The sequence below is a fragment of the Canis aureus genome, chromosome 4, assembly GCF_053574225.1.
Source record: "Canis aureus isolate CA01 chromosome 4, VMU_Caureus_v.1.0, whole genome shotgun sequence".
Taxonomy (NCBI): domain Eukaryota; kingdom Metazoa; phylum Chordata; class Mammalia; order Carnivora; family Canidae; genus Canis; species Canis aureus.
Window position 1 is genome coordinate 83,466,011 of NC_135614.1, and position 72,089 is coordinate 83,538,099.

At 35.7% G+C, this 72,089-nt stretch overlaps 1 long non-coding RNA gene across 1 annotated transcript; it reads left to right on the forward strand.

Moving 5' to 3' along the window:
* Positions 1–16,958: 16,958 nt before the first annotated feature.
* LOC144311961 (uncharacterized) lies at positions 16,959–42,715 on the forward strand. The gene is made up of 4 exons (XR_013377436.1): positions 16,959–17,022; positions 22,513–22,548; positions 41,507–41,590; positions 42,543–42,715. It is a non-coding gene; the product is annotated as an uncharacterized LOC144311961 (long non-coding RNA).
* Positions 42,716–72,089: the final 29,374 nt, after the last annotated feature.

The following is a 72,089-nucleotide window of genomic DNA, read 5'->3' on the forward strand; positions in this document are numbered from 1 at the left end:
TAACAAATACTCTAAGACGCTGGTTAAGACTACCTTTGTGCCTTTGCTTCCTCATCTGGAAATGGAACTTATAATGGTAGCCCCCTACTAGACTTCTTGCAAGTGCTAAATAAGTTATTATGTGTAACTTCATTGATGAGTGGTTGACCATGGGTAGTCTCATGAAATGACAAGATATATTGGTTTTACATTTCAAGGATTCACATTTCATCTCTTTCTTGTATAGTACACTGAGGACTCTCATGACTGTAGTATAGCTCTATGCTACTCTCCATGTGGTCTGTGAACATAAGCATCAATCAGAAACTTGTTAGAAATTCAGAAGTTGGGGCACAAACCCAAGCCTCTGAACTCACGATTTGAATTTCAATACCGTTGAATAATGTTAGGTCATTTGTGTACACATTAAAGTTTGTGGAGTACCAATACAGGTGCTCCTTTCAATTATTCTCTATACCACCTTATCACAGCATCTCAGTATACCTAAAGTATTCCACTATTACCTCATATTAATTGGCTTTTCCTATATGAAGGTTTTTTTTTTATTTAGATAAAGAGAGTAAAAGGTAAAATCTCCAGTTATAAAGTCAATAGGTAATAAAAAGTACGGCAAAGGGAATATAGTCGAAAACATTGTATGGTGACAAATGGTGACTACAATCGTCAGGTGAGCACTGAGTAATATATAGAATTGGTGAATCAATACAATGTTCACCTGAAACTGGTATGATATTGTATGTTACTTATACCTTAATAAAAATTTTAAAAGTACAATTATAAAACTAAAATCCAATTCAAAAATGAAGTGGATGACCATATGAAAATTTAAAACATGAACTACAAAATTAAAGAAGGAGGAGGAGAAACAAGCAGATTGCATTGAAAGGCTCATCAATTGTTTGGAATTTGTCAACCAAAAAAGCATATTCTTTCCTTTGCCATTTGATTTGTATTTATAGCCTGCAGTTTGATCAGATACGAAAAGTACGGCGACTGTGTACAAAATTTGATTGATGTCCTGTGCAATGGTCGAACTAGAGTGGCTATTGCACAGCACTGTCCAGGACTTTGGGGCTTTAAGAAATCAAAACAAGAAAATATGAATTATTGCAGTTTCCTGGGGCAAAATGCATCAGAGTACAACATAAGTAAGCCACGGTTCAGTGACTTCCACTCTACAGAAAGAGATTTAGGTTGTGATGTATACGAAATAAAGTGCCTCAGATATATCCACCTGCAAAGTCACCCATAGGGTACCATGAGAGGGAGTCAAGTCAGGGAACAATGATGATGGGCTATTTGGGGATGTTTTGATAGGTTCCTAAGTATCACAGTACAGCCTGACTACAAAAACCTGCTGTGGTTTTGCAGGGAAGGAATTTGTAAGACCAGTGTCAGTGTAATCCCTCCCGTGTGTTTCTTAAATATTTTTTTTCCTTTCCTTTCTTTTCTTCTTTCTTTTCATTTATTTTCTGATCCTGGCGTAGATGGTATTGCCTTTCCACCATTCCTTCGCTCTCTGGTTTGTGGAATGATTCATATATCCTACACTGTCTGCCTTCCCACCTTTAGTAACACAAATACACACACACACACAGACACACACACACACACACACACACACGTGACTTAATTTTGAAGCCATGGAGCTTCTGGAATCTGGCCTTTATATTAGTATATTTGTAAGGACTCCACAGAGAATTAGAGCCAACACATAGGTAATAGGTAAATATAAATACGTATGCATATATATGTAAAGAAATTTACTTCAGGAAATGACCTCATTCAATTGTAGAGGCTTAGTGAGTTCAGAATCTGATGGGGGAGGCCTTTAGGCTGTTAAATCTGTTTAGGTCCAAGTCAATCTGCTGGAGAATTCCCTCTTGCTAGGGAAGCCAGCCCTTTAGTTCTATTCAGGCCTTCAAATGATTGGAGAAGGTCACTCACATTATGGAGACTTTGCTCAAAGTTTACAGATTTAAATGTGTATCTCACCAAAGACATGCAGCGTCTGTTGACCAAACCTATTTAAGCGTTGTGCCCAGACATGTTGACAAATAGAATTAACCATCAAGTTGTTTAAAAAAAGAATTTAAAATAGTGAAAAAAGACTTTAGTGTCTGCCTGAAGACATTAGATAAAACTGGAAAGATGATACCTCAGAAAAATGGACACCTAAAAAAATAGTAATTAACCTCACAATACTAGTTATTACTCTGTCATCTGTCTTCAACAGACTTCATTTATAAATAACTATATCATCTTTATATCCATAATATTTAACAGTGTTGATGTACAAAGCATATATGTGTGTGTATTTGCATAATCTCAATAAACTACACCACTCATCCATTCACTTAATTACTGGCTCAAAAGTATTTATTGATTATTTACTTGTGTCAGACATTCTTTTAAATGCTTGGAAAACACACAGTGAACACAATGGAAAAACTATAACCACTCGCCATATTTCTGAAGTTAGAAAACTCAAAATTTTGCAGAATTTTGAATATTTTTATCTTGAGATCCTACCCATTACATATCCCGAATCTTGAATATATCTACTTTCCTATCCTTCAACTTGTCTAACTTGCCTACATCACTGGTCCGTTGCTTTCAGTTTCTTTTCCTTGAACTCAAAAGTGCCACAGCTTGCCAACCATAGTAAATAACTCTACCAGGCACATTTTCTTCTATCTCCTTGCTGCCAAAATCAGATGAGAGCAAACAAAAAAACCAAAAAGCGACACAAAACCTCAAAACCAAAAAACATTCACTTTAGGTCACATTTGATGATGACATTTACTTCACTTATGATGCCCAATCTGCAAGCTTGTCTCAACTAGGTGGAGGAAATCACTCTGGTATGCTTCTTCCTACCATTGGTTATGTACAATATCCACACACCAGAGAGAGTGAGGTTTTTTTTTAAATATTTTATTTATTTATTTGGCAGAGATAGAGAGAGAGAACACAAACAGGAGTGATGGGAAGAAAGAGAAAGAGAAGCAGGCTCCCTGCTGAGTGGTGAACCCAATGTGGGGCTCAATCCCAGAACCCTGGAATCATGACCTGAGCTGAAGGCAGACCCTTAACCAACTGGGCCACCAGATGTCCCAAGAGTGAGTGTTAAAAGTCAAATTTTAATGTTTGTCACTTGCTTCCTTCAACTAAAATAATGTCTGTTTCTCAGTAGCCTGTACATAGCCTCCATGACCTGGCCCCTTGCAGCTCTCTGGCTGAACCTTATCCCACCTATTAATACAACCTTCTCCAGCCGTATGAACTTATGAATGTGCATCTTCTCTCTTAATATTCTGGATCTTTTTTTTTTTAATATTCTGGATCTTAAACATGTGCTTCCAGCCCAGAGATACTGGTTTTTGATGGACAATTCATAAATATACTTCAGGTTGCTGCTTCACCATCAATTTCCTTAACTCCTGAATTATTATAGATATTATTACATGATTCCCTAACTTCACACTTCATTTCATAGCACTGATAAGTTCATAAGCATGTAACACTTTGTGTTTCTTGGCTCTATTTCCCAAGCGGACAATACGCTTCATAAGGTATGTAACCTGGTTGGCCTTCCTTCTTCTGGTGCTTTAGCAACAAGACTTAGATACAGCCTGTGTGGAATTAATAAAGGAGTAAAAGACTATATACACGCAGACACAAGTACTTACAAAAGAATATTTTGTAATGACCTGTACATTCCCATTTATTCCCTATTCATACTCTACTGCGAATCTACTATCTATTTTATTCTCAGGTAATGCCCTATTCCCTCCATAAATTGTACGGATCAAATTGCAACTTTTCCTGATACTTTTTCTTAGCTTCCTCTGTGTATTCTTATGAGATCATCCCGGACACAATCCCTTGCTTGAGTTTGTCATAAAACCTAGTCAGTTCATGTTTGCCAAATGATTCCATAGCTAAAGCATCTTGCCTTACGTTACCAAACATTTCATTTACCTTTGATTTTCCATGTCCCAAATTTTCTATTACATTTTCCTTTTTTATTATCTAGCACTTATTACTATTTACAATTATTTAGTATCCTCCAAACCAAAAGAGAAAGTCCTTGAAAGCAACAGTTTTTGTTACTTTATTATCCACTGATTCTGCAATTCTTAGATCAGTGTTTAACATATACTAAAAATCAATAAACAAGCAAAGGATACAGTCAACAAAACTCAAAGACAACCTACAGAATGGGAGAAGATATTTGCAAATGACATATCAGATAAGGGGCTAGTTTCCAAGATCTATAAAGAACTTATTAAACTCAACACCAAAGAAACAAACAATCCAATCACGAAATGGGCAAAAGACATGAACAGAAATCTCACAGAAGAAGACATAGACATGGCCAACATGCACATGAGAAAATGCTCTGCATCACTTGCCATCAGGGAAATACAAATCAAAACCACAATGAGATACCACCTCACACCAGTGAGAATGGGGAAGATTAACAAGGCAGGAAACAACAAATGTTGGAGAGGATGCGGAGAAAAGGGAACCCTCTTACACTGTTGGTGGGAATGTGAACTGGTGCAGCCACTCTGGAAAACTGTGTGGAGGTTCCTCAAACAGTTAAAAATATACCTGCCCTACGACCCAGCAATTGCATTGTTGGGGATTTACCCCAAAGATACAAATGCAATGAAACGCCGGGACACCTGCACCCCGATGTTTCTAGCAGCGATGGCCACGATAGCCAAACTGTGGAAGGAGCCTCGGTGTCCAACGAAAGATGAATGGATAAAGAAGATGTGGTTTATGTATACAATGGAATATTACTCAGCTATTAGAAATGACAAATACCCACCATTTGCTTCAACGTGGATGGAACTGGAGGGTATTATGCTGAGTGAACTAAGTCAGTCGGAGAAGGACAAACATTATATGTTCTCATTCATTTGGGGAATATAAATAATAGTGAAAGGGAAAATAAGGGAAGGGAGAAGAAATGTGTGGGAAATATCAGAAAGGGAGACAGAACATAAAGACTGCTAACTCTGGGAAACGAACTAGGGGTGGTAGAAGGGGAGGAGGGCGGGGGGTGGGAGTGAATGGGTGACGGGCACTGGGTGTTATTCTGTATGTTAGTAAATTGAACACCAATAAAAAAAAAATAAAAAAATAAAAATGAAAAAAAATAAAATAAAAATAAAAATCAATAAACAATATTGTTTCATTGATTGTGTTATATGCCATTATATCTCTTTTACAAATATTTTTTGAAGACATATCCATTTAATAACAATAGAGGGGTGCCTGGGTGGCTCAGTTGGTTAGGATCCTGATTCTTGATTCCAGTACAGGTCATGACCTCAGAGTCATGAAATCAAACCCCTCATCAGGCTCTATGCTCAGCATGGAGTCTGCTTGAGATTCTCTCTCTCCCTCTACCTCTTCTCCTCCTCCTACTTTCACTCACTCACTCATTCACTCTCTCTAGAATAAATAAATAAATAAAATATTTAAAAATAACAATAGGGAGAACCTGGGTGGCTCAGTCAATGAAGCATCTGTTTTTCAGCTCAGATCATGATCCCAGGGTCCTGGGATGGAGCCCTGCATTGAGCTCCTGCTCAGCGAGGAGCCTGCTTCTCCCTCTCACTCTGCTACTCTCACTGCTTGCATGCTCTCTCTCTGTCAAATGAAAATAGTAATAATAATAATAATAATAATAATAATAATAGAAAGGAATGTGAATAACAATTGTTTTATTTTTTTCAATTAATAAAAAAAAAAAAAAGCTATGGGCAGCCTGGGTGGCTCAGCGGTTTGGTGCTGCCTTCAGCTCTGGATGTGATTCTGGAGACCCGGGATCGAGTCTCACGTTGGGCTCCCTGCATGGGGTCTGCTTCTCCCTCTGCTTGTGTCTTTGCCTCTCTCTTTCTGTGTGTCTCTCATAAATAAATAAAATCTTTATTTAAAAAAATAAAAAAATAAAAAAAACTGATGATTAAGTGATAAGGTCATTTTTTATGATCTATTCACCTGGAGTTCTAAATAAGGTATTTATCATCAGATAAAATGCATTTTATTTCTGTCTGATAACAGCATGTTTAGGAAATTATAAACTCCTTAAAATAAATTTTCAAGTACACCATCACAGAAATGACCAAAATGTGCTACACTGTGAAGGACAACTGTAAAAATTAACAAAGGCTAGTGGTTCCAAAAATAGAGTGTCAAGTTTATCAGGGCAGAGTGAATGAGGTTTCATGAATGTAATGCTTTGAAGTTTCAGTGACCTCATCAATAATAGAGGGATAATAAATTCTCTCTCATCTGTAGTGATTTTGAAGATTTAAAGAAATATATATGAAAGGCTAAAGATATTTCCTGGTGTGTATTAAATAATAAATTCTACTTAATAAGGTTATGCTCATATTAGTGAATATGAATTTAGGACATCTTGTACTGAATCATTAATATTTAGATATGCAGGCTATCATATAGTTATTCTATATTTGAAGTATGGATATATTTTTAATTCAAGTGTAAAATTGTCTAAATCTTCTACTGAACTGAGAAGGATATATCTGTAGCATGTAGAATGATATTAAACACATTGTGTCAAATATATCTTACTCTCAATTCCAATTTTGAGTTACAAAATAAAGAAACTAAACAAAATACAAATTCATTAGATTACTGGCATGGTATACTGTTCTGGGGAAAAGAGGGAACTGAAACATGTGGTGAGATGGGGATTTCAAATGTCCACTTTTTCTGTTATTTAATAATCTTTATCTCCATATAGTATATATTATTAAGAAATTGATATATTTTCCTATTATCGTTCTAATCAATAATTTATCCCAGTTTAAAACACATAGTTTAACACTGAACCTTTCCAGTGGAAAATAAATTGCAACTGGTAATATAGTAAGAGATTGAGAATAACATTTACAAAAATATCAACATTTGCTCCAGGAATCTTTACCTGCTGGACAATATGCAATATTTCATGACATGCAATTTTACTCATCCCTGGAGAATATGTGTATACAGAATGCAATGTTCAGACTTCACTGTTTTAAAAGAGACTTGATGTTTTTTCTTCTAATTTACTAAGTACGTGGCCTTGGACTGATTACTTTGGTTGAACCAACGTTGGTTTCCTCATATATCTTTTTTAAGATTTATTTATTTATTCATATGAGAGAAAGAGCATGAGAGGGAGGGTCAAAGGGAGAGGGAGAGAGAATCTCAAGCAGACTCTGGTGAGTACAGAGCCCTACATGGGGCTGGATTACACAACCCTGGGATCATGACCTGAGTCGGATGTTTAACTGACTGTGTCACTCAGGTGCCCCCGGTTTCCTTATTTTTAAGATGTAAATAACAATAGTGCCAGCTTATGTAAATGACATAAGGATTATATGAGATATAAATAAACTAGCACATTAGTAACTGTCAGATCAGTTACTATTGCTCAAATCAGTAATAAAAAAATCTTGAATTCTATTAGTAAGTGCCAAAATCTTCATTCAGTTTTACCTGTTTCATTATATAGCCATCACATTTAATTAATTAAGCAGCACATTTAATTAATTATGCAGCACATATAAATATATTTAACCAGAGACTAACATTAAATAACATCTTGTAAACTATGTTTACTGGAAAATAATAAATGTGGAACTGGAATCAATTCTAAATAATCAGTGGTTTTATTCTAAAAATCTCAAATATCTACAAATAGTACCATCTATTTGAATCAACTGTAAGATGCTGTTGGAAGTAGTCATTTCTATTTCTCTTGCTTCCTTTTTATTCCCCATTTGGCCTGTAATTACTTTAAGGTTGCTATCAGCAGAATACTTCCCACTGTGCATCCCTATGAAATAATTGCACCACACGGCATATAAAAGGTTTATATTCAGACTGTTATTTTGGGTTCTTTAGCAACACAAATGCACCTGTTCTCGACACAATTAGGATAAGCCATATTGAAGATAATCAAAACAAATAATGAAAAATGGTTTGCTTGATTTGGAAAATAAGGCATAATGCCTACTCAGGCATTGGCAAAGCTTTGATAGTGATGCTGTGCAGAATTAACATACTTAATGAAAATTGATTTTGTTTATGTACAGAGGTAATGGATATGCCTGCATAATTTCTGGGCATTGGCTCTTAGTTATTAATTATTATTTTATAATTTACCCAAGACAATTCAAGCCAAAGGTAGCATCTGTTTGGCACTGAGGTTCTACTTAGATTTAATTTTCCAGTTCAAGAGAAATAGCTACAGAGAGTCAAATAAACTATTCAAGGTCACAAAAACAGTAATCTGCCTTGATTAGAGATCTACTGCAGCTCAGATAGTCAATTATAGGAGTTTACCACCAAAATACATTCTTGTCCACGTATTACTACAAAGAGAAAAAGGTAGAAGAGTAGATAAAGAATCAGACAGATACCTGTTATTTTGTTAAATACAAGTACCTCTTTCCCTCCGACATTTCTAAAAAGATATTCACAATGCTGTCAGTTTTATATTTCCTCGTTATCTTTCCAACTATAGTCAGAAAACAATAAAAAGTACTTTACAATTCCCATACCATCAAATCATAAACAATCCTTTGAATTAATACTTAGATATCTGAAAAACTTTATCCATGTGACTAAAATTGAATTTAACTTTTAAAATTTTGGTTCAAAATAACTAAGTCTCTAAGCCACTATCCAGATAGGTACACCTTCTAAAAATTAGCCAATTTATGCATCCTTGACATTTGCATAGTGCTTTTGCAGTTTAAAATTCATAGTAACATTTAATTTCATTCCAAATTAATCACAATAGAGATTTTGTTAACATTATTACTTCACAGAAGAAATCTGTAATGAAATTAGATCAAGAAATGGAGATGAAGAGAGAATATTATAAAATTCATATATTTAAGATGTGACATGAAAGGAGTTAGATCTTTAGACTATTGTATTTTAATCCAGAACCAGGTATCTAGCTCATCCACTGCTAATGCTCTAATGTTAATCTCGTTGTGAAGCTTAGAATGTGGCTCGATCAATAGTGGATGAAATAAATTGTACTGAATTCTCCTGCTCTTTCTATTGTACGCTACTTCTTCATTCAGATACATTTTTTTTTAATTCAGTGTCATGATTCCAAGTATATTACATGATGAAATTTTGGAATTTATAGAAAATTCTCTTTGGCACCAAGCAGTGTTTGAGTTCCCAGTTTGGCCTGTCATCAAATGGCTCTAAAATTATAGTGCAAATACTATTTTTTAGGAGATATTTGTCTTCCTTTAGATAATTAAGTTATAGGACTAGTTAAAAATAGAATATATCAACATATTGTACTACAGGAGAATCCATCTAATCACTGCTTTGTGTCTTACAGTATACCAATATACATACTTAATATACCTCCTAAGAAACCCATGAAGAATTAAAAAGGAATAATCTCTAGCATTAATAACAATTACATATTTTAGTTTGGTATTTTTAAAGTAGTTATCTCTCTCCTTATATGGCATACATTTTGATTTCTTTTAACATTAAGTTTTCAGGGCAGCCCAGTGGCTGAGTGGTTTGGTGCTGCCTTCGACCCAGGATCGAGTCCCACGTCGGGCTTCCTGCATGGAGCCTGCTTCTCCCTCTGCCTGTGTCTCTGTCCCTCTCTCTCTCTCTCTCTGTGTGTGTCTCTCATGAATAAACAGAATAAAATCTTAAAAAAATACTTAAAAAGTTTTCAAACAAATTTCTCTAAAGAGTAATATATGATATACTAAATTACATAATTTTAAATATGTAACAACCAGGAAAAGGAGGAGAGAACATATTTTTCCTCTTCATTGCTGTAGAGTTCATGAAGCAGTATGCTACGCGGCTTTTCATGCCCACAGTATAGGCTCATATCACACATACTGTGACTTGAGTTTAATAATTTTATCTAAGCATATGTTCTCTTTCTTTCTCTACACACACCCACATCTTCTTATTTATTCATCTTTTGATAGACACTTAGGTTGCTTCCAGATCTTGGCTATTGTAAATAATGCTGCAATAAAAACAAGGGTGCATATGCCTCTTTAAATAGGGGTTTTCTCTAATTAATAAATAAATAAATAAATAAAATCTTTTAAAAAGGGGGGGGCGGCCTGGGTGGCTCAGTGGTTTAGTGCCGCCTTTTGCCCAGGGTGTGCTCCTGGAGACCCAGGATCGAATCCCACGTCAGGCTCCCTGCAGGGAGCCTGCTTCTCCCTCTGCCTGTGTCTCTGCCTCTCTCTCTCTCTCTCTCTCTCTCTCTCTCTCTCTCTCTTTCCTCTCTGTGTTTCTCATGAATAAATAAATAAAATCTTTAAAAATAAATAAACATAAACAAACAAATAAATAAATAAGGGTTTTGTTTTCTTTGGATATTCCACCCAGAAGTGGAATTGCTTGATCTCAGTGGCATTTTTCACAGAACTAGAAAAAGGAATTGTAAAATTTTATGAAACACAGAAGATTCTGAATAACCAAAGCCATATTGAGAAGGAACAACAAAGCTGAAGCAGCGCTCAGTCCATTGAGCATATGACTTGATGTCGGTTCAGGTCAGGATCTCAGAGTCATGAGATTGAGCCCTGCATTGGACTCCACACTCAGTGTGGAGTCTGCTTGAGATTCTCTTTCTCCCTTTCCTTCTGCCTCTCATCCCACCCATGCTTATTTTCTCTAGATAAATAAATAAATCAAATTAAAAAAAAGAACAAAGCTGGAGGTATCACACACCCTGATTTCAAACCATACTACAAAACCATAATAATTAAAACAGTATGGCACTGATAGAAAAACAGAACATAGATCAGTGGAATAAAGAACCCAGGGATAAACCCATGCATATAGGCTCAAATAATCTATGACAAAGGAGGAAAGAATATACAATGTGAAAAAGTCTCTTCAATAGATGGTGTTGAGAAAATGGACAGTTACTTGCAAAAGAGTGAAATGAACTGCTATCTTACATCATATAGAAAATAAGATCTCGGTCATTACCATATTTGTTATAATAAGTTGATCAGAATTATATGTCAGAAGTTATATAACATCATTAAATTCTTCTGAAAATAGTGATACGAAGTCGAAAATTAAAGAAAAAGAAGTCAGAGGAATGAACAATGCCCAAAAGTAACATTTAATGGAACCTATAACTTTTGTAGGTAAGATGGAAAAATACTGTATTTTTCGAGTAAAATACTCCGTAGTGAAAATGTCGGAGATAAGAAAATGTGCCAGAAAGTATTGACCAAATCAATACTTTACAATACATCATGGTTAAGCTTCACTTTCTTTTCATCAAATATCTAATTGGAACCACACTATGCAGTCACAAAACTCATCAGAATTTCATGTTCATTCTGTGAGAAATCAGATACCTAAAGATAGAGAAATTATTGAAAAACATGTTTACGCCCTGCTCCCTTATTATAGGAAGTGATTATTTGACTAACAAAGAACTGTAGCTGTAAAAAATGCCAGAATATATTCACAGATGCAAAATAGCTTGATTACACTCTACTTCAATTGGGAGTCCAAAAACAGCTCATTCAGTGAGTGTTCATTAAAGCCAGCTTCTGGAAAATTGCTGTCAATGATTCAATTTTCTAAGGAAAGAAATTGTTGAAAGGAGATTGAAATGGGTTTAAAGTTGTCACCTTTAGGAAGCAAATAATCCCGAGTACTAAAGGCCTACTCTGGGTAACATTTAAGCAAATATTTTACTTTTCAATTTTAACACATTCTGGACTTTATAAATGGGGGGAAGAGGTAGTATGACCTGTTTGTCCTGAGCATCAAGTTTTCAATTTAACTTTATCAGGATTAAAGTACCAAAAAAAAATATTATGTGTGTCTAGAAGTAATACAAAGAAATCTGAAGTTTCTTCCAGAAGCTTTCTGTAGAACTTAAATTTTAAGTCATTTATTAAAGACCCACTCTATGGGCCTTTATACATAAATAGCTTTGATAAATATAATGGATATTCTTTGAAATGATGCATTTCTTCTTAGCAACTTTTTTTTTTCCTTAGTCATTCCAATTTCAGTCCTGGAATTGAACTAATGGTTTTGAAGACTCCTGCCTGAAGCATAGGGCTGCCGGGAAACTGTGCAGCTGAGCGCACAGTGCTCTTATGTACACAATCCAAAGCTGACCATAGAACACCAGAAATTCCAAAATTGTTACATTGTTCTTTGTCTACTTATCAGGTTCCCAGTAAGGTAAAACTACTTAAAACTACCTCTAGTAGTTGGGAGAACTTTATCTAAACCTGCTTCTCTGTTTCTTTACCATATGCTAATATGTATACATGTACATGGTTAAAATAAAAAAAGAGAAAAAGAAAAAGAAAAATAAGCCTTGAAAGTTCCCTGAGCAAATAAAACTAATTTAGTCATACAAACAAATTTTAGTTTAGCTTATTTTGCAAGACTAACTTGACCCAGGTCATTTCTTGTTTATGCCTCTGGAAATCATAAGCAAAACAAACTGTCCCCCAAGGTTGATAGGAGGTAACCACTGACCAATTCCCTATCATTTAAGAAAATGGTAATAGCTTAACCAATCCCTATGACAAGTAAATGGTCATGACCTTTTCACTGTATAAGCTGCTTTGTAACAATATACCCCAGAGCCTCATTTAATCTTTGGGTTTGAGTGCTCCCAGTTTCCAAACTGTCATTTTGGTGTATGCACAATAAAATTTTACTAATTACTATTTCAGCAATTCATTGGTTTTACTTCTATTTCTGAACTTTTGACAATATAAAATATGATTAGATATGTAATATTAAATATAAATGTGTATTATATAAATATATATTTAAGATTAATTCTGAAAGTTATTGAAATATTGAGATATGAGCATTAGAATTGCAGGTTTGAGTACAAAAAAAAAAGGAGATACTTTTTTGGTTGTTTGTTTTCAACACGAAACAAAGAATGTCTACGGAATATATTTGAGTAGATAATAAATCAAACCAGGAAAATATCTCTCTGTAGATTCAAAATAATTTCTCCTGGGTGGGGAGTGTGTCAGATGTACAGAGAATAACATTACACGTAATATCCAGGATTATGGTATTAGTACTGGGAACAATTCTGAATAATATATTATTACATAAATATTTCTTATATAGTAAATTTGCTTAAAAACCAAAATGTGGTCTTTAGAAGATATTTATACAATAATACTGCACTCAAATGTATGCACCCCTATGAAACAATGCTTTTTCGTTATCTGGAAATAAAGATGCATATCTGATCTTTTATTTTAAAATATGACTTTAGAAAAAAAAAAAAGAAAAAAATGTATGACTTTAGAGGCACCTGAATGATTCCATCCTTTAAGGGTCTGACTCCCAGTTTTGGCTCAGGTCCTATCTCAGGGTCCTGATATTGAACCCCACGTCAGAAGTTTGCCTGACATCCTCTTCCTCTCTCTCCCTCTGCCCCCCCCCGAAAGTAAATAAATATTTTAAAAATTAAAATATGACTAACCGAGTATTTGTATATATAGTTATGTTGCAACATTGTCTTTTTTCCTCCTTAGTCTCTGCCAAATAAAAAGATGCAGTGACTGGTTTTAAATTGCTCAGATATAGAGAATTTATGACAGAAACCTTATAAACTCGGATTATGAAGTTGAGGGAAATGTTCTTATAAGGACAGTAACTGTAATTTTGAATTTTTGAAATGTTGGTTATTTCTAAAACTTCACTTTTGCCCATTCTTGCCCTTCTCAGGGAATTATTCTGTAGCAATAATGAAATTTTCAAAGCAATACACTTAAGTGAAAATTCCACCTGCGCCGTCTCATGCTCTTCGATTAGGATATGCACAGGGAGGCCTAGAGCACCTGACATTTGCTTAAAGCTACTCTGAGGCACGAGTAAAAATAATAAATGATATGTAATATGCCACCAACTATTGAATTGTGAACGAGGTTCTTCGGTGGCAACAAGCAGCCCCACATGTCAGGGTGCAGGCAGGAGAAGTTTCCATTTGCTCAGGAAGAAGCCGTGTGCTGGGTTGTACTTTGTAACACGTGCACCTGATAGAGACGGAGGCCTCAGACGCACAATGCATCGATGCAGAGGATGCGCCGACTGCAGATTGTGAAGGCCGCGTTGCATGTAATGTGCAAAATAAGTAGCATGCCCTCAATGTGTGCGGGGTATAGATACGGGCACATACGTGAACTCACGCACATACGTAGCACCGAGTGTGTACACGTACCCGTCACACTAGCATGGACTCGATTTACACTACGCCCCGCGATCGGACGCATCTGCCAGTGAGTGTGCGCGGACACACACACCGCGCCGCCGGCCGCCTCGTCCCCGAGCGCTCCCGGGACGGCACCTGCCGGGAGGAGCACCTGCCAGGAGGGCACTTGCCTGGAGGAGCATCTGCTAGGAGGAGCACCTGCTGGGAGGAGCACTTGTCGGGAGGAGCACCTGCCGGGAGGAGCATCTGTCGGGAGGAACACCTGCCATGAGGAGCACCTGCTGGGAGGAGCACCTGCCAAGATGGCATTTGCCTGGAGGAGCACCTGCTGGGAGGGCACTTGCCTGGAGGCATTTGCCTCCCACCTGGGGACCTGCTGGGGAGGCACTTCCAGGAGGAGCACCCTATCGGAGGAGCACTTGCTGGGAGGAGTACCTCCTGGGAGGAGCACCTCCTGGGATGGCACCTGCTGGGAGGAGCCCCTACCAGGAGGGCACCTGCTGGAAGGTGCATCTGCTGGAAGGGCACCTGCCGGGAGGAGCTCCTGCTGGGAGGAGCACCTGCTGGAAGGGCACCTGCAGCCCCCCAGTCCATCAGGAGGAGCAGGGCCGCCTCAGCCGGTGAGGGAGTCCCCTGGGGAGCACACACTGGGCGGCCGCCTGACCTGCTCCTGGGAACTTCCAGATGTTCCAGGAGCTGCCAGTTTGGTGCCTCCGCCGGACACAGCTTCGCGGCAGGGGCTACGACGCCCAGGCACAGACCTCCGTGGCCACAGCAGGCATCCAGGCGCTCAGGCCAAGGACAAGCAGCCCCCCCCCCGAGATGCCAGCCCCCCGCAGGCGGGCCCGGTGGCTGTGCCCCCGGAGTAGGGGCATGCGGGCGGCCCCCCAGCAGGTGCATGGTGGAGCCCCCAGCAGGTGCATGGCGGAGCCCCCAGAAGGTGCATGGCGGAGCCCCCCAGCAGGTGCAGGACCCAGATGCTGAGCTTCTCGGGTGAACAGCCGCTTATCTCATGATTCCAGAATGTTCGGGATCAAAAGCGGGCAGGACATCATGCTACATGAGGCTGAATCGTTTTAAGATTCGACACTTGCCTCTGACCCTGTATGTGACAGTTTGTCTTCAACGACATGTATTTTGCAGTCGTGAAAAAGCTAAAGCAAGAGCCCAGGGCATCCTCGATCAGTGCCATTGGGCCTGAGGGGGTAGGAGCGCAGCTGGCAACTAGTGGCTCCCAGCCCCAGGGTGGAAGCAGCACATCGTGTCCCCTAGAATTAATTCATCAGGGGCGCCTGGGGGGCTCGGCAGTTGAGCATCTGCCTTCAGCCCTCGTGTGATCCCGGGGTCCTGGGATCGAGTCCCGCACCCCGCCCCCCCGCAGGGAGCCTGCTTCTCCCTCTCTCTCTGTGTCTCTCATGAATAAATAAATAAAATCTTATAAAAATAATAATTTATCAAGTCAAGTCACATGGTCATTTTTCAATTGATCCTACAAAATTTAACTCACCCTTTCCCCCCAAGGTCTTCCCCATCCACTCAGATCATGGAGCTGAGTCTATAATCAGCCTAATGTGCATAGTCTCCACCACTGCTGAAACAGAGTGGCCTCTTCATTGTGTCTTGATGTAGCTTTTCTTAACTTGGATGCTTATAAACAAAAAAGACAAGTATCTGCCCCATTTTGATTCTAAGCTGTTCCCAGAGCCAATGGCCACGCTCATATTACTGGAAGTACTTCCTAGGAATTGGATATCTTATTGCATCATGTCTTAAAAAAGAAAGAAAGAAAGAAGAAAGAAAGAAGAAAGAAAGAAAGAAAGAAAGAAAGAAAGAAAGAAAGAAAGAAAGAAAGATTTATTTCTTTATTTGAGAGAGAGAGAGATCACGTGCAAGTAAACGGGGAGGAGCAGAGGAAGAGGGAGGGGGAAAGAGAACAGCAGAGTCCTCGTGGAGAGGAGCCCAGAGTGGGGGGCTAGATCCCACAACCCTGAGATCATGACCTGAGCTGAAATCTAGAGTCAGACACTTAACTGAGTCACCCAGGTGCCCTGCGTCATGTCTTTACATCTTTTGACTTAATTTTGGATAATTTGGGTCTATGGACTCCCCCGAAAGAGCCACACTTTTAATGACTTTTCTCTGAGTCATGTTTTTCACCCGAAAGTACTGAATAGGCACCACCATAAGCAATATGGGCATTTTAGCAGTGGGTGTAAAGGTCAAGTTATGTATTTAATTCTTGCCTTATGAATCAGTTGCTCCAATAATTATTTAATTTTATATTTTACTGATTTTTTTTTTTTTTGGTAAGGTACTTGCTGTTTCTGGCTCTAAAATTCCTAAAATGTGTGTATACTTTCTCATCCTATTGAACTCAGCCTGCAGATGACCCAGTTATTTTGAGCACCTATCACTTTCCCGTACCACCTTGCCAAGCTCAGAAACAAGCACACACAAAAAATTTCCTGTTTTCCAGTCTTACTCTGTAAGTTTACCAAGTTTATTAAGCATTTTATCTGCTTTCCTAGTTATCACTAACAACCAAATATAAAAGCTACTGAATTATATAGGTCCCCATTCTTCAAGACGTCAAAAGAATTTCTTAGCCAGCTGTTGGTATGTTGTTGTTGTTTGTTGTTGTTATTGTTGTTGTTATGGCAACACCTGACTTCTAGATGCCAATGTCTGTTTCTGTCAAGATGGGGTATGATGCGTGTGGTAGCAAACCACTTCCAAAATTCAGGGAGGTAATCGGCAAAATTTATTTCTCTAGCACAGTAGTGTCCCTAACTAAGGTTGGCACCAGGGAGTTGGGCGAGGGGAGTGAGAAGAGCAAGTATCTGATCACCAAAGTCACTCTAGTAACCTAAATAAAAGATGCTTCGTCTTTGCAGTGCTTCTGCTATAACATGGTAAGCCAGGCACCACCTATTCTACTTTCAGCCAAGAAGGGACACATATAATTTCTGCTCATGTTTCACTTGGCAGAGCCATTCAAATGACAATTATGAAGAGCCAAGTGCTAGAGAAATGTCGTATGGAGGAAAGCAACAGCACAGAGCATGCTTGGTGCACGATATTAATGCCTTCTATCTCTAGTCCTTTGGGCCATCTAATTTAAATCTAGTAATTTTGTGAGTAGAAAATGCAAATTTTATGAATGGAAATGACTGTATTTATAAGAAAACGCTGAACTCATCTCCAAAGATGAAAGAGAAACTCAGTTATCATATGTGCTGCAACATCCTGGTATTTGATGGTCTAAAAGGCACGGTTAAATGGCAAGATGCTATACCTAAAACCATAGTAGTCAATGTGCTCTGGTCTTTTCTATTCAGATTTTCAAAGGATGAGACATCAGCACGATTGCTCATCATAGTATATAATCTCCTTAATTCCTTTACAATGAAAATATAGTTTATTTCACTCACATTCAGCCAAATCCAAGAATGGTTAGAGGTTTCACTTTTTTTTAACCTCCATTGTCTCTGGAGATTAATCATAAATACCTAAGCTTCTTGTGGTTTATATTTGCCCTGTTTTTATTTTTATTTTTATTTTTATTTTTATTTTTAATTTTTATTTTTATTTTTATTATTTTTATTTAACAGTACAGGGTCCTGTTAGGCTCTTCAACTTTAAAATCAGGGAACTTAGCAAAGGCTCAGGACTTAATCTATTTCCTTTTTTTTTTTTTTTTTTTTCATGGACTCATGCTATAAACAAGCAATTATTGAGAGAAAGCTCTTTCCTGATGAAGAGAATTGCTGATTTTTCTTCCTCTGCATAAACAAAATTATATTCACTTGGAGTGATAAGACATGATCTTTAGGCATTGGTCTCATAAAAACTCAATTTTCTGCTGGTGACAATCAAAGGTCCTTTTTAACTTCTCTATCTTCCCTCTTACCTCAGTCAAATAATTTTATATCTGACTTTCCACTTCCTTCTACAAGTGGCCTCTTTAACTTTTTGGTAGCTTAAATAAAAAATGCTTATAGTTTTTCCCCTCCTATGAAAAGGTGTGATTTTTTTTTTTTTCTCCACCTCTCAAGTTTGGATGGCCACACCGAGTTTTGGGCAATGACCAAACATGATCTGATCTTCCTTGTCCTGTGGGACATCATCTCTTGCTATGGTTAGGAAGGCCGGCCACGACCATCCTGTGAAGAGCCACGATAGAGTCTGCAAAATACTGAGAGATATGTGACAGTTCACTCCTGTCATCTCAGCCAAACACTCATAGTCAAGGACTCGGTTCCTTGCCTCTGTCTGCACAGATATAGTCAACACTTTGATCTGTGAGAAAAAAAAAAAAAAGGAATATTGAAGAAGCCAGTACCTTCTCCTTTGGCTTCTTGCTTGCATCTCTACAAGTGACTGAATAAAAAGTCTTGATTGTTCTTTTTAATTTGTCTTATTATCTTGATTGACCACCTCGAAACCTGGCAGCTCAGGGCTCTCTCTGACTCTGTCAAGCTGACACGGCCCAGGTGGTATATGCTGACAGCTTTATCCTGTATTCCTGCAAGTCATATACATTTGATAATAATGTGCAAATCCAATAATGAAAATCAGTGTGAAATCCTAGAAAACAATCCATTTTCAGAACCCTGGGATAGCCTACTTATCAAATCTCTGGTCGTTAAAAGTATAGTAGACCCCACACATATGTATTTTGACAATGTCTTTTCCGCCACCACAGTGATTGATTAATACTTTGGGGATTTAGATATGATATCAAAAATATAAGTCCTTAGTGTGCCATGAATTATTTATGTTTTTGATCAATGCTCTCTTTGTAGCTCTGTTTTGGAAAAAGTAGAATATTACTGAATTCTATCCTAAATTGTTCTTCCAGATGCATACTTCACAATCTGACAAATAGCTTGGAAAATTCTCTATAATTTATTACTTCACTTCATGGTTATTATAAATTTCCAAAAGATTGTCCCGTGTGTTCTATAGCAGGAAGGAAAATGAAAGCTGAAGGCTTGTACCTCTGTTCAGAAGTTATCTTGTGACAGGGGTAGGCATATAGAATGTAAATAAAGAGGAAAAAAGAAAAGAATGTAACTAAAGAGGTCTTCATGGAACCCAATATTTGCCAGAAGCAAACAGTAAAGGGCTAATTGGAATATGTTCTAATGATCATCTCCCAGTGATACGAAAGTAGCAGAATCAGCCCACTTCAAATAATTACATCAGAAATATAAAGCTACATCCTCAAATGTAAAGACTGAGCATTATTTCAGGATAGCTACTCTCGACAATGGGAAGTGGTTCAGACACTTGGCATAATACTAATTCAGTAGAGTGATCACTTGGGTCCTGCCTTCTAGGATGACTACATCAAATCCTCTTTCATTTTGAAGACTTGTCCTCTTGCCTCCTCACTTTAGGAATTTACTTATTTATTTATTTACCCATTCTCCTTTCTTTAAAAAAAAAATTAAGCCTAAAACAACACTCTAGGATCCTACTTTTTTAATCTATTTTAATTATATATATTTAATATATATAATTATATATATAATTATATATAATTATATATATAATTATATAATATAATATATAATTTAATATATATAATATATATTTTAATCTATTTTAATTATATTATATATATATATATTTTTTTTTTTTAACAAAACCAGTAAAGTCTCCACTACCCTCATTCTCTACTTCCTCTTCTTGTGACACACAGTGGCCCAGAGAGTCTCAGAGGCCCTGGGACTCAAAGCTAGTAGAATGGAGAGGTCCCCCCTCACTCAAAAAACTGTAATAACCCCCTGGATTCTAACACAACTCAACGACTTTGCTTGTCAAAGCTCCCTTCCCTCCCAGAATCTTCTTTAAGGAAGGCTTTTGGTGTTTTCTTTTATGAGTGAACAGCCCAGGTGAATCTCCAGAACCCGCCATGGAGTGAGAAACACTGGAATGGAATATTATCTTAGATGACAAGATTCGAATACCACCACGGCCTCCCATGAAATTTCCTGGGTGGGGCCAGAAAGTCTTGCGCCCTAGAGTCTTTCATTTTTAATTGACTTAATTACCAAGCCCCCAACTCTCTTTTCCAAGCAACTTGGAGCTTGAGAAAGTATAGTACACCCAGTTGTCGCTTGTTTGGTGAAGCAGTGCCTCAACTATGCTCTGTGTTTTGGAGGGTAGACCTGGCCTGGAGACTATTTCACTTAGTGCTCTGATACCCTGTATACACATAGTTGCGGTGTGTGCCACCTGTTGCCTTGCGACGTGTCAGGCCCCTCACCTTGTCCCATGCCAGGTGTGCCCTCCTTGCTCTCCTATTAGAGGAAGTGGGTGAAAGTGTTCCAATTCTCCTGGTTTAGTTTGGAATAGAATATTTTTATCCTGTTGGCACCGGAATCTAAATATAATTGGCTAATGCTTTTGGCATCAGCGTATCCAACGTCTGTACTTATGTGGACATTTTCTCCGCAGTTGTGTGGTAAATGTTCTAGACAGCAAACATATTGTCCTCAAAGTCAACATTCACCCCTTCACCTCTCTGGACATTTGGGTATTCTATCACAGTCACCGAGAAAGTATTTGTTTCCAAGTTACCCATGCGATTGCATTACATGTATTAAATTTGTAAGTGGTTTGAATCAAACATATTAGGAATCTGCATCATTTAGTAAAAAATAGTTAAAACAAAGAAAACAGTATAACTGTGGGAGGGGGAGCAGTTAAACAATAGGATGTGTTAAAGGATGAAAGTTAAAATAACGCAGTTGAAGGACTGAGTTTGAAGCCCTACAGTAACCTGTGAAAGTTGTGTGAATGTAGGAAAAGGATGTAGCTTCTCTCTGTCAATTTTTTCATCTGCAAAATGGGCATAACAGTAATAACCACCTTCAAGGGCTGTTGTAAGACCTAAACACAAGGCACCTGGGTAGCTCAGTGGTTGAGTGCCTGCCTTGGGCTCAGGTGGTGTGTGATCCCAGGGTCCTGGGATCGAGTCCACATCAGGCTCCCTCCATGGAGCCTGCTTCTCCCTCTGCCTGTGTCTCTGTCTCTCTTTGTGTGTCTCTCATGAATAAATAAATAAATAAATAATTTTTTAAAAAGACCTAAACAGAGGGGATTGCGTTTGGCCCATGAAGGTCTACTGCTATTTCCACTTTCTATCTCTGACTCACTATTTTCCTGGGTTTAAAATAGGAATGATAACCTCCAATTTGTATGACTCCTAGGGATGAGCTGTTTCAACATTGAAGTACTGTATAATATGGGAAAGAGAATTATGTCCTGAGGTCTTACAAATAATGTTGTCATGACCCTTGAGCTATAACAACTGCATAAATATGATTTATGTAATGATAGCAATATCGAAAACAACTTACTTTGTAGATGACTTACGTAGTATTGAAGTAATTACTACACATAGGTAATTTATCGCTAATCACTGGACAATTACTGATGTTAATGATGACACCCCTAAAATGTGCTATAACCAGTCACTCTTACATAATAGTAATTATTTCAGAAGCTATTTATTTTATCTAAGTATAAATTTTGATTGTTCACTCACATGAACAAATGTATGCACTATATTTGATCCGTCTGAACTATATCTGAAATGAAAAAAGATAAACAATAAAATAATGCAAATATAAGGGGTTGCCTGGGTGGCCCAGCTGGTTAAGGGCTTGTGTTCTGTTTAGGTCATGATCTCAGGGTCCTGGGGTTGAGCCCTGTATCGGTCTCCCTGCTAGGCAGGGAGTATGCTTCTCCTTGTCTCTCAAATAAATAAATATAATATTTAAAAAATGCAAATATAAGACAAAAAGATTTCTAAAAATAGTACAGGAAATCTTTATCTAAGAAAATGTAGGCGATCCCTGGGTGGCTCAGCGGTTGAGCACCTGCCTTTGGCCCAGGTTGTGATCCTGGAGACCCGGGATCGAGTCCCATGTCGGGCTCCCTGCATGGAGCCTGCTTCTCTCTCTGCTGTGTCTCTGCCTCTCTCTCTCTCTCCCTGTGTCTCTTATGAATAAATAAAAGAAAATCTAAATAAATAAATAAATAAAATCTAATTCAAGTCCCATTTGGAGAAGTTAGTTATCTCAAAATAAAATATGCATTTATTATGTGTCTAATATTGGTTGGTCATTATATTAGTCAAAAATCAAACATTATTACGTTTAATCTAAACACTGACTCTATGAAGTAGGAGCTAGTAACTTTTCTTTTTTCCTCCCTTCTCTTAGATAAGAAGAGATTTACATTCAAGACTCAGGATTGTTGTGAGTATATCTGGTCAGAACCAAATCTGTCTTGGGCTTCTATAACATAATAGAAATACTTAATTTATAGTATAGGCATTATATTAAAATGTTTCAATAGAATCATTATTCTTGATTTTCATAGATTCTTATTCTTATAGTACATAGTAACTGTGCATAGTAATATAAAAAAAATCGAAAATAAGAATTTCACCCATAATGTGAAAAAACTAGGAGCACCTGGGTGGCTCAGTTGGTTACTTGTCCAACTCTTTATTTTGGCTCAAGTCATGGTCTCAGGGTCCGGGGATGGAGTCCTCTTCTGGCTCTGGACTCAGCAGAGGGTCTGCTTGGGATTCTCTCTCTCTCTACCCCTACCCCCATCCCCTGTGTTCAGTCACATGGACTCTCTCTCTCTCAAAAACAAAACAAAACAAAACAAAAAACAAAAAGCAACTTTCTCTTAGTAGGACTCTTATGTGTTAACCTTTATATATTTGTTAAAGCAACTGTCAGCGATCGCACTTCTTTTTATTTCAAGGTTAAACATGCTTAGCTCTAAAGAACTAGGAATATTGATATATCCACGTATTTATATAACAAAAACTCCAAATAAAAATTTGGGGTTTTATTGGTTTGATTTCTCTAAGTAGATCAGTTTGGTGCCTGAGAATAGACAATACAAATAACCTTTGTGCCATGTAATTCCCTCAGTAGCGTTATTCTAGAATAGGACCTAATGGCTTTTACAATGTAAATGCTTTACTTATTTTATTTGTTGGTCGGTAGTGCTTTTCGAAATATTTTGCATTGCCCTGTATTCATATATAATTTCGGTTCCACTTTTATCCATTATATATGGTGATTTTGTGTGTGTGTGTGTGTGTGTGTGTGTGTGTGCGTAAAAACTCTGTGCCTATTTTAGTCACTTGGCTTTTCCTCAGGTAGTGGCATATGTATGTGGGAGGATACTTGCTATGTAAAATGAATACAATCAATCATACCACGTTCCCTAAAAGCAATCTCACGATCACATGGGAGGGACCAGGGCAAAGAGACCAGAACATCAAATAAGGATGCAAACTTTAATTTAAAACTGTTCTGCAGGTGAAGAATCGAGTTGAATTCTTTTGAGATTATGCAAGATTGCTAAACTCTCTAAAGAAAATAGCAAAAATGTCATAAGTAGAAATAGAAGTGGGATATAGAGGTAAGAGGCCCTTAGATTCTAAGATATCTTTTCCAGATTCCCTCATCCATTTGTTCATTCATTCTTTAACACACCCATAATTCACTCTTTATTGAGCTGCAACTATACTCAATTAACTCTAGTAGGTCCTGAATATTCAGAGATTAAAATGATTTTTTTTCACTTCATCAGGGGTTCAGATACAAAATAGATTTGTATTGCAAAATAGATTTGCCCTATGAAACTATTCTCTAGCATGTCAAGGGGGCCATAATAAAATGGAGGTTAGTATGAGACTGCGTGTAAGAATGCAACAAAAATCTATCATATTTCTACCTCGAGAGGTCTTGGGTGATGTGGAAAAGAAGAAGGTGGAGGGAGAAGTTAAGGAGCCTTCGAATGGAAATGGTATTTATGCTATATTTCAAGGAATAAAGCAGGAGTTTGCAGAGATGGGTAGGAAGAGTTTGATCTCAAGTGCAGAAACCAGCGATATCTGATGAGACCTATGTACTGGGCATTATCGTTGGAGCTGGGAATATAATGGTCCGCGATGGTTTCATGGTTCCATGGTTATGAAGCCTACAGTCAAGAGTAATTGTGCCCGATAATCTCCATTGTGCCAGAACCACCATCCCTCTCTTCTGCTCCGTTATGTGGCCTGAAAAGCTTATTTCTGTGGGTTTCATCATTCTGGCACCCCTGCCCTCTGGCTTGTAGTTTTACTTGATTAAAGGGAAACCCTGAGAGAAGATGAGAATGTGGATTAAAAGGAAGATCAAGGCATTCCTAGCCCACATCCCAACCTGTGATCCTTCTGTACCAGGTGGAATTTTTTTGTCCGAGACCCCATGGCTCAAGTGGCAGCCATGGCAACCATAGCTTCTGTCTCAACTTTGCCTGGATTGCAGTCCTAGAGCCAGGAACAGGCCCCAGAATTTGTAGGATTTCAGATACTTTTGCTGCCAGAAAACAAAATGAATCTTTTCACATAAATCAGATCATAGTAATTTTGATCAAAGTGTTCAATTACTATCTATTTCATTCAGAGTAAAGCTCAAAATCTTTACCATGATCAATAGTCCCCACAGTGTCCCTCCTTCTCCTCTCCCAGCTTCTACAACATATATCACTGCAGCCCCCCACTACACCCTGTTCACCTCTCCTCTTCTGTCTCCAGTCTTTCTGTTTTCCATTTGCTACACAGTTGATGCTTTAGGATCTTCCCATTTAGTGTTCCCTTTTCTTGAAAAGCTCATCTTATTTCTCCAAAGCTTAATCCTACTCTTCCTTCAGGTGTCCCCCCACTCATCCAATCTCTCCAGAGAAGCTTCCCTTGACCATTATATGCTTGTGTTTTCCTTAATCATTACTCATCTCAATTCTTCTCTGCAGCACTTACCAACAAATTATTTCTTTTTTTTTTCCCCCAACACATTATTTTTTATCTCCATACTAGTTTTTTTAGAATTCATTCTATCTTCTCTGGCTAAATTTCTCTGGAGGAGAAATATTTGCTTTTGTTTTCCCATTACATAATCATATGAATATTTATTGAAAGAAAAAATGAGTGAATAAAATTTCCATTATTTCTTGAGAAGAGTAGTGGATTAGAATTGATGCATTACTTGTTTTCTAAATAGTATTATTTGTTCTAATATTATAATAAGGGAATATTTCTGTAGACCCAAAACATACTTTTTTGTTAAGCCATACATCTTAAATACAACTTTTACCTTTCAAGATCAATTTTCTTTTTATTATAGCATATTTTTAGTACTTCTACAAATGAGATACCATGTTGATAGATTGTCTTCTTTTATATTTCCTAAAGACTTCTCTATTTTATATTAGCACTGAAATAATGACATAGCTAGTAGAATTCTAAGGAACAGTTGTCTTTCCTCCTTGACTATTTATCTTTTAAAAAGATGGAAACAGGGTAGCCCAGGTGGCTCAGCAGTTTAGTGCTGCCTTCAGCCAAGGGCCTGATCCTGAAGACCCAGGATCAAGTCCCGCATCGGGCTCTCTGCATGGAGCCTCCTTCTCCCTCTGCCTGTGTTTCTGCCTCTCTCTCTCTCTCTCTCTCTCTCTCTGTGTGTGTGTGTGTCTCATGAATAAATAAATAAAATATTTAAAAAAATAAAAAGATGGAAACAATAGGATAAAATATATTTTTAAGATACAATATCTCTTATAGTTGCCTACATATCTACAATTTCCAGCATTCCTAATATTGTATGTAGATTAACATTTCTATCATTTTCCCTCTGCCTTCAGTAATTCCTTTGATGTTTCGTTTAGTGCAGGTCTGCTGATGATGATCTATTTTACCTTTGTTTTTTGAATGATATTTGCATAAGCATTCTAGGCTGGGAACTTTTTGTCTTTCGGTATTTTAAGAAGCACTTCTACTCTCTTCTGTCTTATATCACTTCCAAATTCTACTTCATCCCTATGTCTTCCCTCGATCTGTATCTAATGTGTCCCTTTTTCCCTCTGTCTGCTGTAAGATTTTCTTGCCATCACTAGTTTTTAGCAATTTGATAATGACAAAAAGGAATGTCATGATAATGACATTCCTTGTTGACATTTTCTTCATGTTTCTTTGCTTCGGGTTGGTTGAAATCTTTAATAGGTGAGCATATAGTTTCATTAAAGTTTAAAATTACTCCTATTTCAAATATTTTTCTCTCACCCCTTTCTTTCAGATTTCCATTACACAGATCATTGACCACTTAAATGTGTCTCACAGTTAACTGATCATTCATTAATTTACTTTTCTTTTTTTTTTTTTTTTTTTCTCTGTGGTTGATTTCAGACAGCTTCTACAGGCAGGTCTTCAGTTCAGTATCTGGCGATAATCCCATCCAACATATTTTTCAGCTCACTAAGTATATTATTTATTTTCAGGTGTCCAATTTGGGTATCTTTTATATCTTCCATAGCTCTTCTTAGCTTACTTTTTCTCTTACTTTTTTGCATATATGAAATGTGTTGAATAATATTATCTAATAATTCCTTCTGTCATTTCTAGGTCTGCTTCTATGGATTGATTTTTCTCATTAGTATGTGTCGCATCTTCCAAATTCTTTGCATGCCTCAAAATTTTGATGGGATACTAAACATTGGAAATTTCAACTTTCGGATGCAGAATATTTTCATTTTCCTACAAATCCTATGGTTTGGTTCTGTGAGGCAAAAAATCACATGGAAACACTCTGATTTTCAAGATTTGCTTTTAAGCTTTTTAAGTGTGAGAGTAAAACGAACTTTTTATCTAAGTCTTTGTCTCACCTCTGCAAGTGATAGATACCACTTCTCCCTTTCCACCCTGATTCATAATTCCATCTTCTTAATATAGGGAGACAATGAAGGTTGGCTTCAAAAGTCCTTATATTGACCTCGCCTGAAAACTCCTTTTTGAAAAATAGGTTGAAACAATCATACACCTCACTGTGTTGTTTCCACCATCTCAGGGATCACTGTTCTGTACTGCTTAGTATGCAATGTCCAGTGACTGCTATTTCATGTGTCATTCACTTTCTTTATTTCAATGATGGTGTATATTTATTACCTATTACTCTATCTTGGATGGAATTGGAAAAGTTGAAGAATAAAAAATATAATTACATGAGCAAAAATGATTTAATCATAAAAGGGAAAATTTCACAACTATTGAAGTCTTAACATGGAATCTCATAAATGTGTACTCTTAAAAAGTATGACACACATATATAGAGAGAGGATTTAGAATCTCAGAAATCAATAAATTTAGTTCACAAAATTTAGTAGTGGTTACGTAAGCTTTGAGCAAATAAAAATAAGTATGCTCTATTAGGGATCACATACTTTTCCAGTCACCAGATTGGGAATAGACATTTTCTAGCTTTCAAACAATATTTACCAATTAAATCCAGTTAAATTAGTAGGCTACAAAGGAAACCTCAAAAAATCAAATATGTATAAATATATAGACTATTTATATATGTATATAGACTACACATCTACAAAACTATAACAAAAAAGAATGAATAACAAATGGAATCTTAGGGGCATCTGAGTGGCTCAGTTAGTTAAGTGGTCAGGTCTTGACTTTGGCTCAGGTCATGATCTCAGGATTCTGGGATCCAGCCCTGCATGGGGCTCCATGCTTGGCAGGGAGTCTAATTCAGGATTGTCTCTCTCTCTCTCTCTGCATCCCTCCAAATCTCTAAAATAAATAAATAAATATATGTTTAATAAAAATTGGGACAATTTTAGAAAAAAAAATTACATTACCAATCACTGATAGAAAAAAAGGAAGAAAAAATATTTTTAGGTAGGAAATTTGGCCGTAATAGAATGACAGAAAAAAAAAAAATTCCTAAAAACCAAAGCATGTGATATTTTTCTTGTTTCTTTTTAATTTTATTTGATATTTTGTTCTTTAATCAATATGAGTTGATTTTAAAATTATATTTACTTTCAGAATATACATTTCTTTATTTTTAAAAATATAGCTACCTGTCATAGAACCACTTCAATGATAAGTTGTATTACTACTGGCATAAAATTGCTCATTTTTAAAAAAATCCAAAACAAGTAAACAAGTACCCAGATACAAGAACATGGTTAAAAGTGACCTGAGTAAAATAGAGATTTATTTAAATTTTTAAGTCTTACTTAATGAGCCTATTCATCATACCAATTGCTGCTTCCAATGTATTTCCATTTCAAAAAAAGTGAGATGTGAAATTAAGCTTTTTCATATATATTTGAAATATGAATTTCACTGAATGTGGAGTCTTCATAAAATAATTATAATTTTGCAGGCCATTTAGATTATTTCCATTTGTTTGGTTTTGATTTTCTGAAAGCATATTAGCAATTAAACTGATTTTACACTTGGACAAAACCATAAGTACAAGATAAGTAGGATATCACTGCATTTCTTTAAAAACACTGAATAATAATTATGTTGTAAGCTTTACTAACTTCTTAGTTTAATTATGCTGTATTTTCTATAATAGGATAATGCTAAACAACCATCAGTAGGAAATGTGCTTTGAGCTGTTTTCTTCCAGCAATTAGTAAGGTGATTGAATATCCACTAAATAAAGTGGGAGAATTTGTAAAGACCACTTGGGAGAATGTGTGCATTAAACAAGCATAGTCTTTCTATAATCACTATGCTTTAAACCTAATTAAACTCCAGAGAATCCAATTAAATGAAGGGGAAACAATAAAGCAATAAAATGATTTGAGGATAAGTTTGATACTTGTAATCCAAAATTCTTTAAGAGTTAAACCCTATGATTAAAGTTTTAGGAAAAGGTAAATGGACTACTTGTAAAATGGCAAACTCTGAATTTCAAATTGAACTGCAAATTCGACTACTATATTAAACCATTAAACACAACTTGAAAAAGAATACTTATTTAAACACTGGTTTCAGTAATTGAAAGATAATTTGATTTTTTGTCTTCTTGCATGAATGTATAAAATATATATTTTATAAAAAATTTTGATCTCTGATATAGTAGTTTAAAAAAATCAAACAAAATAATACTTGGTGAGACCATTGGGGCATATATAATAACATTTAATTACTTAAATTAGACAAGATATGGGGAAGATGGCAGTGAAGCAGGACCCTAGACTTACCTCATCTTACGAATACAGCTAGGTTACTATCAAATCATCCTAAACATTCAGAAATTGATCTGAACGCTGGCAGATCTCCATAATTAAAGGTAAAGAAGAGGCCACATCAAAAAAGGTAGGAAGTGTAGAGACTCAGTTTGGAGAGAAGGATTTTGGCAACTGCAGGGGGGATGGAGTGGGGGTCACAGAGAAAGGTGAGAGACAGACTAGCACACAGGGGAGCCTGTGGGGAAAATGAATCCCCATAGCAATGGCTTGGAGAGCAGGAAGGGCCACATATAGTGAGTTCTTGCAACCAGCAGGGCTTAAAGCCTGATGTTTTAAAGGTCAATGAGTTTGGCTGGGATAGAGCCCAGAGGGCATTGTACTGTTCTTGGAGAGAAGATGGGCAAACAATCTGTGATCTTGCAGCAAGGACTCAGCTATCTGAAGAGTGTCTGGGGCATACACTGGGAGGCTATTCACTCATCTGGAGGAGCATCCAGAAAGAGAGCATAACAGAGAGACCCCTCTGGAAGCAAAGGAACGTCTGACACCATTTCCCACCCTCCCTCCTCCTCCACATAAGCACAGGGCTATCTGTAGGACCCAGCTCAACACTAACACTTGCTACCTAACTTGCTTATGCCATGCCCCACTCCCATGCTCCTGTGAAACCACCTCTTCCAGTAATGCTTGCCTCAGTCCCAGTGATGTGTGCCCCGTCTCCCACTAGACTGGCCAAACCCCTGCTCACCCCACATCTCCTGACAGGAGAATTTTGGTGGCAGTTATGGCAGGTCTCATTCACAAATAGACCAGAACACACCTTCTTAAAATGTCTCACAATCAAGCAAGGGACCAAACACTGCCCACAAAAGGCAAAGAGAGTCTCTTCAGACGACTGACCTGAAAGATAAAATAGCCAGGACAAAAGAGCAGTGCACAAAACACACATTGGAGACACTCCTAGAAGTGCCAGGCTCTGGGGCACAGAGGATACTACATGGCAGGACAGTATAGGACCTCTTCTTTATAAAGTCATTACTCTCAAGAATAGGAGATACAGCTGATTTTACTAACAAAGAGAAATAAGCACAGAGGCTTAGGCAAAATGAGAAGACAGAGAACTGTTTCCCCAATGAAAGGACAGAACAAGGCTATGGCCAGTGAGCTATGTGAAAGTTATAAGTAACATACCTGATGGAGAATTTAAAGTAATGATCATAAGGGTACTCATTGGACTTGAGAAAGGAGTAGAAAACATGATTGAGATCCTTAACACAGAGATAAGAAATAACATAGCAGAGAGAAAGGGCTCAGTAAGTGAAACAAAAAACATGCCTGACAGAATGAACAGCAGGCAGGAAGAAGCAGAGGAAGGAATTCGTGATCTAGAAGACAGAGTAATGGAAAGTAATCAAGCTTAAAGACAATGAAAGAAAGAAGAAAGAAAGAAAGAGAAAGAAAGAAAGAAAAAGAAAGAAAGAAAGAAAGAAAGAAAGAAAGAAAGAAAAAGAAAGAAAAATTTATGCAAAATGAGAATAGACTTAGAGAACTCAGTGACTCCATCAAACATAATAACATTCATATTATAGGAATCCCAGAAGAAGAGAGAGAAAAGAAGGCAGAAATATTATAGCTGAGGTAATAGCTGAAAATTTTCCCAATCTGGGGAAGGAAACAGATCTCCAGATTTATGAGGCACAGAGAATTCCCATCAAAATCAACAAAAACAGATCCACACCAAGACATATTGTAATTAAACTGGTAAAATATAATGAAAAAGAAAAGCAGTAAGACGAAAGACAGTAACTTACAAGGGAAAACCCCCAAGGCTAGTAGGGGATTTTTCAGCAGAAACTTTCCAAACCGTAGAGAGATGCATTCAATGTGCTGATGTATTCAAAGTGCTGAGTAGGAAAAGTCTGCAGCCAACAATACTCTATCCAGCAAGGCCATCATTCAGAACAGAAGGAGAGATAAAGGGATCCCTGGGTGGCTTGGTGGTTTGGCGCCTGCCTTTGGCCCAGGGTGTGATCCTGGAGTCCCGGAATCGAGCCCCGCATCGGGCTCCCTGCATGGAGCCTGTTTCTCCCTCTGCCTGTGTCTCTGCCTCTCTTTCTCTCTCTATGTCTATCATGAATAAATAAATAAAATATTAAAAAAAAAAGAAATAAAGAGTTCCCCAGACAAACAAACTTTAAATGAGTTCATGCCCATTATACAAGCCCTGCAAGAAATATTAAGGGAGACTCCGAGTGGAAAGGAGAGACCAAAAGTGACACTATAAAGATAGAAAACACAAAAGCAGTAAAAATAAATATTTCTGTAAAAATCAGTTAAGGAAATCACAAAATAAAAGGATGTAAAATATGACAACATATACTAAAATGTGGGGAGGGACAGAGGAAAGAATGGCATCAAATTCAAATCACCATCAACCTAATAAAGATCGCTATATTCATAAGAGGTTATATACAATCCTAATGATAATCATAGATCAAAAAACACTAATAAATATGCAAAACTAAAGGGAATGAAATTCAAACATATCACTAAACAAAATCAGCCAACCATCAAAGAGAGAAAGACAAGAATGGGTTAGAGAAAATTTTCAGGAAAACCACCAAACAAGTAGTAAAATGGCAATAAGTACGTATCTATTAATAATTACTCTGAATGTTAATGGACTAAATGTTCCAATCAAAAGGCTAGGGTGACATAAGGATAAAAAAAGAGACTCCTCCCTATTCTGCCTACATGTTTCTAAATTAGTCTCCTGAGCCAAGGGGAACAAAAGCAAAAACAAACTATTGGGATCCCATCAAAATAAAAAGTTCTGTACAGCAAAGGAAACAATTAGCAAAACTAAAAGACAACCTAATTAATGGGAGGAGATATTTGCAAATGACATTCAATAAAGGGTGGTATACAAAACATATGAAGAGTTTATAAAACTCAACACCCAAAAACTAAGTAATCCAATTAAAAATGGGCAGAAGACTTATAAACCAGACATTTTTACAAAAAAAGATATGCAAATGGCTAACAGACACATGAAAAGATGTTCCTCATTACTTCCTACCAGGGAAATGCAAATCAAAACTACGATGAGATATCACCTCATGCCTGTCAGAATGGCTAACGTCAACTCAAGAAACAGCAGGAAGGATGTGGAAAAAGGGGAACAGTCTTGCATTATTTGTAGCAATGCAAACTGGCATAGTCCTGTGGAAAACAGTGTGGAGGTTCCTGATAAAGTTAAAAATAGGTCTATCCTATGATCGAGCAATCTCACTATTGGATATTTACCCAAAGAATACAAAGACACTAATTCAAAGGGATATAGGCACACCTATGTTTACAGTAGCATTAGTTATAGTAGCTAAGATATGGAAGCAGCCCAAGTGTCCGCCGATTTATAAGTGGATTAAGATGCGGTCTATATTTATAATGAAATATTACTCAGCCATAAAAATGAATGAAATCTTGTCATTTGCAATGACATGGATGGAGCTAGAGAGCATAGCGCTAAGTGAAATAAGTCAAAGACAAAAAAGAATATGCTATCACTCATGTGGAATTTAAGAAACAAAATAAAGGGGCAAAAGGGAAAGAGAGAGAGAGACGTATTAAGAAACAGACTCTTAAAAATAGAAAACAAACTGATGGTTACCAGAGAAGAAGTCAGTGGGGGGATGGACGAAATAGGTGATGAGGGTTAAGGAGTGCATGTCCCCTGATGAACACCAGGTGATGTACGAAATTGTTGAATCACTATATTGTAAACCTGAAACTAATAAAACACTGTATGTCAATTAACTGAAATTAAAAACTTAAAAAGCCAAAAAATTAAAAATAATCATCTTAATTATTAATTATTTAAATTAATTTGCTAAGACTTAAAAATCTATCAAATATTTCAGAAAAATTGGGGCATCTGGGTGGCTCAGTGGTTGAGCATCTGCCTTTGGCTCAGGTCGTGATCCTGGGGTCCAGGGACTGAGTCCCGCATCGGCCTCCCCACAGGGAGCCTGCTTCTCCCTCCGCCTGTATCTGTGCCTCTCTCTGTGTCTCTGATGAATAAATAAATAAAATATTTTAAAAATAAGTAAAATAAAAATAAATAAAATTAAAATATTTCAGAAAAATCAAGAGAAAACTAACCTTTTCCTGAGATTATCATTTAGAAATTTAAAAGTATAATGTGTTCTTTTTATAATTCTCATATTTATTTATTTATTTGTTTCCATAATTACAGGTATTTAGTGTCTCTGCCTCTCTCTCTCTCTGTGACTATCATAAATTAATTAATTAATTTAAAAAAATACTGGTATTTAAATGTGCATGTCGAATATAGAAACACATCTTGATATTTCAGGCACATATCAATAACAAAAGTAAATAATATTAAAAATTGCACTATTAAACTTGTTCAAATTAATGTTCCTTTCCTTTATTAAAGATATGATTAACTTACTGTGAGTGAAAGTCACAACCTAACTGATTTTACACGTGTATGTGGATTACTTCTACCTGATATTCTTCATCTGGACTACTAATTCACTTGGCAATTTCATATAATGACAATTTTATCAAGACAAAAATTTTTGAAGCTTTTTGAGTTCAATGTGACAACATAGAAGTTGTATACAGCTTTTTCCTCATCATCCTAAAACAAAGCATAAAAAAGGAACATTTGTTCCATATTTGATGACAACTAGAGATGTCTCTTTCCCCAGATCATAAAAAAATGGAGGAAGGGAGAAAGAACAAGTAACAATGAGATAATGAATGTAAAACTGGTGTGTGTGTAAACTGGTTTATATCATGGAACTAAGTAATATTTCAGGAATTGGAAGCATCATGCACAAAACAGAAGGAAGATATGGAGAGTGTAGTGGTGGAAAAGTTTGTAAGAGCATAAAATCTGACCTTTATATTCACACTTACATCTTGCACGACTCAGCAAGGAAAAGCTCCTATATTAAGCCGGCAAGAAGGCTCCAAGGATGATAGTGGTAATGCCCCACGATGAAAACAGGAAAGTAGTTCCTTTGACAGGTGAGGAAACAAGTTCTTTCATCCACACAGGGCCCAACCTTCACAGGCAGCCTACTGGAGGCTATTTTTATGGATGATCTAAATTGCTCGAGAGAAAAAAACTAATACGTAATGATACTTGACTTTAATGATTTCTGTATAAAATGCAATACACTGGCTCTCTTTTCCTAGAATTATGAGCCACATTCCTCAGATTCCCTTATAAATAAGTTTCTGGAATAGGATTTAACCTCACAATTTACTAAATTTTGAAAAAGCAGAAATGGGGTAGAAATTATCTTTCGGATGTTGATGCTATATAGACAACGCTAGTTGTGAAATATGATTGTTGAGAAAGTTCAGGGCATCTTGATCCAGGGGCGCCGTGTCTACTGATCATCACCAGGGATGTGCAAATTTCCTTGTAATAGCAGCAGTGACTTCCTGCCCTGTGTTGGAGGTTTCATCGTGTGTCCTGGAACTAACAGTCCAAATCATCAGGCTGCCTTTTCCTCCTCCAGACCTTCAACCAAAATTTCAACTACCTAATTCCTTCTGAAATCCCTTCCTACTTATAAAGGGGTTTATATAACCTGCAGTGAATCCAAGGGATATAATCATTAAATTCATTAAATAGCTTACATTGAAGAACATTCGGTAATACCCTTAGCTCTCTCTCTCTCTCTCTCTCTCACACACACACACACACACATACACACACGATACACACAGGCAGAGATTGTAATCAGTTCTTTTGTGCTTCACAATTTGATATGAATGAAAAAGCAGAGGACTCATTTTATATGAGCCACAGTTCTCACCATCGTAATAGTCAGAAAATGTTCTCTATAAAACTAGAGTCCAGAGAAACAAAAGTATTTAGAAATATGGAGGTAAATACCCCTGAAAATACCTGTATTTACCAGTGAAAGTATTTGACTCTGGAAGCAGGTGAAATAACAGGGGCATTGGGAGTTTTATATGGAACTTTCGCCAGTAGTTGAATTTTAAGATTATTTACCTTAAGGATTAGATTAAAAAAAAATAAAAAGGAAAGAGAGTAGTGTTAAAATGAGTATGTCTCAATATATTTTAAACACAGAGATGTTATATGTAATTTCACTTACAGTATGTATATCGTCATAGGGTGGCTACTTTCTAATCTATTACTATTTGGATAAAATTATAGTAATTAGTTTGGTAACAATAATTACAGTGTTACATTTTTAGACTTAATATGATAATGGATTTCATATAAAATAGAAGTCAAATATACAACGTGTTGCCAGCAAACAACTTTTTAAAGAACACGCCCTTTTATATTTCCCACAATGTGGATTTGACACTCCATACTGATTTAGAAACTAAAGGAATCAAAATGAAAGGGCTTAAAATTGAAAGGAGAGGAGGAGTCGTTTATTGATTTCATTTTAAATAAAAACCTTGATCCCTAAAGACATCAGCAAATTCCCTTATTCCATCTCCTTTTGAATTTTAGATACAGTAATTGGAAAACGTTTGTGTCTATTTGGGATAGTAACAAAAAGATATCTATTTCCCAATTTTTAAAATAGACCTTCCTCTACTCCTCATGACGTGGGTCTACAGGTAAGAAAAATGCCATTAATCTAACTATATGACTCCAATCACAATTGATTAAAGTTATTACTTATCTATTGTCAGTTACATAAAATATCACTTATCTGAGATTTCTTTGTTCTAGGCTATAAAAGGCATTGATTTGTTTTATGTTTACTTATTTTTCTAAATTGACAGTTTATTGCTTAAATATAGGACATTTATTATTTTTGAAGTATGTAATATTCTGTGCTGATAAGTAGAATAAGTGACTTACATGAATCACATTAATTTCCACAGACACTAGAAGCTCATGAAATACAGCTTTAGGACTATTAACATCTCCTCATTCTTCAAGGCATTCAGGATGCCACAGCATGAAGATTTTTGAATTAACAGTAGGAAAGTTAAAAAAGTATGCTGTGTGTTTAGATGTGAAGAAGATAAATATAATCATAGCATCTGGATGCTAGTGGGAAGTCATCCCACTGTGACTCTTGCCTGAGAATAATTGACTGAATGAGTAGATCTGGGGACATGCAATAGATTAAATTCCTGGGGTTGAATGAACTTTGTAACCTTATTATTGGTGACTATTTTTTTGTAAAGAAAGTCTAAATGTTGGAAAAAGTAGTTGTAAAATTTACAATGGTGTAAAATAATAAAATTTTAATATTGTTTTTGTTGGCCAAACTATTAGTTTTTTAACTCATTTATGTTTATATATATCTAATATATTATACATAATAAATATTATATATATAGAACGAAATTAGACATAGAAAGAGAATGGGGGGAGGGGCAGAGTGAGGGAGAGACAATCTAAAACAGCCTCCATGCCTAGTGTAGAGCTCAACCTTGATCTCACAACCCTGAGATCATGACCTGAGACAAAACTCAAGAGTCAGGTGTTTGACTGAGCCACCCAGGCACCCCTTTTATTAATGTTTCTATTTAAAACAGATTTAAAATAAGTTTCTTTTTACAAAATAAAATATTAAAGAGTATGTTTATAAATTTTATACTGGTAATTAATTTGCATCAATTGTTAAATACGTTAATAATCTTATATACATAAAATGTCTAAATTCTTTTTTTTAAAGATATTTATTTATTCATGAGATACACACAGAGAGAGGCAGAGACACAGGCAAAGGGGGAAGCAGGCTCCATGCAAGGAGCCTGTGGGAGACTCAGTCCCAGGTCCCCAGGACCAGCCCTGAGCCACCCACGTGTCCCTGGATGCTTTTTCTCAGTCACTTTTTCAAATTCCTCATTCACATGACCTCTAAATACTGTTTTTCCAGGCTTTAAACATACTATTACTTTTATCTATTTATATATATTTTTTCTCCTGTGTTGATCCCATCACTTTTCATAGTTTACATATTCACTTGCATGTTGATGGCTTCCAATTAATAGATATATTTTTTAAAGATTTTATTTATTCATGAAAGACAGAGAGGGAGAGAGAAAGAGAGAGAGAGAGGGGGGCAGAGACACAGGCAGAGGGAGAAGCAGGTTCCAGGCAGGGAGCCCGATGTGGGACTCAATCCTGGGACCGCAGATCATGCTCTGAGCCAGGACAGGTGCTCAACAGGAGTCCCTTAATAGAAATTTTTAGACCTAAACTTGTGGCTCTTTTTACACCAAATCATTTACTCTTTCTCTTGACTGGTTGTTCATAAACACTTTAAATTTAATATTTCCAGAAGGGTGGTACCTCTTGTTTTTAACAACTAAACATGTCCCTATCCTATTTTCCCCATTTCAACACATGCCATTGTCCTTCACAGTTGTTCAAATAGAGATATTTTGTTTGCTCACTATGCGTCAGGTATTTTGAGTATTTCACTATTCTTCAAAACATACAACTTTTGAGTTACAGATAATCATTCTGATTTTAAAAACTAGGAGCTTGTTGTTCAGAAGGCTTTAGATGGATGCCTGGTGACTCAGTGGTTGAGCGTCTGCCTTTGGCTCAGGTCATGGTCCCAGAGTCCTGCGATTGAGTCCTTGAGTCCCACATCAGCTCCCTGCAGGGAGCCTGCTCCTCCCTCTGCCTGTGTCTCTGCCACTTTCTCTGTGTCTTTCATGAATAAATAAATAAAATCTTTTTAAAAAGGCTTTAGAAAACTTTCCAAAAAAAAAAAAAAAGAAAGAAAACTTTCCAAAGTCACATACATTTTATACCAAAACAACCCCTCCCGTGTTACTTTCCACTGATAATTATATAAAAAATTTTGGTGTAACACATTTTAAAAGAAACATAATATGATTCATGATTTCAAATTCATTTTTCCCTTCAAGTGAGGCATCTGGGTTTCTGGGCATTTATTCTAGCAATTATTTCATTGCTCAAAATATTCTAAGCTCCTCATTGCATAGGGTACATTTTGCATTTTTTTTAAAGGATCAAAATTTTAGTGAGTATATTTTTTTCAGAATTATTCTGTTATGAGAAAGATCTAAAAGCATTTAAAAACTATTACAATTATGGAGTCTAATTAAAAATGCAAAAATAAGAACTAAAGATACAATTTAAAGTATTGAAGAATTTGGATGTGTTTGTGTATGTTCGTATTCAACTATGTTTTCTTTCAATGTAGTCATTTGAGAGATTGCGCATTACAATAATGCTCCTTTGCTTAAGTATTTTTGCTAATTATTTTTGAGAATTGTCTAATCTGACAATTTATTAGCTGTAAAAATTATTAATAAATTTGCATTCACTTCTCATATTTGGATATAAAGTCATATATTCTAAGTTATAAAAAAACACCTCTCTATTTAATCATTCATTTTTATCTACTTGTTCATTCATAAAACTGTACAGGGCAAAATACAATGCAATTGGGTGTAAGAAACTATTTGGTTTTCATTACTAATATAGAGCCAGTAAGGTGCTAGCTATCTACCCTCCTGCATACCGTTAGGTAAATGAGTTCCTATCTGGCTGATGTTTTAGAAAGAATAGTTGCAGGCTTTTTTTGGTGATTGTACAACTTCTGTTGAGATGCTACCTATAGACTTGGAGCTTGAAGGAAAGAAAATCTCACATGTTCTCAGGAATCTGTTCTTGCTTTTTATTTTTATTTTTTAACAATTTTATTCATTTATTTATTTAAGGGAGGAGCAGAGGGAGAGGAACCAGCATGTTCCATGCTTAGCTTGGAGCCCAACACAGGGTTTGATGTGAGGCTCAATCCGAAGACACTCAACCTCATGACCTTCAACCTCAAGACACTGAGGCCATGATCTGAGCTAAAATCAAGAGTTGGATATTCAGCTGACAGAGCCACCCAGGTGCCCCTGTTCTTGATTTTTAAAAAGCTGCCTAATCCATAAGAACCTGGGTGACCCAGTCAGTTGAATAGTTATTTGACTCTTGATTTTGGCTCAGGTCGCCCCCTACTAATTCTCTCTCTCCTCATTCTCTCTCTCTCTCTCTCTCTCTCTCTGTCTCTCTCTCAACAACAACAACAAAAAAAAAGCTGTATAATTCATTCTGGAAAGGAAGAGGGAAAATAAATCTTAATATTATATACCTTTGAAAAGTCTAGTTTAATTAAAATAGTAATAACAATAACAACTGCCCTTTTATTATGATCTAGCCATTCTGTGCACTTTAGAGATTTTACCTAATACTTTCCTTTCTATACAACATTTTTTAGTTATTCTTTCTTTTCTATTGCAAAGATAATCAAAGTGAAATTACATTAAGAAAGTTAGACAAGTTTATATGGTTAATAAGGGGGAATCATTTTTTAAGATGTTATTTGGTTATTCACGAGAGACACAGAGAGAGGCAGAGAGAGAAGCAGAGATAGAAGAAGCAGGCTCCATGCAAGAAGCCTGATGTGGGACTCGATCCCAGGACTCTGTGATCATGCCCTGCGCCGAAGGCAGATGCTCAACCGCTGAGCCACCCCCAGGTGTCCCAAGAGGGAATCACTAATACAATATAGGTCTATCCACATCCAAATCCAAGGGAAATATAAAAGAGAAAGAAAGAAAGAAGAAAGAGAGACAGAAGAAAGAAAAAAGAAAGAAGAAAGAAAGAAAAGAAAGAAGAAAGAAAGAAAGAAAGAAAGAAAGAAAGAAAGAAAGAAAGAAAGAAGAAGAAGAAAAAGAAAGAAAGAAAGAAAGAAAGAAAGAAAGAAAGAAAGAAAGAAAGAAGAAAGAAAGAAGAAAGAAAAAAGAAAGAAAGAAAGAAAGAAAGAAAGAAAGAAAGAAAGAAAGAAAGAAAGAAAGAAAGAAAGAAGAAAAATAAAACAATGCTTAACTTGGATTAATGTATCATTCCTCAAATTACTTAACTATAGAAAACTTTTTCACCCCAATAATCTTTATTAACATCCTGTAGAGGTGTCCATGGGATGTTCTTTGGGAGATGAGAGATTCTTAACTTACTCATTTTGAAGACAAATAAACTTAACTGGCTATATTAAGTTTTTGTCCAAGGTCATAGAGAAAGGTAGAACCAGAAAAGCATTGCACAATGCTTAGAACATAGTAGACATTTGGAATATTTGCTTTTATCCCTATATTTAAAATATTACTGATCCTCAATGTAATACCTTCCCACTATAGCATAATTTCTTTAATGAACCACTAGTAATGAAGAAAGACTAATGAGTTAATTCCATAAAAAAATAAAGGGATTTAAACTATCACATGGGATTATTTTATGTCCTGGATTACTTCCTGGCATCCCTTTATAGGTATTACCTCATATAGTTTTTTAAATGATTCTATGAAATAGGCATTATTTCCTTTCCTTTCACAGATAAGAAGACTGAGGCAAAACTATGTCATTTTTCAAAATAAATTATTTATAAATGACATGTTGCCTTATTTGCAGCCAGATTTGACTAAGTTTATAATCAAAGAGGGATAGGAAGACAGTTTGAGAGCAAGAGCAAAGTAAGAGAGAGGAACAGCAGGGTTTTCCCTCTAAATAGGTGATTTCATGTCTCAGCTAAAGCAAGAAAGTAAACAATTAACCTCTCAGCAGATACAGACAATTGCAAGAGTTGTTAACCCAGAGTGCACACTGCGCCATTATAGGGAAAACTCATGAGGTTTTAGATCCTCAGGGAGTGTCAGGTAAACTTAAAATTAAGAAAGTGAATAATAACATCAAAAAAGAATATGAAAAAGGATTATTATTTACTCTTCAGCAGAGTGTGAAGTACTAATGGGAAGTACGCAGTGTATCTTACTCATTTACATTTCCTCACTTTTTAATACAATCCCTAAGACTTATTAGTCTTTCAATGTATTTGTTTGTCTGGACTTTTGTTTTTCCTAATGCATGAAAAATTTTCTTGTTTTCACTCATACACATAATTTTCAGTACACTTGAGTAATATGAGAGGAACAGTAATATCCTAAAACACTCCCAGTAATCATGTGATTTATAGCTTTATTCTGTGTTGGTTGCTGATTAAGACCCCTATATGAAATTTGATATCTTAGAATTCTGTGATTCAAAGAAAAATATATATGTGCATAGTAAATGACTGTCCTCTGATTTAGATTTTCATACCAAAGGAAGAAATAATCTTTCCAGAAAACTCAACAAATGGACACTGCATTACAGCTAGGATTCTGAATGGACAGGTAAGGTTCACTCAACCAGATTTCCATTAAAAAGCTGATTAGCAAAATTAAATCACCCAAACAAGAATGTAATTCACATTCACATGTTATTTTTATGTCAAAAGTAATTTAAAAATTCATTTGGGGGCAGGGGCACTTGGCTAATTTACTCTGTAGAGTATGCAACTATTTTTTGTAAGATTTATTTATTTATTTGACAGAGAGAGAGAGAGAGAGAGAAGGATTGAGAACACAGGGAGAGAGTCAGAGAGAGTCTGAAGCATACATTGCACTGGGCACAGAGTCAGAGGATAAGCTTGAACCCATGACCCTGAGATCATGACCCCCTCCAAAACCGAAAGTCAGATGCTTTACCTACCCAGACACCCCAAAGAACAGGCACTCTTGATCTCAGGATCATGAGTTCAAGTACCACCCTGGGCATGGAGCCTAGTTTTAAAAAATTAATTTTTGGAGAGCTCAAAAACATAATTCATAATGATATTCTATATGATGTGCCAGATGTGCTCCTGGGCCAAACTTGAGTCAGGCTCCTCTAAGCCCTCTTCTCACCTAGGCCAGGACCTTAGCCCCACGCCTTACCAAGTCTGCGTAGCTCGCTTTTAGCAAAAATTATGTTAAGTCAGTTTAGAAAGAATCTTCATATCTGATCACTCTAGTGTGTCCTTAGCAAGAAGCCTGTTAGGCCCCTTTAGTAAGAACTCTAATTTTCCATCCACTGACCCCTTCAACATGGTCCTTACACAAAAATCCCCTCTTTTTCTTATTGGGTCTAGAGTCGAGCACAGTCTCCTCCCATTTTGCAACAGTCATGCATGGTTCTCACTGCAATGCTTTTAACATATCCTCTTTCTGACTTAACTCCAATTTTTTCTAATACAACATAAAATTTTTACTCTTTTTTTCCCTTAGAGTAATAACTAAAATCGTATCTTCTTCATTTCTCCTTTAGAGCAATTTGAACATTTCCCTTCTCAGCAATTTTGAAAATTTATTATAATTATTTATATAATTATTTGTGTGAATAAAATGTGACTATTCTGTTCAATACTTATCCCATTGGAACTACCAGTATCTTGCAGATTGTATGGGCACTCAATAAATATTTTTAAAACATTAATAGAAGTACATTTAATGGCTGTCTTGGACCAAGAAGATGTCATATCAGAAAATGTAATTATCCTTTAACAGTGGAGTAGTCATAAATGTTTATATCGATTTATTTTTTATATAGTTAGGAATTATTTATCAATATATGACATATTTATAACAGTCTAATACAGGGTCTTAGGGCTTACCTTTCTTTCTTTCCTACCTTTAAGGTAAAGTTATGAAAACTGACAAAATTTGACAAAGAATTACCTGTAACTGCTTTAGCCCCATTGTCTTCCTGGCTCTTTTTAAAGCCACTCTGAAAAAAAAATTAAAAAAAAAAAATAAAGCCACTCTGGACTTTCAGACAAGTTGTCACAAGTGTCAGAAACTTTTTTTCTTTATAGATGTGAAAATCTATAAACTACAAGCTTGAAGGCTGAATGTTTCTGGAAAAACTATTAGACACATTTTTACAATGATAATACAATACAGATGAGAGTAAAAATATTAACCTTACTGGCTACTCAAGTGCACACAAAACTTATGTATAAATGTTTATAATATTTTTATTTATGATTGTCAATGCCTTCAACTGGTAACCAGACAGTGATTCATACAATTGAATACTACTCAGTGATACTAAAGAATTAACTATCGTGTGAGGTACACAAAGATGGATGACTCTCCAATGGATTTTACTAAGAAAAGGACCCCAGCATGAAATACTGCATATTACATGATTCCATTCTTATGAATTCCTGGCAAAGCAAAACTGCAAAAACACATAACTGATCAGTGGTTGAGAGGGGTTGAGGATGGGACAAGTGATTGCCTGCAAAGGAGCACAAGTGAGTTTTTTGAGATGATTCAGAGTACATTGTGATTGTAAAAATCATAAAAATGCACAGTGAAAATGATGAATTTTACTGTATGTAAATTATTTTTAACCCCCTCCCCAAAAAGACCACAAAGTAAAGTATCTAAAAGTGATAAAGTCCTCACGAAGAATTGGCTGAGAATATAGTGCAAGCAATGTATGATTATTTCTAATTACAATCTAAGACGAAATAAGGTAATATGGTAAAGATTAACAATTTATCAAAATTAGTTTTCTTTTCGACTTGGACACAAGTTAAACTATATTTTCTGGGTTCCCTCCGGATTTGATCAGGATTTGATCTGGCCATGTTGCACCGTACCCAACAGAATGAGAGTTGGGGAAGTGTGTGGAGTTCGCAGGTTTGACACTCTTCCATGCTCATTCTCTTTCTGCCACTTTGACAGAGAGCACTGGTTGACTCTGGAAGTTATGTGTTGTTGAAGATATTGCAGCCAAACAATGGAATGAATTCTGTATTTATTTTGAAAAATTTAAAAAAAAGTGCCTCAGAATTGGAATTTTCTGCAAAGAGGAAAATTTGCAAGGATGTGTGAAGACAAGCTAAACAAATACAAATGGAAAAAAAAAAATACAAATGGAGGGGCAGCCCGGGTGGCTCAGCGGTTTAGCGCCGGCTTCAGACCAGGACCTGATCCTGGAGACCTGGGATCAAGTCCTACATCAGGCTCCTGCAGGAGCCTGCTTCTCCCTCTGCCTGTGTCTCTGCCTCTTTCTCTCTCTCCTCTCTGTGTATTCTCATGAATAAATAAATAAAATCTTCAAAAAAATACAAATGGAAAATATATTTTCCAGTGAAACTTTAGTCCCATTAAATAATTTATTTTCTGAAATCATGAATGATGACCATTCATTTTTGAGAGGGAGAAAAATTAAGAAAAACTTTTAAACTGATTGCATACTCTTGTTATAATGAGATCACTTAAGGTAATTTTGATCTTTCATCTATTTTTGTTTATTTGAAAAAAAAAACTGCAACTTCCTGTACATATTAAATTTGTGAATAAATTGTGAGGCAGAAACATAGAAATTCTAGTCACTAGACTATTTTTAGCCTATTATTTTATCAGTAGTAAAGAAATAATTAGCCAAGTCACATTCAGAATCTAAATCTTGTTTTTTATTGGAACATATATTATATGTATATAATATATATGACATAATATATTGTATGGTAACAAGCAACTACTAGAGATGTAAGACTATGTTTTGGGATCAAAGAGCTCATTTATGGCAAGAATGAAGCTCAAAATTAAGTGATATTAATAAGAAAGCCATGAATTAGCATAATCAATTAATATTTAGTTAAGGAATAGTGTAAATAAGCAGCAATTAGATTATTCAGAAGTTGTCTCCATGTGTTAATTATCTTTGTTTAGTCAAGGCTTAGAAGACTCTTTCAGATGTTATGGATGCTCAAAAAGCACCTCCAGATGAGACGATTTTCTAAGGATCAAGGTAAAAGTACACAGGATACCAACTCAATGAAAGTAGAAAGGATAGGCCAGAAGCAATCATGTCAGGAACAGAGAGGAGCCACATCTAGTCGTGCACAAGAAACGATCTTCCTGTTCCAGCTTCCAAACTTCTTAGATTATTTTGAGGTTGGTGCTCTCCTTGAAGCACCTGGTGTCCTATAGATGTGATTCAGCATTTGGTGACACGTGGCTAAAATGAGTAACACAAGAAAGAGAATCAGCAACAGGTGCTGGTAAGCAACTGCAGATTTGATGTACAAAAATGAAAAATTCTTTTCTTCCTACTTATCATGCTGTCACTTATATTCAGATTTTTCCACTCTGTAATAATTTTATGAGATACCTAATAGACGTTTACATGATTTTTCTCTATTTTTCTCCATTTATTTTTCTTCTGAAGATTCAAACCACTGTAATTTTAAACATTAGTAGCATTGGTTCACAGATGAGGTAAAAACTCAGTGAAATTAGGTGATTTTCTCAAAGTCATAGATTCAGTAATAGTAAAGTCTGTATTTAAACAAGATGGGTGTGTGGAGTGGAGGGGAGATGGCCGATTGTGGCAAGAGCCTTTTGTGCTGAGTTTTTTCTGTAGCTTTACTTGCTGTCTTGGTCCACTTCCCCCGAGAAGCAGAAGCTGAAGCTAAGACATAGTTTATTTGGAGAGGTCAATATCCACTGGCAGGTGACAAGGAAAGTGACCCAGGAAAGGGAATGCATCCAAGAGGAATACATTCTGTAGCCTGCGACATGGAGCTTTCCTACAGGGCCAGTCTGGGAAATGATGAAGGATACATACTGTAGATGTAGCGTGGCCAAGAAGAATGAGAAGAAGAATACTGGAAACCCCATACCTGCCTGGTATTGCTGAAGGTCTGCTCTCTGCACTACAGTATTTTCCAGTCATTTCCATCCTTCTTGTAGATTCACAGTGTGGGTTTCAACAACCCAGGATATTTGTCATATGTGATGTGGTACTGACTATTGGAAGTATGATAGAAAATAGTAAGAAAATTCCAACAGGTATAGATTTAATACTGACAGGTCTACCCCCCAAATCCATATATTATATAATACTTTGTAAACACTTGGTGAAGGGACGCCTAGGTGGCTCTGCAGTTGAGCATCTGCCTTTGGCTCAGGATCTGACCCCGGAGTCCCAAGATAGAGTCTCGCATCCGGCTCCGCGCGGGGAGCCTGCTTCTCGCTCTGCCTGTGTTTCTGCCTCTCTCTCTCTGTGTTTCTCATGAATAAATAAATAAAATCTTAAAAAAAGAAAACACTTGGTGACATTGGTACTATTATTATTCACCCGGCACACAGGAAAATAAAAAAAAATCTGGGAATGCTTAATAATGTTCCCAAGGTCACACAATCCAGAAGTGGAATAGACCTAGAATTCCAAATGAATATCTGAGTTTCAAATCTGTGGTCTAATCACTTTTTAAACATTTTTTTCAAAGATGCTAATTTATTTTAGTTTTATATTATTATTTAATTAATTTTGAAGGCTAGTCTATTAATTTTAACTGTAATGTGAAATAAAAACATGATATGTTTCTTTTTTTCTAGGATTTTTTTTTGTCCCACAGGTGGAAACTGTGCCTATGAAATTGGAATCAATACATTTTTGACTTAATTGGCTAAATTCACCAATTAAATCAAATTGTACAACAACTTGACATTCAGAAATGTCAACAGTATGCGTCCAGACTATTCAGGTCCCCTCCGAATATTCCATGGAAAATCACTACATCCAAACCATATGCTCTGATGTTTTAGACAGTTCACCTATAATGAGTACAGAAGACAGGAGTAAAGTAGAATGTAAATCTAAGACTAAATTAGAACTTTAATAATTTGAGAGAAGTAGGTAAATCTAAAGCAACCATGCTATACAGGAAACAATATCTGTTTTGAAATTAAAAAAAAATACTTATTATAATTTCAGCATGACAATCACAAGTTGTATATTCTTGTGCATCTGTATTCTTCTGGCCTTGTTTTTATTTCATTTAGAAAAATTAATTCAATAATCACTTGTTGAAAACAAATGAACAATCTTTTTGCTTTTTCTTAGAGTTACGATCAAAGATACAGGGTTTCTAGCTCAGGAAGTATAAAGACAAGTGACAAGCAAATAAATAGATAACAGGTGATGATAGGGGCTGTAATGAAAATAAAAACGTGAGCTACCAGGAAGAGCGAGAACTCCTTGATCTTGAGAGTTCAAAGAAGGGATCTCTGAGAAGGTGAGATTTAAGGAAAATGAAAGAATAAGTCAGCCATGTGAAGCCCATCAGACAGGAAAAATAGTGTGAAGATCCATGGCAGAGGTGTGCTCCGTGTGCTTAAGGGACAAGAAAAACCCACGTGGCTGAATAATTCTAAACAAAGGGTCGGGAGAAGTAGATGAAGTTGTAAAGTTAAGCAGGGACCTGATGTGGTATTGTGTAGAGCTGGGTAAGCCATATCAAAGACGTTGACTTCATTCTGAACAACAACAAAGAAAGCTAATGAAGATTTTTAAAAAGAGCGATACATAATACAGGGTCTATCTATCTACCTATCTACCCATCTATCTACCTTCTAACTCAGAATTCAGTTCTGTCCAGGATAGGAGTGGAGATAACTACAAGCAAATTTGGAAAATTGTTTTGAGGAAGGATGAATAGGAATGAATTTTACTTTGCTAACATTTTAAGAAAGATGAAACATACTAGGAAGAAGGAGAGAGCAAGAGTGAAAGCTGGAGTGGGATTGGGAGAGGGAAAGGAAAGGAAGGAGGAGGAGATAGAAGAAGAAGGCAAGGAAAGAAGCAAGACAATGACAAAGGAAGAAAACATTTTTAGGTTATTGATGGCATAAGGTTATTGGCATGTACTTTGTTGGTTGCAAGCTATAAAAACTTTATTTGAATAAATTTAATTTTTCCGGGACTCTGTACAGAAATAAATGCAGAATTGAAAGGAACAGAAGAATTGGGGAATTGGATACTGTTTCTCTTGATTGATCTTGACTTTACTAACTTTTTCCATTTTCTTGTGAGGCTTTCCAAGAGGCCTGTTTTGGGTCAACTGTCTATTTTGGATTAATGAATCAGTATGTCCGGGGGAAGGGAACTATGGTTTGATCAATCCAATCATATGTATATGTCTGTGTATAGGTGAGAAATCTTCATCTTTAAAAGGCCAGCTCACAGTCAAAAGTCAATCCTTAGTATAGCATGGGGAGTAATCAGTTCTGGATGGAGGACTCAGGAAAGTCTTACCTAAGAAGTGATTTTTGAAGGAGCAAATAACCAGTTCAACTCAATATGTATTGAAAATTTATTAAATTCAAGTTACTCTGCTATGGTGCCGTGAAGCATGCAGAAGTGAATAAAATACAGTTTCTTCAATACAGGGATTTGCAATCTAATGAAGGAGACTAACACATACACATAAGCCGCTGTGGACGTTCTCTTGACATCATTAAGTTTAATCCTGAGATATACTGGGATGTCAGACATTCTTAAAAGGCTTAGCCATTATAACGTATGCAGCAAAGGCTCGGGACAAGTCAGCTGGATAAAAATTAGCCTATTGAGGATGGACTTAGCTTTGATAATGTGTCTATTCACAGTTATTGACTACATATGTGGCCAGGAAAAGACAAGGCCCAAAGGATACAGAGATAAAAATTTGATGCAACTTCATCAGGGAATTTGTAATCTATTGAAGGCTGTAGACTAATTTTAATTCAGTTATATCCATATTTTGCAAGCCTGCTAACTCAAGAGTGCAATACATCACGGACAGTTTGTAAAAAGAGTCTTCAGTTGCATAGTGCTACTGTGGTTGGCTTATCTTCCTTACGATAACCCTCTTAGGTAGGTCCTATAGTCATCACCATTTGCAAATGAGAGAACGCCTGTGCAATGAAGTTAATGAATTTGCTCCACAGGATAAGTAGGAAATCAGTATTTAAACTCAAGCAGTGTGGCTCCCGAGTCTATGCTATCAAGAGAAAACAGGAAGACCCTAATAAACGTGCAAAGCATAGAAAAGACCTGGTCTGGAATTTTCAGAAATATATTTAGTGAAACATTTCAGGTAGAAACCAGTCTGATGGGAGTAACTGAGTAGAAAATTTGGCAAAGGAGAGAGTTGAGATCAGATAAAACAATTGTGGATTTCTAAATTGGAATATTTTTCAGTGAACAAGTGACTCTGAACTATCTATTTTAGTGAACTATCTGGCTCCGAAAGTTGGTTGTTGGAGAGATGTTATTTATTTATTTATTTATTTTTTTGAGAGAGAGGGGCTTGAGTGGGTGGGGTGGGTGGGGTGGGAGGAGTACAGGCAGATAGAGAGAGAATCCCAAGCAGGCTCCATACACAGTGCCGGAGCCAGACTCCCGGGGCTCGATCTCACAACCTTGAGATCAAGACCTGAGCCAAAATCAAGAATTAGACAGTCAACTGAGCCGCCCAGGAGCCCCAAGAGATGACATTTAAGTAAGAGTTAATGTTATTTTTTTATTTTTCTGTTTTGATTAGAATTATCCAAGATATTGTCTGGGTGCTTGGGGTAAAGAATTTTGCTTGCTACCATCCAAAAATCACTTCTGATGTGTGCGGTCTTTATCTTTACGCCATTCCAGCTAACTGAGTGCAACGAACCCTAGCACAATTGCCATATCTTTGACTCATCCTTCTCATGAACCCTATGCCAGATGTCCACTGGCTCAACTTCAAAATATCTTTTTTAGTCCATCTCCTTATCTCCATTCCAAGTGTTGGTGTGACAGTAAACTAGATAAAACCAGCAATATATTCTATCCCAGAATCTAAGTGATCTTGTTGATCCAGAATGATCTACTTTTAATGATCTCAAGAAACTCATGTATTACAGTTTCCAAATAAAACCTATGTTAAAAGTCCTATGTTAATCCCAGCAAATAAAGTCTGACTTCTCAAATTGGATTAAATGGACCTATAGGACTGTGCTGCTGACCATCTTTCCTTCCTAAACCCCCTCCAGTCAACTTCAGCTCATTTTACCCATTTTGCTTTCCTCAAATTATCCTTATCTCTCACTTTCAGGATTTTGCTTATGCTTCTCTAATTAATGTATTTCTTTTACAACCAGCCTTCATCTAATTTAAGCCTGAGCTTACATATCAATTCCTTAGGTAAGCCTCTCCTTCTACCTCTCAGGCTGATCTCTAATCGCTTCCAGGATTATTCCTACTTTAGCCATTTTTTAAATTTTATTATTATTATTATTATTTATTTTTTACACCTACAGAGAAGTTTCATATATACTGTATTCTTTATCCAAATTTGGGTATTATTGACATTTTACCTCAAATGTTTTATCATTTGTTCTTTCTCTCTCAATCTACATATACCTACAATATGTGTGTGTGTGTGCGTATGTGTGTGTGTGTGTGTGTGTGTGTGTGTGTGTATCATTGAAGTCATTGAAGGGTTGGTGCCATGAAAGGTTATGTTCAGGACTTTATATATAATAAACACATATATTAGATATATAAATCTAATATATCATAGTATATCTAATAATATATTATATATTATATCTAGATATAAAATATACTATTATGCATATGCATACTATTAATTGCAGTATATGCAATATATATACATACATAATATATACAATTTAATAGTGTATATTATAATAGATATACCATTATATATTATATATATGATTACATATTATACATATATACACAGTGCCACGCTACATGTAGAGTGTCTATATATATGGCATAAATATTGATATATATGTTTATACACATATAATTGGTCTCATTTCTCTAGAGAATGCTAACACATCAGAGAACCATCCAACACACATAGACACACATGATGTCACTATGCTTCCTTAATCATTAATCCTGGTGTTAATCATCAGAGTGTACTTTCATGCAAATCATGTACATCTTTCTTTTCATTTGTTTTTGCAAAATCCTTTCAGAATTGTATCCATTTGTCCCAGAAGTCCAATTTGAACCTATCACTCTTCCATGAAGAGATATTTTTGATTTTCCTTCACCAGCTATGATGCACATGAATTCGATTAATCTGAAACTGCAAAATCATACCTCCTGAAAACTTTTCTACATGCGTCGAACAGGAAGGTAAATTTTTCTTGCTTTGAGGATAAAGGTAAATAATAATTTTCGGCAATTGCTTTAGCTTTTGCTATCATATTTATTTACTCCTTTCGCCTCAACGTAAATTCCTTAGGTTAGCATAGGTGGCTCACTTCCATACACACCCTGACACACTTGTCATCTGAGTAGCCTGGAGAATACTACAATTAATTTGTGTATCTCAACCTTCTTGGAAATGGGAGACATATACTATGAAAGTACTGGTGCCACGAAAGGTTATGTTCAGGACTTCTTCCTTTATCCTTTATTTCAATGGAACTTTAAAATCTGTCCCTTAGGCTAATTTCTATTGCTCTAACAGACATTCAGTGTGCTTTTGTGCATCCTACAGGTCACATAGAAAATGAATGTGCAAATACTGCTAAAAAAAAATATGGTAAGTAGGATAATGAGCCTTGAGCTAAACTGTGAAGTGTAAGTAAGAATTTGATTCACGGAACATGGGTCATGGGAGGTCATTGAAGGCAAAAGGAAAAGGTTGTTTTCATTCAAATTCACTAAAGTGAGGGAAGAAGCTACACATGTAGAACAGCACATTAAGCCTTATTACCACACACAATGTTGACCTTGCACTTTGCAAACTATTTTAATTCGACGATTCAAATAAGTGTTGGTTTTTGTGTTTCTCTATAACTTACTTCATTATGCCTGACTGTGGGCACTTTTAACCTCCTGTTTCTTTGCATTCATGATCTTTACCTTTGTAGAAAAATCCTCCCACCGCATCTTTGGAAAAGGAAAGAAGTGCAATACTATGAAAGAAAGATGTACTTTCTATTCTGTACTTTGACACTGCATGCTTATTAAAAAGATAAAAGGATACAAGATTCCCAGGGAGTTTTTATCTTCTTAACTTATTTTATTTAAAGTCAATTAGTTAACATATAGTGTATCATTAGTTTCAGATATAGAGTTCAGTGATTCATCCATTGCATATAACACGCAGCGCGCATTACATCATGTGCCCTCTAATCTTTTAAAAACAATTTTATTTATTTATTTGACAAAGAGAGATTGAGAGAGAGAGAGAAAGAGGGAGAGAGAACACAAGCAGAGGAAGCAGCAGGGAGAGACAGAGGAAGAAGCAGATTCCCCACTGAGAAGGGAACCCGATGTGGGGCTCAATCCCAGGATCCTGGGATCCTGACCCAAGCCAAAGGCAGATGCTTAACTGACTGAGCCACCCAGGAGCCCCTCATGCCCTCCTTAATGCCCGTCACCCAGTTACCCCCATCCTCCCACCCACCACACCTCCAGCAAATTTTCATTCCCCAGTAATTACTCTCTCCATGCTTAATCCAGGACAATGTTTTTCTTATACATAGTCTCCTATGGTTTTTGTCTACCTTAGATATTTTATGAAGTTATCCACCCCAGAAGAGCCCAGCTACTTCCTTCCCACAAACTTTGGTAACCATCTTTCCCTATTCCCTAATTTTAACCTTTTGTTGTTTCGTTTTTTTCAAAGCCACATTTCCAATAGTCATGATTTATATTGAAAAAGGGCATTTGGAAATCCTCCTCAACATAGCAAGGTGGTCTCCAACAGTTTTGCCACTCCTGAAGATAATTTATTGCATGGATGATGCTTTAATTATAAATAACTGTCTAAATGTAGCTCAGATATATTCCCTGAAATTCCATAGCATATTTTTATCACGGGGCCAAAAAAAGCAGGAAAAAAACACAAATTATCACACTTACTAGGAATGAATTTATATATAAATATATTTTTAAAGGATTCATATATTCACATGAGAAAAAGTGTCAAATGACAGTGAGCTAGTATATTGAGCTTGAATCATCTTAACTCTTTCCAGTTCCAATGTGGTTTCCTTCATTTCCCCTTGCAAGTTTATAAAACCTTACATTATATTTTTCACTTGGTAATGTGTTTTTGTAAGGATAGCACAAGTTTCCTGATCTCCATCTCTAGAGAGGAAGTTGGTTAACCAATTAAATTGTAAAAAGGCTGTGTTGGGTCAAAATAAGAGTAGATTTTATCATTGAAAATCTGGTTATTATAACAAAGATGGAGGATTTTTGTCTCTAGGCAGACAATTGAAAAAAATTATTTAATTTTTGAAAAGAAATAGATACTCTATTGCTTTCCTTTAAGAATTTGGATTTTTCAACTATGTAAACCTATTTATCTGAATCCATAAGAGAGACAGGGGGCAGTAGTAGAGAATATATAATTTAGAACAAGAATTCCTGGGTTCAATTCTTGGTTCTACCACTTAATAATTTTGTTATCTTGGTAAGGCTCCTACCATGGCTTCTTCAAATATGATCCTCATATAAACTGTGGACAATTACTGTACCTGCCATCTACTATTTTAAGATCATTTAGTTATATTTGTAAAGAATGTAAAATAGTACTGACGAATACTAACCATTTCATAAGTTATTAAACATTATAATTCTGGTATAGTCTTCAAATGGGAGCCTCAGAAACAATGAACATGGCCATGGTTCTAAGAACAAAAACTTAAAAGTGCTTTGGGTGTAAAAATTGATAGATGTTTTATTTTTGAAGTCTTTCATATTTGAGAATGCTCTAATTTTAAGAAGATGTGCTATAGTCACATATATTTAAGCTACAATTTTTTCTCTAAGAAAATTGTAGGTGTTGCTCCATTACTATTTGGTTTTGAAAGTTGCTGCAGAAAAACCTACAGATACCTGTGGTTTTCTGCTGGTACACATGACTTAACTGAGTCCACCAAGATGTCCTAAATGTAAATATCTCCAATCAAATTCAATGACATGGAGTAAAAGAAATCTACTCTCCTGTAGATATTAAGTAAGTAGTCACAAATATTAGTGTTGAAGAAGAGGATTCCAAGGAGTTTTACGTGCATATAGCCAGAAAAAAATAACCTATGTAGTGCTAATTCCAATGTCTCATTTTTTAATTTCACAATACACTTAATGACAACAATTGACTTTAAGTTTTGTGAAAGCATTGTGTTTAACTTGGTTTCATTTCTTCTTTGGTAATTAATGTGGTGCATGGTACATAGACATCATTCCATGAATATTTGTTGAATTAATGAAAAAAATATGGTTACTCTATCTTTCTCAAAACTCCTTTATCCTTTGGCCTATTTTTAAAATTAATAAATTCTATTTTTAGAGTCACTTTGGGTTTACTGAAATATTGAGTGGAAAGTGTAGAGTTCTCATATAACCCCCCTGTCTCTGTGCATGTGTGCGTGTGTTCTCCTATTATTAACTCCTTGCATTATTGTAGTATATTTGTTGCAGTTGATGAGTCAATATAGGCATACTATTATTATCTAGAATTTGTAGATTATTTTAGAATTTCCTCTTGGCACTGTACATTTTATGGGTTTAATAAATGCTTGATGACCTGTACGCAGAATAGTTTCACTGCCCTAAGAATCCTCTGTGGTTCACCTACTAATTCATACCTATCTCTTACTCCATTCCTTCCAACTCATGGCAATAATTGATCTTTTAACAGTCTCCATAGTTTTGACTTTTCCAGAATGTCATATAATTTGAATTATAGTAATGCAGCTTCTTCAGATTGGCTTCTCTTACTCAGCAATATGTATTCAAGATTCCTACATGTTTTTTCATGGCTTGATATCTCATTTCATTTTATCATTGCTTAATATTCCATTCTGTGGACATATCACAGTTTATTTATCCATTCCCCTATTGAGGCATAACTTGATGGCTTCTGAATTCCTAGGTTATTTCTCAGCTCACTTTTCCAGTTATTTGGTTCTTAGTGATATCACTGTTTCTACCAGCAACTTAGAGGTGTAGGGACAACTCACTTGGTTGGGGAGACTCCTAACATTCTAACTATCATCAGTAGCAATTTAAAGCATTTCAATAGGATTCACATCTCACTTGAATTATTGTAATTCACTTATAACTTATTCTTCACAATTATTAACAATATGAAGCTTCAAATATATATTTTCAACTTCTTTTCTAGATATATGAGCAATTATATAAAGCTGAATATACACATTAATATTTTTCTGAGAATTGTCTAGAAGTTTTCAAATTTCATTAATGGTTAATCATTATTCTGCTCTTCAGATTGAAAAACTCATTGCATCATTAATATCTCCTAATATCTCCCTATTTCCAATATTTATAACTCTATTACTGATAAATTTCATGGATCCAACTCTGCATGCACATTATGTTATTGTTTATTTTATATGTTTACAAGTTAATTTTTCCCACAATACTCAAATTTTTCAAAAGTAGAAAATACAACTACATTAGAATTTCTAGCATGGAGTAGGCATTTAATAAAAGCATAGTTATAAATTTAGACATTTATGTTCAAACTGTATTTTTACCCTAAAATTAGCACTTCATAATGAATTTACTAATCGATTTGTTTTGATGAGGGACAGTTAGTTACTCTCCTCAATGTTCATAGTTGTGTCATCTGTGGATTCTTACTGGAATTTGTTCTCAAATACCCTACTAACAATTTATCTAATTTTTGAATTACATAATAAGAATTAATCATGTATGTTATAAATTTTATAAAATAATGATATTAAAAATAACTTAGCACTGAAAAAAAGGCTTAAGAGAAAAGAAAAATAGTTTGATAATCATACTGAAAGACCACCAACTTCCGGAAAGAATGAAAGGGAGGAAGGGAGCTCTAACATTAGAGCTGTTAATTTTGTCAGATTTTCTTTATCCAACTTTTAAGAGCAGATGAGGGTTGAGAAAGTATAAAAAAGCTTCCCAGCATAATAAAATTTGGCAGATAATTCTATTTTCTGACAACTGTATTTCAGGACCATGTGCCAAGAATAAGTATCTGTTAGGCCTGCCGCCTGTCAGACTAAGCAGGAACTTTCTGTCATTTTCTGTGTCCCTAAGTTTACTTCGTGTCCCAAAGCAGATCTGTAGCCTGGCTTTAGTATTTTCAAGGCAAATTTTTTTAGGTTTAATATTCTAAGAGGAGTGAGCACTGCCATTTAGACACTCTGCCTTGTAGTCATACTAGGAAAATTGGTCTATGTCACTTAGACAGTCATAAATGTTTCCCTCAAAATGTCACCATCTTATTTTTGGTTGCTCATAAATTTTTTGTGAGATCATTTTACGGTAGCACTCATTAAAACCATTTCATGTTTTAAGATTATGTTAATTTAGTCAGTGTTATTTTTCAAAGGCAAGAACTTACATGATTATTAACAGAGAAAGTTAGCTTATGCTGTCAAAGACTTTAGCAAGAGCTAGTGTGTTTTCCACAATCGAAATTTCTATGCTTCTGGTTTTAAGGTTATCAAAAAGGAATGAAATGTAAATGAAAAAAAAGATGATTCTTAGAAAAGAAGGATTGCCAGGCCTTTCCTTATTTCAAAAGTACTATGCTGGTCTGCCCTGGTGGCTCAGCTGTTTGGCGCTGCCTTCAGTCCAGGGCATGATCCTGGAGACCCGGGTTCGAGTCCCACATCGGGCTCCCTTCATGGAGCCTGCTTCTCCCTCTGCCTATGTCTCTGCCTCTCTCTCTCTGTGCCTCCCATGAGTAAATAAATAAAATCTTTTTAAAAAGTACTATGCTTTAGAATGATCTCTATAGTTTGAAATATAAGAAGAATCAAGAAAACACAGAAGGTAGGTTAAAAAATAATAACATGAACCTCAGTATGCTCAATCCATTATGATATGATGGAGTATAACATAACAAACATAACATATTGCCATCTATACTCTATTTGGTCTTTGTGACCTCCCCAAATAGAGTACCAGAAAGCTGTAGCCAGTGTACTGGGTTAAGTATTAAATTTTCCCTTACATTTTGAAATAGCTGCCATGTATGTCTGCGTCCATAACTTACTAAACTGTATAGATTCACCTGTTATTTTTTTTAAATCTGTGAGAATGTAGATTGAAGCTTAAATACTAATAGTTCAAATTATTTCATATAATCTTGTGTTTTTAACGTGGGTGTGTGATTGCTGAACAGAGATTCCCCTAAACAAAATGTTCATGTAGATTAAATAATAGACTGCTGTTTACATTTTTCTTCGTGCTTCCATGTGACTTTATTTATACTCTGTCATAAAACTTAAACCATCTGACTGCTAGCTACTTGAGTTGTCAGTTCATTCTTCAAAAAATTTTCAGTTCCTTGACCTCTGAAATCATAGTTCATTTAAAGTTTTATGTATGTAGCTAATACTTATTAAGCTAATATTAATATATTATTTATGCTGTTTCATATGCTTCATGTATATTAAGACATTCAATTGTAGAGGAAGAAAAAACAAGCTATGAGATACTGAATATTTTGTTCACATTTTTCAAGGAAAGAAATCAGACTCAGTGAAGTCACATATGAGGTCAATTAAACGGGGATTCCAACCCAAGGATGCTGAAACAAACCCTATGCCAGAGTTCCAAAATGTTCATGGTTTACTATGTTCTTAGCACATTGCTCCTTTGCTAATAGATATTTAAGTTCTCCAAACTAAAATTTAGAGAATGCCCTGAAGACAAGATTTAATAAATACTTTGATGAATGTACACTCCCATCAGGACAAATATCTTTCTATTGTATTCAGTCAGTCTTGCTGTTGAATTATAGTCTCTTTATATCTAAGACTACGACAGTAGAATGTACATGCCAGGTTTTTCTGTGGAGTTAAATAATAACTTATATAGAGGTCTTCATATATAATAGTCCTTGGAAATATTTGTTTCCTTCTATCTGAAAGCAAGAATATTTGACAGACATTTTAAAAATATAACAAAAATTATGCATTAAAATTTGTTAAATGTATGTAAATCAATTATGGACTATATGTATAAATTACCCTCAAAGTAGGAATAACGCGGGATCCCTGGGTGGCACAGCGGTTTCGTGCCACCTTCAGCCCAGGGCATGATCCTGGAGACCCGGGATCGAGTCCCTCATCGGGCTCCCTGCATGGGGCCTGCTTCTCCCTCTGCCTGTGTCTCTGCCTCTCTCTCTCTCTCTCTCTCTGTGTGACTATCATAAAAAAAACTAGGAATAAAGCTGTAATATATCTTGATTTCAAAATATTAAAGTAAAAGGAACAAAGGATTTCTAAGGGCTGAAGACCATGGCAGCACCCAGGACTCAATCTCCCGTATTTTCCCTAAAAGTAATGCTGAGGAAAAAAGAAAAGCACATAAAACCATGCCTTCAACATAACTTGAAGGAAGATAATGCCTAAACTTTAAAATAATATAAGTAGGGGCACTTGGGTGACATAGTCATTTGAGCACTAACTCTTGGTTTCAACTCAGGTCATGATCTCCGGGCCCTGAGATGGAGTCCTACATTGGGGCTCGGCATTGAGCATAGAGCCTGCTTGGGATTCTCTCTCTCTCTCTATGCTTCTCCTGCTGGCCTCCCTCTCTCTCTTAAATAAATAAATCTTTAAAATGAGTTAAGCAAAAACAGAAAAAAAGAACAAGTCACAGCATGGAATAACTCACAGACCTATACCAATCCCACCCTAAAGCAGGGCAAGTGGCAAACAAAGACAGACATAGAAACAAATGAATGAAAGAGAGAATCAACAGGGGATCCTAAGAGTGATCTCAAATTATCACCAGGAAGGCTTTGCCAGTAGGTTTTCAGTCTAAAATTCTAACTGCATCTGGTGGTTCAGTGCATGGACAAAACGCATCTCCAATGAAGGGACTAAACCAACCATGTGATTTGAAATGACACCTACTAAATCTCATATGGAAAAAAAATGTCAAATAGAAAAGTAAAGTGTGGGATCCCTGGGTGTGCAGTGGTTTAGCGCCTGCCTTTGGCCCAGGGCGCGATCCTGGAGACCCGGGATCGAATCCCACGTCAGGCTCCCGGTGCATGGAGCCTGCTTCTCCCTCTGCCTATCTTTCTCTCTCTCTCTCTCTCTCTCTCTCTCTCTGACTATCATAAATAAATAAAAATTAAAAAAAAATAAAGATAGACATGTTATTTAAAAAAAAAAAAAAGAAAAGTAAAGTGCTCTTTGACCATTACATATTTTAGGGGAAAGAAGCAAAAGTGAAAAGTTTAGATCCTGCACATCATAGGAGACCTAAAGTTTTAGAGGGCACATAACCCCATTCCACCACCAAAGCAAACAAAATAAACAAAAACAAAATAAACACTAAATAACTACCTTTTTCATACTCAGATATAAGGATGCCCAAATTAAGAAGCCTCCAAACAGCCCAATAACATAAACACAAACAATAATAACAAAAAAATTAACATATCTCTTGCAAAAGCAAGAAAACAAAGTGAATCACTTATCAATTGAGTAAAATGTTCCCTAGAAATGCAAACAGAAAACATAAGGAAACTTGACGACACTACTCCCAATGGACTTAAATTTGCTCAAGCAAAAAATCAAGTGTAAAACAGTCATCAAAATAAGAAATTAAAAAACCAGACACCTCAGTGGCTCAATGGTTGAGGGTATGCCTTAGACTCAGGGCATGGTTCCAGGGTTCTGGGATCAGTCCCACATGAGGCTCCCTGTGGAGAGCCTGCTTCTCCCTCTGCCTGTGTTTCTGCCCCTCTCTCTCTCTGTCTCTGTCTCTCACAAATAAATACATATCTTAAAAAGAAATTCAAAAACCAAGAATTATAAGTAGACAAAAAAATAAAGAAAAAAAATAATTGATGAAACTCAAGTAAGAAGTGGAAGAGAATACGCCATTTTATTATAAATAAAGACTATAATTCAGGTGCCTAAAAGAATATAGAATAAAAATATTTATATAGGACATTGAAGAAAGGGAAATAACAAAAGGAGTGACAATGATATAGAGAAAGAAAACATTTCAAGAGAAAGTAGGGGAAGTGGAAGATGGGCAAGAAGGAGGAACATTTGTGTTATTGGTTCTTCTGAAGAACAAAAATAAAACAATAGAACAGGATTAATATTTAAAATTATTATCTATGAAGACTCTCTGGAAAGCAAGGGACCTGAGTTTATATATTAAAATGTTCCACTGGATACTTGGGAAAATTAAACAGGACAATCAACTACAAGGTATATATTAACAAAGCTATTTCATTTTAAAGATAAAAAATCCTAAAGGCCCAAGCAAAGTGAACTTATAAAGACAAAATATTGTTTTCTCATCATACTTTTCAAAACTCACATATGAACAAAGGACATGTAAATATGCATTTTTTTTTGAAATTCAATGAAACAAAGACATTCATTTAACCAAATAAGTTTATACTAGTCCACCTATACTTTAAGGATAAAGGCCCTTAAAAAATCATTTTCTATACACAAAATTATAGGGAATTCTGTTGCCAAGAGGACATTTTGAGGAATCTAATACTTGATTTTGCAATTTTTTTGTGTCTCAAATTATTTCACAGTAAAAGATTAAAAATAAGAAAGCTTCATTAAAATACTAGAACAATCGTTCTATGAACCCACAAACATGTTTTGAATGTAAAAATCTGCTCAGTGTTAATCATCATATGTAAGGATGTTTTTCTTTACCATATAATGGGATTCAAGTTAGGTGGAGTGAGAAAAGAGAAGAAAAAGCTATAAATACCATGTAAATACATTGTCACTGTTTTGTTTGAAATTTAGAAAATATATCCAAGTCCAAATAAAATATATATTTCAGGGGCACCTGGGTGGCTCACTGGTTGAGCATCTGCCTTTGGCTCAGGTCATGATCCTGGGGTCCTGGGATTGAGTTCCCCTTCAGGTTCACCACAGGGAGCCTGCTTCTCCCTCTGCCTTTATCTCTGCCTCCTTCTGTATCTCTCATGAATAAATAAATAAAACATTTAAAATAAATAAATAAATAAATAAATAAATAAATAAATAAATAAGTTTCAAAGGCCATTGTGAACAAATATTTTGGGGTACTTTGACTTAATGAGGAAAGATAATTAAAATTTGATCACAAATACAGGAGAAAATAGGAATAAAATGTATTGAAATAAATAAGCTGCAATTTATCACTGTTACCACTCTAGAAATATGCATATACTTGAAACCTAAATTTTAATCCATAGCTATGTTTTCAATAACAATCAACAAAATATTTTACAGCAATTATTTGTATATGTAAACAGTTTTTTTTCTTTTATTTAGTGATAATGTGTTCATATAAACTCAATGTTTGATATTAAAGAAAATGCATAAAACACACTTTCCATTGTATTCTTAAATAAGAATATAACCAACAGAATTATCTAAAATTTTCCAGTTTTCAAACTAAGCATTTTATGATTATCTTCCAATGTTACAGTTTTCAGCCAACCCTAGCAGCTGAATTTCTAAAATTGGCTCTTCTCCATGTAGCATGCTTCATGCAAATGAACTCAGATGAAAAGAATTGAAAATAGCTAGTATATGTGGTTAACATTTGGATAACTGCATAAGCAAACAACACATGATCCTCATTTCCCAAAACACAATTGGTAACTACGGTATCTTTACAGAACAATATTAAAATGAGTGTTTTTATTACTCTTTACCAATAGGATTTTATTCTTAATATCCAAATTACAAACCCAATATTAATGTTATTAATGTATGAATATATCAGAAATTCAGTTTTCAAACACTTTAAAATCTGTGTTAACACATAGATAACTGGAGTAAAGGAAATAAAATCAAGTGCTTGATTTAAATCCCATCCTCTTGCAAATTGATTCAGAAATAGTGCTTAGCTAATTACACATCATGTGTGAAATAACCAAAGAGTAGAATGTGTAACAAAAAAAAATGCAAGTTACTGAAGAATCGATTTATACCAAATGACCAAGAGGCTATTCTTGAATATTAAATGACTATTAGAGCTCTTCCTTTATACTCTAACAATCAATGCCAAATATGAACACATTCAATACGAAAATATTTTATGACTTAATCATTCTTATAAGCAAAGCTTGCATAAACATGTGGGGAAAATATTACTTTACGTTTTCTTAGGAATGACAGACACACAATTTCACCCTTAATGGAAACCTGTGAATACAGGATTGTATTCACCTCCAAGCAATATGTTCTTGTAAATAGAATAGAAATAAAGCGAAAACCAAATTTCAACCATTCTTATATAGGAGTTAAGATGAGAAAAAAGGTGGACTTCAGTGATTTGTTCTCTCCTCCAGCTTGAATACAGACAATCTCAGTACACTGTGTGCAACCTTTTCATGACAGATCTCTTTCTTTAGCTGCAACCAGTGTGCAAAACGCCCTATTGTAATTTATGCTGAATTCACCAGAATCAGAAGCCAAGGCATATGTTTATAACTCTGCAACGAAACAGAGATCATCCAAACATTTTACATACCATAAGCCCTTAAGATATTTACAAAAAATAATATTTACCTTTGATGTAATAGGCTTGCTTTCAGGAAGCAAGAGTATAGTTGAGTTTAACTGTAGCAAAACTATAAATTTAAATAACAAAGTGAAGAACACTCACTGTAAGATAAGACACACATTCCCTCATGAAAAAATAAATATATTTTTAAAAAGGATAAGACACACATTGCTTCTAAGTCACCTATCTCTATCTTTTAAAAATCATTATCTCTAAAGAGTTTGAACATACAAAGCTTATTCCTCAAAGATGAGCTCTTGCTCTTAGTAAACAAACAACTGTCAGCACTGATATTATTTAGCAATGGATATTTTGCACCATTGTGTTAAGCTACAATTATAGAATGTAGATTATAGGATACATGTGATTTTTTTTTTTTTTTTTGCCATGTAAAGAGATGCATGATCTCTTTCTACCTATTTTTTCATTGGGTTGAATGGATATTCTGAGGGCACAAAAAAAGTTCATATACTTCGACTTCAATGTACAACATGAATAATTGTGTGGATATTTTAAAAGTTTAGGAAAAATTATTAAAAAGAATAACAGTTTATGACAAATCATATTTATGAAACATCTAAGGCAATGTTTTAATTTTTCTCACTGTATATCAGGGCTGAATATTATTTTTTATAAGTAAGATGATTTATTAAACAGACTTTCTAAACCACTCATCTAGAACAAACTAAAGTGTGTGTCTTTCCAACTGATATTGATTACATATACCACATGAAGATTTCATCAATGAAACAGAGTTTAGAACTACAAGACATTTAGCATAAAAATATTCTTAATAATGAGCATGTTGGAATTATGATACAGCACTTTAAACTTGTCTAGAGAAGTTACTTTATCCAGCATTCAGATTCAGATTAATTTCTTCAGCATCATGGAGAAGCACACATTGTCTAGAAAATTACTTTTTTTTTTTTTTTAATACCTGTCTTCCTTTTCTAGAAGCAAGCACCAGTTTAACAGTGACTTTATTTTTTGTTTGTTTGTTCTTTCATACTCAGGACTGAGGAAAACATTGGCATGTAAAAAGTATCCAGTAAACATAAAAATAATCTTGAATTGAATGAGACTTAATAATTAATCATATCTCATGTCATATATTATTTTTAATTCCTTTTTTATTCATTATACATTGTTGAAAATGACAGAGAAACAATCATGAACCTAAAAGTGCTATAAAAACAAAAAGTCTCAATAAAAAATAATTTTAAAAAGGAGAAATAACATTCTGGTACAATGTCCACATATTGTAAGTGATACACTTTTCAGATCTCTTCATGTGCCAGGTATATTAGAGTACCTGCATGCGTGGAACTGGTAGTCTAACAGATTTAGCATAATCCGAAATTCAGTGAGTGCAGCATATTTGAACATTAGAAACAGCCCCAAGTAGCTGTAGCTAGAGATGGTGTGCATTTATCTTATATAGGAACTGTCATAGATTTTGTTTCTATCCAACAAGGATATCACTTTATATCACTTCATATAAAGCTGAGTGGTGAATAAAATAAAACCAACATACATTTCATATCAGAGGGGTGAAGCAAGATCCCAGAACACACAGACCAAAGGCAAAGAAAAACAAAACTTTGATATCTGTATTGCAGTGAGCACTTTTCAGAGTATGATTGAAGGAAACAGTTTGTTGTACATGCAGTCAGTAATGATTCTGTACTTCCGGTGAATTATCAGCAATTAAAAATGAAAGAAGAGTGATATTGTGGAGATAGTATTCAGGTATCTGATAAGGAGATAGCATCTTGCCATTGACCAATGTGATTCAAGCACAAAGTGAGACTCCTGTGCTGAAAATATGAGAAAATCAGTAATGAAAGAAGAAAATTATAAAATGGAATTCTTGGTTTATTACCTTGAGTCCTCCCCTTGGTAAAATACCAAACTCCCTGTAAGCAGAGGGAAAGCAGAAACCAAAAAAGAGTCAGGCTGCTCCGGGTTCGTGGGTGGTAGGCTTACTAAGGGAAAAGACATTCTGAGGAGGCCGGTACTCAGCCCCTGCAAGGCGAGTAGCTATCCACACTTGCCCACCAGGATGCTAAAAATTTATTTAGAGGCCTTAGTAGGGTTCACTTATATACATGTCTAGACGGTCTCAACAACAGCTCGCTGCAGCTTTGGAATGACTTTACATCTGGGAATGGTGAGCGAAACCTGCATCCCAAGGACAGGAGAGGTGGTGAGGAGACTCCACTGGGAGGGTCCAGCTTGTGGGTCAATCGCAAGTCACATCTCTTTGGGGACTTCCTTCACAGGAACACAAGAATGACTTTGTGTCCTTAAAGATGTAAAACTTGTCCTTGTGTTCAGTAAGATATGAGAAGAAAAGAAAATGAGTATCAGAATTCTACTGCTGAATAGTAGTAAATAAGTTGGCAACTTACAAAATTACTTTAGATCAATAAAATAGTATTAGTTCTACATGATGCCCTCAGTTATTTTTCAAATAAATAGTGTGTCAAGGTCTTAGCATCATGTTTCAAGAAATGGAGCATGTTAGGAACCCGTGTAGACAGGCGTTATCTGACTGGTTGTGCATTTCCCAGAGCTTCCTCTACAGCGTCCTCAGGACCCTTCTACCACAGTGTGCGTTATGTGTGGGTCTACTGATTAAAACTCCATCTTAATGTTAGCAGCATAATTGGTAAACACTTTTTACAGCCTATCATCTATCATTTCTTCCCCAAATCCACTAAATCAGCTTCGAAAGTGACCACTAAAGATGACAGAAGATGACAAAAGTGAAGTTGACTGTATTTATTTCACCAAAATAATTGTTTCTATCATGGATAGTTAAGCATATAAGGGAACAAAATCAAATCTGTTTTTGCCCAGAGAAGTTTCAGAATCAGATTAGTCCAAAAGAAGTGACTTTGTTTATTTCAATTATCTTAACAATTCAATCCCGGGTATATTGTAATTTAACTCTATTATGGTTTGATTCAACCCTATAAACCTAAATAATTAGATTCAGTTTTCTGAATTGGCTCATGTTGTCTCAGAAACACAGTATCATGAAATTGGCAGGGATAAATAACACAATTTATTTATTTTTGTTAAAGATTTTATTTATTTATTCATGAGAAACACACGGAGAGGCAGAGACACAGGCAGAGGGAGAAGCAGACCCCATGCAGGGAGCCTGACGTGGGACTCGATTCCGGGTCTCCAGGATCACACCCTGGACTGAAGGCGGCTCTAAACCACCGAGCCACCCGGGCTGCCCAAGAATACAATTTAAAATATGCCATAAACAATTCTAGGATAGCTTAACATGAACACATATATGATATATTCTTTACAAATATATGAAATAAATAAGAGGCACTCAATTTAAACTCTAAAAGAAGGACATGGAAGAGGACAATTACATATATTTAAGTATTTAAATTCCAAAATACAGGAATGGACACATCACTGAGGGTCTTTTCATTTGGATTAGAAAGTAGAAAGTTGCAAAGATCAATATTTTGATTCTAAAGAAGAATAAGAGCGATGCAAATGATAAATCTTATTTTTTTTAAGTATGCATGTGTATTGTTTCTGTTTATTTTTACCATCAGAGTGCTGCGGACTCAGAGAACCTCACATACATAAATTCTAAAATGGAATGTACAGATTCTTAGAGAGAGGAGATCTGTGGGAGTTTCCATTCCTGTGGCTACTGGATGCACTGAAGGGCAAGCACACCATGGACAGGGGTGAGTCATAACAGCCAAGCTTTAATGTCCTTTTATTTTATCTATTTTATTTTTTTCCTTTTATTTAAAAAAATTACAAAAAAATAAATAAAATAAAATAAAATAATAAAATTAAAAAAAAAGACTTTACTTATTTATTCGAGTGAGAGAGTGAGTGAGAGAGTGCAGAGCAACAGGCCAGGGGAGGGGCAGAGGGAGAAGGAGAGGCAGACTCCCTGCTGGGCAGGGAGCCCACTTGGGACTTGATCTCAGAACACTGGGGTCATGACCTGAGGTCAAGGCCAACGCTTAACCAACTGAGCCACCCAGGCACCCATTATATCCTTTTAATAGCCACCCAAAGTCTACTATGACCAGTGGGATTCTGAGAACCTCCAGTTACAAAGCGCATCCACATCTCTGTGCCAATTCTTTCCCAGGACCTTCAGCAGGTATATGGCATTAGGGCATCAAAGCCCTAAAGCAGGCTAGGAGGGCTTGCAGAAACCTCACCCATGGGTGACCGGGCCTTCACCTCTATGGGCAAGAGATAGGGCAGGGTAGGGAAGCTGAGAAAGATCTCGTCCAGGGATTCAGGACCCTTGCCACATGCTCAAGAGCCCATAGAGGACTGGGGCCCAGCAGGAGAACAAGAAGGGACCCGCACAGGCCCACGGGCTTCCATCCAGACAGGCAATGCAGCTGGTTCACCCATTCTCTTCCCTAGCCCACCCGTGTGGATTCTACAACTAAGAAACCCACAGCACTTGGCAGGCACGACAGTCTCCACGCAGGCAAAAAGAAATCCCACCTCCACTCTCCTGCCCCCTCTCATCATAGAACAGGGTGGTGGTGTACCCCAAGCACTCTCCCTTCCACGAATTATGGTTGGCAGCACAGGCTGTGACTGGACACCCTTGGAACACGTTGTGATCATCGCTAGGCAGTTTTTGTTTTCACTAATGAAGTCAAGGCATCACTTAGTAAACGTAAGGGGCCTTCCAGCGTGCCATGCAACCCTAGCCCAGGAGCAAGGCTGGGGATTTTAGCAGGCTTTTCACAGCTGCTTTATATGAACCATCCCAAATTTTCTTTAACACAACCAGTAGAACATAGCTAATTATATACATGCGGTCCTCAGATGAATTAATTGGAAATGGATCCTGATTATTAAGGTTTCACCTATGTTATTTGGTTTAATGAGGCCAAAACTGACAACACTAAAATGGGTAATTCAGCATCTATTTCACTTGCTCACTACACAGAATTCCAAATAAGCTTGCTAGGATTTTGACTGGTATTGCATTAAATTTACAGATTTAGACTATTAATATCTTGTTTATATTTATTCCGTTATTTCATGGCATATATATGCATGTGTGTGTGTGTGTGTGTATATATATATATATATATATATATATATATATATAGAGAGAGAGAGAGAGAGAGAGAGAGAGAGAGAATGTGTATATTTACTATATTGAGCAAAAAGTGCAAATTCTTCACATATTTTGCACCTATACCCTTAAGTACTTCATTTTTCAGATGTTTCTCTAAATGGCATTGTTTTAATTTTATTTTCTAAGCTTGTTATAGAGAAATACAGTTAATTTTCTATAGTAACATGGTAACCTGCAACTTTACTACAATTATTAATCCTGCCCCCTTCTTCCCCATTCTTTAGGATTTTCTGCATACACCATCATATCATCTTGCTTTGCGATATGTACATCATGTATTCATTTTATTTGTCTTATTGCTATGGTCAAGATCTTTAGTAAAATATAGACACTTTTGTTCTTCTGTGTTTGCTTGGTTAATCAAGCTAGAAGGTCAATTTAATTTATTATTATTATTATTATTTTAATGAGTTTTGGGGGCTCAGTTGGTAAGCATCCAACTCTTGGTTTTGGCTCAGGTCACGATCTCATGCGTCATGAGACAGAGTCCTGTGATAGGCTCTGTGCTCAGCAAGGAGTCTGCTTGAAGATTCTCTCCCTCTGCACCTCTCCCCACTTTCTCTCTCTCTCTGTCTCTCTCTTCCACAAATAAATAAATAATCTTTAGAAGTGAGCTTTGCATCGATTGATTTTTTTAAAGTTCTATTTTTTAATATGTTCTCTTGATTTGCTTTTTTTCCTTATGAATGTGTCTTCATTTCTTTTTCTAAGAGCACTAGCCATGTTGGGGTAGGACACACCATGATGATCCCATTTAAGTGCATCTTTAAAGACCCTACATCCAAATATGCTGTGCTCTGAGGTACTAGGGATTAGAACTTCAACATGAGTTTTGGAGGGCGCAAAATACAGCTCATAAGAGGTATATATATTTTAGAATTCCAATTTATTTTGACTCTTGTTATATTACTAAGACATTTATTGCCTTTGTTACCCTACAATTTAAAATATTTCTTTATCTTATCATTTTATACCTTCAAATAATATTATACTAATTCAGTTTAATATGGGAAACTTATAACAGTGTCCTTTTATTTTTCTTCCCTGATCACTTGTCTTAGTAACGCCAAACACACTGCTGTTATTCGTGCTTTAAAATTTGAATTGGCTTTAAAAAAAAAATTTAAAGTAATAGAATTTCTCCTCACTTTCTATTTGGTACTCTAACAAAAATATGTTAGAACTCTCCATATTATCTCACGGGTTACTGAGGTTCTATTCATTTTTTCAGTCTTGTTTTTCTTCTCTCTCTCTCTCTCTCTCTGTTCTTTATTTGTATAATTTTGATTGCTACAAGTTCACTGATTATTACTTTTGTAATGTTTACACTGCTGTTAATTCTAGCTAGCATATTTTAAAATTTCATTTAGTATATATTTTCTCTCCTAAAATTCTATTTTTGTTTTTTAACACTTTTCATTAATTTCTTATTTACATCCATGCAAATATTGTGTATTTCTCTTGCATATTCAGCCTAATAGCCATGTTTATAATAGCATTTTATGAACTTTTTTCTGCTAATTCCACCATTTCTGTCATTGATTGTTTTCTCCTAACCACATCAGATATTATTGCTTTGCATGTCTAGATCCTAGATACTGTGACTTTTACATTATTGAGTCTAGATTTTTTTTTTTTACCTCCTAATTGAGTATTACACATAATGCTTAACAGTAGTTCTATCACATCTGGCAGTCTGTTCAATTTGTGCACGTTATAAAAAAATTAGAAAGCTTTTTAAGTGGCCTTTATTCTAGAACTTATTTAATATTCTTATTAATGCATGGCCATTCTTGGGTCTTCTGCTTTCTACTGCTATCTTACCCTGGATGATAAATGAGGACTGTCCACTATGGATGAAAAAACTGAAATGTCTTCAAGCTCTGTGTGAGATTTATAAATTGTTCAGTCTACAGCTATCTGTTGTTCTTTGCTAGCCTTGTGGAGTCTCACCATACTTCAAAAATTAGTAAGAGATTCAAGGGGGATATTATACTGATTTCTGGAGCTCTTTCATTGCATGGCACTCTACTCAGTGATGTGCATGCAAAAAAAAATAGTCATTCTCCATTGAAATTTGGTCTTTATTATATCAAATGTATAAGACTATTGTGCTTTGCTTTGGATATCACTTCCTTGCTATGGCGCAAAAAAGTGTTTCTAGGCAAAAAGGTCACCATGAAGTTCACTTTGATTGTTTCTCTCTTGTTGGTGATCACAATTTTGTACTATACTTTTTTCCAGAGTCTGAATATTATTCTTTTATATCTTATGTGGCAAATTCTCTAGCTGGTAATTGTGGTAGGTTAATTCCAGGTCATTATGTCTGATTCATTATGATTAATAATAGTCATTGAAAATAAGCTTTCAAGAATCTTAATAATTAAATTGAGTCACTACACTGTTTTCCCCAAAATAATGAATTCAAAGGTCTTCTATTTCATATATTCCATAATTAATGGAATTAGAAATTGCTAACTAGGGATGCCTGGCTGGCATCTGCCTTCAGCTCAGGGCATGATCCTGTGGTCCTGGGATTGAGTCCCACATCATGCTCCCTCTGCCTATGTCTCTGCCCCTCTCTCCATGTCTCTCATAAATAAATAAATAAATAAATAAATAAATAAATAAATAAATAAATCTTTTTTAAAAAGCTTAGAACATACCAACTATATGAGAAATGAACTTCTGTAGATTCAAGAAATAAGAAAATATCTGATATTTGAAGCAAAATTGAGCTGATTTTATGGTAGTTAATATAAGGATAAGGTCACTAAATATTAATAAACGAAATCCCTTGATAATTTGACAGCCCTCGAAATAAAATTATAATAGATTTAGTCAATAATTGCAAGCTGGGGTTAATATAAAATATAAATTTAATGTATAAAATTTAATTTAAAATGTAATTATTGGTTTTGTTTGTTTTTATAAAGATTTTTATTTATGTATTCATGAAAGACACACAAATAGAAGCAGAGACAGAGGAAGAGGGAGGAGAAGCAAGCTCCACGCAGAGAGCCTGATACAGGACTCGATCCTGGGACTGGGAGCCAAAGGCAGACGCTCAACCGCTGAGCCACTCAGGCGTCCCTAAATTGTTGTTTTTAAGTGTTTGCCCATCTTTCATGATAAATATAAACAGTAAGAAAATTTTGTACATCTTATTCTAAAAGTATGAAGGGTAAATCATACAACTTCCTGATGAGAGATCAATAAGTAAATGATGAATAAAAATAAAATATTCAGAGAGCTGGCAATTATTTTTAAGAAGTACAAATAAAATAAGGAATCATATGGAAAACTGGATAATAAACAGATGATAACTTTCTCAATATATGGTTGTAAGTTTCAATTATGAAGTATAGTTGTCAATCCAAATTCAAAATAAGAAAAAAGGGGTTAAAATCAATGATAGAAGCATCTATCTGAAAAAAGTGTGGATTGTATTAAACACAAAGAGAATCAATATAATAGCAACAAGGAGCAGAAGTTAATGTAATAGCTATATATTAGAAATAAGATACATATTACAAAATACATCAGAAAAAATATATTAGAAAAAAAAATCAACAAAACCAATATTTGAATCTCTGTAAAAGCTTATAGAATTGATAAACATCCAGCAATACTTATTATTAAGAGTAAAATCCAATTTAGAAATAATTAGAAAGAAAAAAGAAAAACATCACCTTTATCCTAGATATAAATATACATTTAAACTTGATTATGAAATATCAGTATCTATATTTTAAAATTTAGATGGAATGATAGAATTGCTAGACAAAGATAACTCATCAAGGATTGCACAAAAATAGTGGAAGATTTTGAAATTTGCATATTATTAAATAATTTGAATCTATATGTATACAACTTCCAAGGATCTTATGTTTTGGGGTTTTAAAATATTTATTTATTTATTTATTCATGAGAGACACAGGGAGAGGCAGAGACACAGGCAGAGGGAGAAGCAGGCTCCCTGTGAGACCCTGGGATCATGACCTGAGCGGAAGGCAGATGCTCAACCACTGAGCCACCCAGGTGTCCCAGTATCTTATGGTTTTTCAAATTCTTTTAAACATCAGAGAAAGACAAGACAATCACAAACAAATTATTAATGGAAAGAGTATTAGAGAAAATACCTTAATTCGTTTTATGAGGCCGACACCAAAGCCTGACTAGGATTTTCAAAGAAAAGAAAATTATGCCTTTCCTAATCAAGAATTATATAATTATAAGAGAATGTTAGCAATCAAGCTACTGATTGTGGAGCAGAACAGAGAGAGTGAAAACAATCGCATACAATAGAGAAA